This window comes from Chionomys nivalis, chromosome 3 (genome assembly GCF_950005125.1).
Source record: "Chionomys nivalis chromosome 3, mChiNiv1.1, whole genome shotgun sequence".
NCBI lineage: Eukaryota > Metazoa > Chordata > Mammalia > Rodentia > Cricetidae > Chionomys > Chionomys nivalis.
In genome coordinates this window covers 72,990,353-73,061,268 of record NC_080088.1, presented here as the reverse complement: position 1 = coordinate 73,061,268, position 70,916 = coordinate 72,990,353, and the positions used below count along the sequence as shown (strand labels likewise).

At 50.0% G+C, this 70,916-nt stretch overlaps 1 protein-coding gene across 1 annotated transcript; it reads left to right on the top strand.

Annotated features, from left to right (window-relative positions):
* The first annotated feature begins 39,221 nt into the window (after positions 1-39,221).
* Ephb3 (EPH receptor B3) lies at positions 39,222-57,753 on the top strand. The gene is made up of 16 exons (XM_057764373.1): positions 39,222-39,682; positions 47,627-47,691; positions 48,797-49,469; positions 51,585-51,740; positions 52,540-52,890; positions 52,996-53,120; positions 53,297-53,456; positions 53,542-53,650; positions 53,893-53,945; positions 54,853-54,975; positions 55,062-55,309; positions 55,744-55,959; positions 56,077-56,226; positions 56,315-56,508; positions 56,612-56,767; positions 56,869-57,753. The coding sequence occupies exons 1-16, from the start codon at positions 39,589-39,591 to the stop codon at positions 56,975-56,977; spliced, it is 2,982 nt and encodes a 993-aa protein (XP_057620356.1). The 5' UTR covers positions 39,222-39,588; the 3' UTR covers positions 56,978-57,753.
* The last annotated feature ends 13,163 nt before the right edge of the window (positions 57,754-70,916 follow it).

The following is a 70,916-nucleotide window of genomic DNA, read 5'->3' as shown; positions in this document are numbered from 1 at the left end:
ACTAAGAAAATGCCTCCATCCAGATTGCCTGGAGGCAAGTCTGTAGGGCATCTTCTTGATCAATGATTGATGTGGGAAGGCCAGGGCAACAGGTACCACGTCTGAGCAGGTGGTCTCAGTGTAGCAGAAAACAGGTTGAGCAAGGCATAAGGAGCAAGTCAATAAGCAGCATTACTCCACGGCTTCTGCTCCAGGTTCCTGCCTTGAGTTCCTGCCTTGACTCCCTTCCATGGTGGACTGTGATAAAATTAAGTTGAAATAAACCCTTTCCTCCCCAAGTTGTTTCTCATTATGGTTTTTTATCATAACAATAGAAATCCTTAAGATGTCCTGACTGACCACAAGAACCTTAACATGGCACCCCACGTTGCATGGTACCCCAGTTATAGAGGTGCATAAAGCTTTATCCCTCCCTACCCAACACTATGTATGAAAATAGACTGAAAAACTCTAGAGGAAATTAAGAGTGAACTGAGAAAGAAAGAAAGGAAGAAAGAAAGAAAGAAAAAGAAAGAAAGAAAGAAAGAGTAGTTAGGAGATGAAATTGAAAAAAATGCATCATAGAGATATGAATGAACTTCCTTCCTAAGGTGATGTGGGCTTCCCCTCTGTATGCTGTGAATATCATCAGTTAATAAAGGAACTGCTTTGGGCCTGTAGCAGAACTATAGGGGAACAGAGCAAGGTGGGGAAAACTAAACTGAATGCTGGAAGAGAGAAGGCAGAGTCAGAGAGACACCATGTAGCCCTGCTAGAGACAGGTAAGCTTTAGCCTGTAAGCCACAGCCACGTGGTGATACAGATTAATGGAAATGGGTTAAATTAAGATGTTAGAATTAGCCAATAAGAAACTAGAGCTAATAGGCCAAACAGTGCTTTAAATAATATAGTTTCTGTGTGATTATTTCAGGGCTAAGTGGCTAGGAACCAACAAGCGACCTCCCTCCTTACAACACTAAGGTTTCAAAAGTTCAATTCACATGGGGAAATGATCAATTAGTTTAATAAACTTGGATACATAAAATGAAATTTTATGTTCTTTGAAGGATACTGTGGCAGCATTAACCTGCAGCAGTGAAATGGAAGAAGACACTGTGATCCCTAGAGCCAACAAAGTATCAAGATGATGCTAAGGTGACTCTAGAGCAGCTACTCTCAGTCTTCCTGACCCCTTAATATTGTTCTTCATGTTGTGGTGACCACAACCATAAAATCATTTTCATTGTTTCTTCATAACTGTAATTTGCTACTGTTATGAATCATAATGTAAACATCTGTGTTTTCCCATGATCTTAGGTGACCTCTGTAAAAGGATTGTTCAACCACTCCCCCAAAGGGGTCATAACCCACAGGTTGAGAACCACTGCTTTGTACTATACACAAATTTCCTACAGAACAAATAAGAAAAAAACCACAGTAACTATGGCAGTTTAACTAAGAACAGACCTCATAAGCTCATATGTTTGAATGCTTAGTCACCAAGGAGTGGCACTATTTGAAAAGGATGGAGGTGTGGCCTTGTTGGAGTAGGTGCGGTCTTGATGGTGGAAGTTTGTCAGTTGGGATGGGCTTTGGGTTGCAAAAGCCCAGGGCGCTCTCTCTCTCTCTCTCTCTCTCTCTCTCTCTCTCTCTCTCTCGCTCTCTCTCTCTCTCTCTCTCTGTCTCGTAGACCGCCTTGGCGGGTTACTCTGTCTAGGGTTTGTAACCCGCCTGGCTAGTCAGTTATTCCAGGGTCACGGAGAGGCACCACCTGAAAGACATAGGCTGATAAGGGGAAGGAGGCTAGGCAGATTTGTCGAAGCCTCCCTTTATTAGAGTCATGGTTACAGCTTATATAGCCCCTGGATGAGGAGCTTGGGGGGCTGGCGCACGGGATCTTGCCACGTGGTCCACGCCCGTCACGTAGACCAAGGGGTTACGATCGGTCAGGTCACGATTCCTTGATCAGGAAGTCACAAGCTGACACACCTTAGTTGTCTAGATAGTTTGGAATGTGAGGCAGGTTCCGTTAACAGATATCTCTCTATTAACAGTTAATTTGGGTGTGAGATAGGCTTGGTCAATAAGACTATTCTCAATACAATTGAGAAGTAGAGCTCTCTGCAAAACTCCTCAAGGCGGTGCTTCCTGTAAATTTTGGGGGGACACGGCTCCTGACTCTCTCTCTCTTTCTCTCTCTCTCTCTCTCTCTGCCTGCAGACCACGATGTGGCTCTCAGCTACGGCTTCAGCACCATGACTGCTTTGCCTGTTGCCATGATCCCAGAAATGATGATAATGAACTACACCTCTGAAACTGTAAGCAAGCCCCAGCTCAATGCTTTCTCTTGCAAAAGTTGCCATGATCATGGCGTCTCTTCACAGCAATAGAACAGTGACTAAGACAGCAACTTCAATGGAAAAAAAAATGGTAAGGGACTAGAGAGATGGAGCTGTGGTTGATAGTGCTTACTGATTTTGCAGAGGACTCAGGTGCAGCACACATACAGTGGCTAACAACCATCTGTAACTCCAGTTCCAGATGATCTGACGGCCACTCCTGAACTCCGCGGGCTCCCGCACTCATGCAGTATACAGTCACACACTCCAGCACACACACACATACACATAAACTAAATTTTTTTTTTAAAAAAAGAAAAACTGGGTAAGCCACAAACAGGCAAACGGATGAGACATCTAAGCTGATAGGCACAAGAATGGATACTAAAGAATTAGGGAGACACAAATAAGACAGCACTTGCGTGTGTTGACTGGCCTCTGTAGGAAAGCCAGCTGACGCTAAGCTGGGACTTAGTTCTGTAGACATCAGTCTTGCGTCACTCGTAGACGGCTGTGGAAAGGATTAGGCGGTGCGACCGTGTTGGGGTGGACTAGGTGGAAAGGAGCCTGGCTCTCCTGGGTGGAACTCAGTCCTTCCGGTGCATCACCTCTGCCGTAGCCCTCCTTCTCTCCACAGGAAATCCCCAGCCAGGCCCATAAGGGAACACAGAGATGTTCACGGCGACAAGCTTCTGTAGAGCGAGAACTAAGGGCCACCCAAGTGTCCGCCATTAGGGTGGAGGATTCTATGGAGGTCAGACATTCTGAATGAGATGTTTACAGTATGACTGGATGCTAAAAACTGAAGAAAAAAGAAACAAGATATAGCACACAGGCACATAACCAGAAATACACATTTTGCCAGCAAGAACAGTCAAACATAACTGTCTATTACCATAATAAAACGGTTACCTTTGGGGAGAGGAGAATTAAGTAGGGCTATAAGTAAAGCACAATGTAGGTGGACTTTTCTGTTCCATCATCCTGCTCCCCAGTAATCACAAAGGGGTTTAATATTAATTTTAAATACTCAGCCAATAACGCAGGCTTGCTACTATCTCTTCCATTTTAAATTAGCCCATTTATGTTAAATACATTATGTACATGCATGGAAGTGTCATATTCAATCCCATCATCGTATATAATGGACACATACTCAGAATGATATTGTCTTGTTTCATTTTGTTTTTGAGACAGGGTCAATCACAGAGTTCTGGCTGTCCTGGAACTCACTATGCAGACCAGGGTAGTCTTAAACACTCACAGATATCTGTCTGTCTCTGCCTCCCTAGTGCTGGATTAAAAGTGTGTAATGCCCAACAACAAGGACATTTTAAAAAGGCGAGTAGGAGAATAGCACCAAGAGGGGAATCTTACTGTGGTGTGATCATCTACAGGTCAGAAGCGGATCGCAGACCAAGTTTAGAGCGCCTGTGGCCCACCCCCACCCCACCCACCTCCACCCTTCACACCACCACACCCCTAATTCCCACCCCACCCCCATCACTATGTCTGAGCCCCATGAGAAACCACTCTTTGCAGGGGCTGTTAGAACCCAAGGGACAGAAGTGTTTGTTATCCAGCAAAGATGACCCTTTGCCCTGGGCTGTGTCTGCATGTGGGGATGGGGACTGACTCCAAGTTCTTCAGAACACGCTCAAGCCCCATTCCAGGTAGCCTAGTGCCCTCAGCTGTTGGAGAAGGAAGATGCTCTTTCAAGTTAGTTCTCAAAATAGTAATTACGAACGGGCTGCTGGACGGTGTGTGTACAGCATGTGAGAAAACAAAAACCAAAACCAGAAGCTGTGGACCACAGTATCACGTCCCAAGCATCCCAGCTGCTGTGCTTGCTCAATGCAGGCGAGGAAAAGTGATGCTGTGTCCATGGAGACAAAGGCTGAATTTACATTTTTATGTAAGGGTATGGAAAATCTGAAAGCAACATGGGACGTTTATTTAAAAATGAGCTACCTACCAGGAATCCTGTTGAAGAGAGGGAGGAAGGATTATACCAGCGGAGAGTGGGGGGGTGGGGGTGATGGTGGTGGTGTCAAGGTCATCACAAGGGAACCCACAGAAACAACTAACCCGGGAGCTCACAGACGACATAGGAGCTCACAGATCCTAGGGAGCCTGCGTGGGACCCACCTAGGCCCTCTGCGTATGTTGTGTAGCCTGGCCTATTTGTGGGATTCCTAGCAGTGGGATCAGGGCCTGCCCCTGACACTTGAGCTGACTTTTGAGAACCTGGGCTGCCTCGCCCAGCTTTAATACAAAAGGAGGAGCTTAGTCATACCTCAACTTGATATGCCATGCTTTGTTGACACCCGTGGGAGGCCTGCCCCTTTCTGAACAGAAATGGAGGAGTGGGGGGAGGGAGGAACTGGAGGAGAGGAAGGAGGGGAAACTGAGATCGGGACGTAAAATAAATGAAAAATTTTAACTAACAAAAAAAAAATGAGCTACCTAGTTATAGAACTGTAAACCGTGCAGGAGCCAACTAAGAAATCAGAGAAAGGAACTGTTCAGGAGGCAGACCAGAGAGTGGTGTAAAGATTGCAAGGGCAGGATGTGACGGTGATTGACAGCTGTCACCCCCTCCTTCGGCAGGGCTGACTCCGCCCCTGCGGATCTGGCCCCTGCAGTCTCCGGGTTGCAGGGTGTGTGCGTGTGGAGGTGCTTGGAAGGTCTACGCGTCTGGGAGAAGAGAGACTCCAGGGCCTTCTCCACACCCCGGTAGACTAGTTCAGACCTGGAAGTTCCGCCCGATCTCTCGGTTCTGCGAAGCACACCGCTGCCCTCCAGTGGGAGGATTTGGAACTTCTCTGAGGTTCCGAACTGCAAGGACCAAGGACCAAGTCCTTGCTGTAGGATCTGCGAGGTTCTCAACTCAGGGGATGCAGGGAGCGTGCGCAGCAAGGCCAGAACAGAACTAGAGGAGTGGGTGTGGGTCAGCCGGGTATGCGAAGGTCGCCTCTGTCCTTTTCTCGGTCCTGTCCCTCTGTCTTCTCAGTCCCTTCCTTCCACACAGCCAGATCCTCGGATTTTTCATCCTCTTGGGGAGTGTGCAGGTCACAAAATTTCCAAGCTGTGCACCAGGAACTTCACTCACTCGTCTGAAAATTCGCTATGTCTAAGAAAGATGCTGAGTGCTCACAATAATTTATGAGAAAATAATGAAAGGCGGATGTGGATGTGAAGAGGACTGTAGTTATTATTTAAAATTGGTTCTAAGACCCGGGCAGTTATTAACCAGAAGGATAGGACCACGAGGTCAGACTCGCGACTGTGTAGATGCATGCATGCCTCTCTCATGCGAGGCCCCTGGGTTCCTCCCAAACTCTGGAAAACCAGCAAACAAAACCCACTTCCAAATCATCAGTTTCTGTCGGCCATTCAGGATCCAGGGGCAAAAGACCAAGGCGAGGAGATAGATGCAAAAGAAGAAGAGGAGGAAATTTTGATTTTAAAAGTACGCACGGACACACACACACACACACACGACATGAGTCATGTTTTGAAGATACAAATGTGCTTGAAGACCTTCAATGGCTTCTCGGCCTAGTCTAGAATTCCACCGTCTTTCTCTGCCCGCAGGCCCCATTCCCACAGCACCACAGTGGCTTTCTTGCTACCACTCCTCTCTCCAGATAACCGGAATGCCATTGCTTTGATGCAGGCCTTAGCTTGTATATTTCCACCTCCAGGAGAACCTTTCTGGGCCAGCCTAGCTAGAGCTGGGCCTTTTACCTGCTGCTCCTATTCACCATTTGTTTATTTCCAGCTTAATGTTTATTGCGACCTTTAAATATCTTGCATATTTGATTTTTATTTTTGTCTCAGTAAGGTTTTTAATTTGAGATGTGGTGTCACTCTGTACTCTAACCTGGTTTGAACTCTTGGTCCTTCTGCCTCAGCCTCCTGAGTGTTAGGAATATAGGTGTGACCATCACTCTAGAATGTTTTGTCTTTCAGATTCTTGTCAATACACCATCCCATCTTTTACAGGTAGAGATTTTTCTTTTCCTTCTCTTAATGCAACTGAGTTTTAAAGGGATGTTGGATAATGATGATCGTGCCAAGTGTTCCTTACTGGTAGCTGATGTTCTAGAAACAACCCGAGAGCTTCGTGGCTTTGGTAAGGTTTGTTCTTAACTTTTGGTGAACATTTTTCTGTCACATCTCAGATTCCTTCCCTTCCTGAGCATAGGGGGTGCACACTTTAATCCCAGTACTTGGGAAGTGGAGGTCATAGGGTCAGGAGTTCAAGGCCAGCCTCAGCAGCACAGGGAGTTTGAGGCCAGTCTGGGCTTCGTGAGATTGTCTCCTTAGATTACCTTACTTTTGCAGTTTCTTCTAGCCTAAGCAGTCTATTTAAATTCTCTGTCTTATTTGCTGTCAATTGTATGTTTTTAGGAACAGTTTTCTCTCGATGTTCAAGTTGGATGCCATGGAATCCTATGTAATAACAGTCTTATAATTGTTTATTTTTCTTTTGTATCTGGCATTATACTGTTCTTCTGACTTCTAACATTGTTTGTATTTTATATCTTTCATTGTTTTCTAATGAGTTGCCTACTTATATTATTATACATAGCTAGCTTTGGGCTGGGCCTGGTGGCGCCAGCTTGTTACCCCAGCTGTTTGAGAGGCTGAGCAGAACACCAAAAGCTGAAGTCCTCTCTGCTCTCCAAAGCTCAAGGCCAGCCTGGACAGCTCACTGGAGCCACCTTCAAAATAACAACTAGGGGCTGGAGAGTTGGCTCCGTGGTTGAGAGCAGTGGCTGCTCTTCCAGAGGACCCAGGTTCAATTCCCTGCACCTTCATGGCAGCTCACACCTGTCTGTAACTCCAGTTCCAGGATCCAACACCTTCACACAGATATACAAGGAGGCAAAATATGAAAGTAAGTATATGAAATAAAAATAATTTTTTAAAATTAAATAAAAGACTAAAAATAAATAAAAGCTAAAAGAGGGGTGGAATATATAGAGTTCTTGCCTGTATGTGCAAGACTTTTGGTTCAATCCCCAAAGTCTGAAAGAAAGAAAAATAACTGGCTTGGGACCACGTCATGACCCAGCAAGACTTGTGCACTTTAGGTTACACCCTGAAATCAGAGAGTCCAAGAGGTACGAGTATAGCAATGTTCATTGGCAAACATGGAAACAGTACTCACCCCTAGTGTTCTGAATAAACTTAGAGCCTCAGGGGTACTAGGTAAGTCCTTTGCTGCTAAGCTACATAGGGGGAGGCAAGCATAGGAACTAATTTAGTAATCCCTGAATCCGCACATATACATGCTTGCCTGTGTGCCTTACCTGTGCACACCCTATCCGAGCAATACCCGATGGCCGCCTGGGACCCCACGTGCAAGCTGCTCACACATCTCTCTGAACACAGAAGTATGTTTCATCTCCTTTTGACCACCATCGACTTAAACAGATTCTATCCAAATCGGACTCTCATATCCAGTAAGAGACCAGAAAGGCTACTTTATCCTGAACTGATCTGGGGTACATGTACAACAAAGCAAAACTCAACTTTAAGGGAGGGTCTCCTATTGTTCTATGTGTAATTTGGGTGTGCACATAATTAAAAATACATGCTGTTTGGGAAGCAATGTGAGCAGGAGAAAAGTGAGTCTATGGACTAATCTGTAGTTTGAGAACCACTCTTAGTAGCCAGTCCCTCCATCCTTTAGACTCATAAAAAGAGAAGTTAGGCGGTCACCTGGTGCCCTTGGGCATCTTTACTCCTAAGGCTGACTGTTGATCTTAGCAAACCTATTCCTTTCTATCCTGTACTATTGTTTTGCTTTGAATGAAGTATTCTTGCTACTTTCCAAACTGTTTATTCAAGAACATGGAGGGGCTGGAGAGATGGCTCAGAGGTTAAGAGCATTGCTTGCTCTACCAAAGGTCCTGAGTTCAATTCCCAGCAACCACATGGCGGCTCACAACCATCTGTAATGGGGTCTGGTGCCCTCTTCTGGCCTGCAGGTATACACACAGGCAGAATATCGTATACATAATAAATAAATAAACATTAAAAAAAAAGAACATGCTGGGCGATGGTGGCGCACGCCTTTAATCCCAGCACTCGGGAGGCAGAGGCAGGCGGATCTCTGTGAGTTCGAGACCAGCCTGGTCTACAGAGCTAGTTCCAGGACAGGCTCCAAAGCCACAGAGAAACCCTGTCTCGAAAAACCAAAAAAAAAAAAAAAAAAGAACATGGAAACACAAGGCCCGTACCCCAAAGAACAATTAAAATCTGATATATACTCTATAGATTTGCCTTCAAAATATTGTGCTGAATTAAATCAACTAAACATAGAACATATATATATATATATATATATATATATATATATATACGCATGCTGTGGAAAATCCTTTTGTACACTGTGACAATTTGTTGCTGTGATTGGTTCAATAAAACACTGACTGGTCAATAGCTGAGCAGGATAAAGTTATGCAGGAGAGTCAAACTGAGAATACTGGAAAGAGGGAGGGCAGAGTCAGGAGACACCATCAAGCCACCCAAGAAGCAAGATGCTAGAGGACAGGTAAAGCCACAAGTCACATAGCAATGCATAGGTTAATTCAAATATAAAAGCTAGTTAATAAGCCTGAGCTATTGACCAAGCACTTTGCGATTAATATAAGCTTTGTGTGTTAATTGGATCCAGGCAGTGAGGACAGAAAAGCTCCACTCTGTTTACATATATTCGAGACAGGGTATCACAGTGTAGCTCTGGCTATCCTGAAGCTCACTGTGTAGTCAAGGCTGGTCTCACTCACACATACACACATATACACCTGCCTCCACCTCCCAGGTGCAGGCTTGTGCCACCACAAGTATCTGAGGAACAAATCTAGGATAAAATTTCTGTGATTAGTGAAAACAAGGAGGGAGGTGACAAAGAGTTAGGGAGAAAGAAATGGGAGTTAGTATTTAAGTGGATATGAAATTTCATTGGCTATGATGAAATTGTTATTTGTTTGCTTTGGAACAAGGCCTAACTAATATAGTCTTGGCTGACCTTGAACTCATGATGCAGACTGACTTTGCCTTCTAGCTTCTGTTAAAGTGTCCGTCACTATGCCAGGTCTGTTTAGTTTTTCAGACAGAATCTCACTCTGTAAACCAGCCTGGCCTCAATTTATTTGGATTTCACATCTGAGCCATCACACCTGCTGGGAAACTGGATTTATGGCAAAGCCATCCTGGAAAGTGGTGGGTGTCCAGCAAATGGCCCAACAGTTGGTATCCACTTTCAGAGACTCAAACTCAAGTAAATACAGGTCCAAATCCAAAGCAAAAAGCCTTGAGCCTTTAAAAGAAAATGTAAGAAACAAGAAATGGAGTTTTAGGGCTGGCAATACAGTTTAGTGGTAGAGAATTGTCTGACATGTGTGAGACCCTGAGACTGCAACACACACAACATACATACACATGCACACAACAACACAACACACACAACCACACATTATACACACACCAACACACACCTGCATACCACACCACCCCACACACACAACCACACATTCCACACACACACACAGCACTCACATGTACCACATCCATACTACAAACACGCACACACATACCACACCACACATGCACACAATCACACAGAGTATTTCGACCCAATTATTATAAAGTCAGAATATATTAATACAAAATTTTTCAACAGATCCCATTTTTTAGTTATAAAGAGCCAGTGAGGTGGCTCAGTGAGCAAAGGCTCTTGTGGCCATCCTGTTGACCTGAGTTTGACTCTTAGGACCCACATGATAGAAGGAGAGAACTGAATCCCACAGATTGTTTTCTGACCTCAATGTACATGCACTGAGCCCACACATATAAATAAATGAATAGATAAATAGTTGCATTTTGTTTTAAAATAAGCTATAAATGTATATGAATGTACTTGGAAGAATGAGACAGGAAGACCATGAGAACTTAAGGGTTCAAGACCAACCTGGGTAGCATAACAGATCCAAAAAGTAAATAAATAAACCCACAATGAAAACGTCAAAATAAAGAAGACTTCTTAAACAGCAATAAGAAGCCAGCAACAATCGACAGGAAGACAGGAAAGAAAGGCACAGAACGAAAAATGTGAATGAACAGAAGCCTCAACTCGAAGTCGTGATCGGAAAACGCAGACTGAAACGGTAGTAACCAGCGGTCTGCACTGCTAAACTGGAAGGAACCAAGCATGGGAAGAGCTACTGATGCAGTCTATTGCTTCGGAGGAAGGCTGACCTGCGACTTGGAGCACAGAGGCCAGTGTTGCAAATCTGCAGCACAAGTCAGTTGCGCATCCTGCAGAAACCACACGCGCACAAGGAGATGCTGACCAGGGTGTCCCCAGGAGCCTGGCTTACAAGAAGGACAAATGGAAAGGTTCATCAGCAGGAAAAGAGCAGAGCTGCACTTTCTGCTTTTGTTTTTGCTTTTATGACAGTTTCACTATGTAGTTGAGGTTGGCCTCAAATTCTTCATCCTCCCACGGGGTGGGATTTCAGGCATGTGCCAACATGCCTGGCATGCTAAATGCAGTTAATTGACAGTATTATACTGCTCTGCAACAGAAATGAATTTTTATTATTATAACCAACATTAAGCAGAACAAGGTGGCCCAGAGGGTGGAGGCATTTCTATCGAGTCTGGTTCCCTCATGGAGGAGGGAGAGAGCCAACCTTCTCCGACCCCCATGTGCCTTGACATGCTCGTGCCTCTCCCATATAAAATAAATAAAACTTAGAACAAAAATAAGCAATAAGAAAAACATATGTAGAGGGGGCTGGAGAGATGGCTCAGAGGTTAAGAGCACTGACTGTTCTTCCGGAGGTCCTGAGTTCAATTCCCAACAACGACATGGTGGCTCACAACCACTTGTAATGAGATCTGGTGCCCTCTTCTGGCCTGCAGGCATGGAGGCTGAACACTGTGTACATAATAAATGAATAAATCTTTAAAAACAAAAAAAGAAAAGAAAAACATGTAGAAAAAAAACATATTCTGGACCCTGTTCTAGGTTTCCTTATAAATGTTAACTCATTTATTGAATGAACTGAGCTAGATTTAACAATATGAATAAATCTCCCAAGCATCATGTTGGCTAAACACCAAGCATAGAAATGTGACCCACACATCAACCATGTATGTGAAGCAGGCCCATGCTTGTAAGCGCTGCTAAAATTCTACTCCAGCCCAGCAGAGGCAGGAAGATAGCTGCAAGTTCCAGGCAGGTCAGGGCAATAGAGTGAGGCCTTGTCTGAGAAAGAAAAACCAAGAAAGAAAACTGTATTCTAGCTGGGTGTGGTGACGACAGCCTATAATCCCAACATTGAAGAGGAGGAGGCAGGAGGAGCAGGAATTTAAGGTCATCATTAGCCCAAATACCCATCCTGTAGTTCAGGAATCCTCACTTGGGGTGAGGCTAAGGTTCAGGGAAGGACAGAGACTTGGGCCTTAAGAGAGTCAGCTATGGCTCTAGCGCTGGCTGGTGGGTGGATTATTCCACGGGCCTTAATATAGCTCTGAACTATCGCATGGCACTTTTTCTTCCTTCCTTTTTTTCTGTTCTAAAGAAAAGCCTCCCACTCCACTTCCTTCCTTCCCAGCCTCTATTCTTATCTCGCATGCCTGTGATCACTCCGTGTATACATATTTATATTCTATTTCTTGCGCCTCCTTCCAGGCCTCTATTCTTCTCTGACATGCCTGTGATCACTCTGTGTATACATATTTATGTTCTATTTCTCTCCCTGAAGTTCACACATATAACTTAAGTGTCTTCAAAGTGTCCCTAACAGCAGCAGGCTGTCCCAGCCGGGGACGGTCTATAGTACTCATCCACTCCTGCCTTGCTGATTCTGATTTTTAACTCCATCATTCTTTTGCTTTTCACCATGAAGGATAGCTGTCTGTATAAAAAACTTGGGGTCAATATTTAGGTTCATTTTGACACATCTCCATGAGTAGAATTCTAGAATGGAAAGGTATAAAGCGTTTGGACTCATCCTCTACCGCATTACGTTTTGTCGAGAGCCGTTCTAATTACATCTTGGGGGCACACATCAGTGCCTCCCCTACAGCCCACCGGGTCGGCAGGAAAGGGTCCCTTTAAAACACTCTGCTTTGATCTTGGAGAACGGAGGTTTATTGAAGGCGTATCACCAAGTGCACACCAATATCTAAATAGGAGAATCCCGTTAGTGTTGTGGGGAGGGGGACCGACTGTCTGGTCCCAAAGGAGCCCCTGTGTGCCCTCAATCCTAGTGCCTCCAAGAGGTCATGGGGTCAGATTTGTCAGGTTGGGGTGGGTTAGGCTTTGGAGCCCTGGGCTGTTTCTCAGGGCTTCAGCCCTCCCAGCAAGCCTTGCAGCCTTTGGCTTCCCAAGCTGCACACAGGCTCTCTCGCCTTTCCCAGCCCTACCTGGGAACACACACAGCAGGGAGGACCCACAGCCTCCTTTCCCACAGAGAGACTGGAATTTGGGGGACAAGTGTGAATTGAGGAAGTAGGGAAGGGAGGGGCATAGTGCGTGGCAGGTGGGACTGGGAGGGCCGTGGAGAAGCAGAGGGAGGGACTGTAGACCTGGAGGAGGCAGAGGCTGAGGGACGGGTGGAGGGTGGAGGCGTGAGGGTGGGAGAGGAGTGGGGGTGTCCTCGGGAATGTTCACCGCACCAGGCTGTGGGTATGGAGGGACTAAGGAGGAACAGGAGGCTGAGTGAGGGCAAGAAGAGGCCCCGAAGGCAGGGCACTGCCGTTACTGCGGCTTTGAGAAGTACACAGTGTCAGGCCCAGGTCCCTGCCTAGGAAGGTGTCCGGAAGAGGAGGACCTCAGGGGCAACAGCAGCAGGTGCTAGGAATGGGAGAGTCTGAGGAATTGTCAGACCCGCCAGGGACACCCTCCAAACTGTGAGAAACAAAATGGTTAAGTGGTGACCTAGCAGCATGTTGACAGAAACTATGCAGCCATTACAAACAATGCTGCCTTCTTGGTGTTGGATAACCAGCTGGAGGAGGGTGGGGGTCCTTCCCACAGGCTCTTTGTCTAGGGTTGAGGCCCCTGGAGTTTCCCCCTCCAGTGTTAACATGTCCATTGCTGTTCCTACTCAGGTCTTGTTTAGGCAGCCATGTTGACAGTGTTCAGATCATAGACATATATGTAACCTTATGTGGACAGAGCAGGTTGTATTTATATATTTAGTAATAATATACAAACACACATAATCTCACACACGTAGCAAGGATAAAAGAAAAAGAGGCTTTGAACTTGGGAGAGCTCAAGAGGGTACATGGGACAGGTTAGAGGGAAGAAAGGGAAGAGGAAAAACAATGCCATTTTATCATAATTTCAAAATAAAATTATTATAGATAAGAATAATAAAACCAAAAAACAATGCTGCAAGAGCCCACACCGTCATGGGACAAGCAAACCCGCCTGGGTTGCCTCTTAAAATGCAGGTTCAGGTTGGGGTGGAAGACCGCCTCGCTCCCGAAGCAAGCCTGGAACACTGCCTCTCTGGACCACACTAGACAGAGCAACGGTGTAAGGAACGGCGAGGCGGTGTGTTCAGCTGCTGCGGGGACGTGGGGCGATAGTATATGTGGCCCTCACCATTTCAGTTGTTTATGTGTGTGTCTCATGTTGTTACCAAGCTCAGGAGACCACAGCCTGCTCAGGGAGGTCCAGCTGTCTCTACTTCCCCTTCCCCCAAAGTGGCCACACTGAAGAAATCTCCTTTTTCTATTAATTTGGCTTCTTAAAATTGGCTTTCTTAAAAAATGTGGCAGAACCTGGCTGTTAGAGAACTGGCTGTGACCTCGGGTTGGGTAATAAGACAGGCATACAAACAGGTACACACAGACAGGAAATAAAGATGCCAAGGAAGCCACGGTTACTTTTTCCCCTAGGAGACAGAACCGCAAGGGGTGCCAAGTCTTTCTCTTCTTCACCTCTATTTTTTTTTGTTTGTTTGTTTTTTTTTGTTTTGTTTTGTTTGTTTTTCGAGACAGGGTTTCTCTGTGGTTTTGGAGCCTCTCCTGGAACTAGCTCTTGTAGACCAGGCTGGTCTCGAACTCACAGAGATCCGCCTGCCTCTGCCTCCCAAGTGCTGGGATTAAAGGCATGCACCACCACCGCCCGGCTCTCTTCACCTCTATTTCCTTCAACAGGTAAACATTGTAAGAAAAAAGATTCTCTTAAAGAGAATACTTTAAGAGAATAGATGTTTGTTTTAAATAATTTTAAAAGATGATTTTATTTTATGTGTTTTTACCTGCATGTATGCATGCACCACCTCAGTGCCTGGAGATTGGGGTCAGATGGCAGAAGAAGGCATCAGACTCCCTGGAACTGGAGTTACGGATGGGTCTGGCCTGTTGCGGGGATGCTGGGAACCAAGTCCTGTCTTCAGAACCATCAGTGTTCTTAGCAGCTGCGCCATTCCTCCAGCCTAGGATGTTACTTCTATTAAAGACAGAAATCAGTTCAGATCCCCCTCAACTGGATTGAAAGGCCCTGCCTCTGCCTGGCAGCAAGAGAATGGATGGGTGGTTATGGCATTGTGTGGCTTATGTTTCTTGCTGATCCTTTCCTTTGGTTTTTCGAAGTGAGTTCAAGCATCATCTCTAAACAAGCTGAACTTCAGAGTCAAACAAACTTGCTCAGATCCAAGAGCCGTCAAGAGGCAGACCTCTGGGAGTTAGAACTGCAAATGCATGACAGTAGAGCCTATTTTTTTCTTTATTTTTAATTTTATTTTTCTGGGGCTGGGGACTGAACTCAGGGCCTCACAGAGGCTAACTAAACACAAGGTTTACCAAGGAGGAACACAACCCCCACCCCCATAGAAACAAATTTATTTGAGACTGAATCTCACTATGCAGTCGTGGCTGGCCTCAAACTCTGGATGCTACTGTCTCAGCATCCTTGGTGCTTGGCATCTCAGCTGTGTGACCATTGCTCTCTGCTCATGAAGCTGTGCTTTGCTGTGTCTCACAGGAACGCTGGTCTCCACTTCAGCAGTCCACACTCAGGTCTTCAGGGAGCTGCGGCTGCCATGGTCGGCCTGTGCTGGTTGAAGCTCCTCTGGTTCAATACAAACATCAGGGAGGCTGTGTCCCCCCTTAGAGCAAGCAGAGCACGTGGAGGAAGCAGAAACAATGAACGGGGCAGTGGAAAGGATGGTGTCTTGTACTCACCAAAAAGAAGGCTTGACGACATGAGTTAGAAATCTCCAGCTGAGGAGATGGCTCACTGGGCAAAGCTCTCGTCGCTCAAGCATGGGGACCTGACCTTGGTCTCCAGAACCTGTGGGAAAGCCAGACGGCATGAGAGCACGGGTAATCCCAGTGCTGGGGAGGCAGAGGCAGGCAGATCTCAGAGCTGCTTGGCCTAATCCTGGCCTAATGAGTGAGCCTCGGGTCAGCAAGGTATCGTGTCCCCTAACCAGGGCCTGGCAGAGTGCATACCCAGAATGTGTAAGACCCTAAATTCAGTTCCCAGCACGGAGATGACAAAAGTAGATGGTATTTGAGGAGCAAAGACACTCAAGGCCGTCCTCTGGCCGTGTCACGCATGCTCGTGTACTCACATGCATGTGCGCGCGCACACACAATCTAGAGACCCGTTGCTGGAATTAACTGGGTGTTTTGGAAGAGGTTTTTTTTCTTCTTGGTGTTTTCCTTTATAAAACAAGAGATGTGAAGTTTTCTTCTGTCTTTGAAAAGATTTAGTTTATCAAATAAATTGTATTTGTTAGCTAATAATTGGCTTCGAAATCATTATTATTAATCAGAGTCATTTATAAATAACGGAACTTCTAATGAACCTGAAATACATATACATACATATACACGTGTGTGTGTGTGTGTATAGCACCACACTACTGAGCGGCACTTCTACACAAAAGAGAAATTTGGTCTTTTAGTTTTGCTTCCCTCTTTATAATAGGTAAATATTTAATTGTAGTTAAGGCTTTTTTTTTTTTTTTTTTTTCCGAGACAGGGTTTCTCTGTAGCTTTGGTGCCTGTCCTGGAACTAGCTTTGTAGACCAGGCTGGCCTCGAACTCCCAGAAATCCGCCTGCTTCTGCCTCCCGAGTGCTGGGATTAAAGGCGTGCACCACCACCACCCGGCATAGTTAAGGCTTTTGAATGGTGAAGAAGCCTGTGGACCCTAAGAATCCATTCTAAAGAGATCATTTCAATGGCAGCAGAAAAATGCATCCACCAATCTGCCTGTTGCGCTGTTTGCAATGACTTACACAGGAGAAACCTCCTAAACATGTATCTGTAAAGTATTAGGCCATATTTGCATATTTACACAATGGCATATTTTGAAGCCATTAGAAATTATGTTCAGCCTTAGTTAGGGTAGAGAATGATTTCTTACTCAGGGCACCAAACCCATAAGTCATTAATAAATAAATTCTAAAAAAAAAAAAACCCTTGTCCTTGAAGGACACCGTAAACAAAGTAAAAATACGAGTGACGAACTGAGATGACATATGCAAGAGGAACAATATTAAACCGTGTATTTTTATTTCCTCTCTAAATCACACTCTTTCAACATCTGTCTTCCAAGGCCGAGCTCATTGCCCGGGGAAAGAAGGGGCAGGCGCTAGTTAGGACTAACAGCTCCTGGGAGAAAGAGTCCATACTGTTTTCTTCACAGATTCAACCAGGCAGGAATCTCAAAAGTCGGCTTTTTTGGAGAAAAAGAGATTATTTTTCTGGAAACTGGCCCCCTGAGAAATCAAGGCTTACCTGGAGGTGGATTTGACGAAAAAAAGCCCGTATGCCGGGGTGTGTGCTAGATGAACCGTCCCTACCTCTGAGATTGGGAGGAAGAGATGCAGGCAGAGAAGTACGCACCCAGAAAGCCCCAAAGGCAGGCTGAAGCCAAGAGCAAAACAGAGGAGACAAATTATGAAACCTCAGCCGCCCTGCCACAGAGTATATTCTGCTGATGGACATGTAGATTTCCAACCGATTCCTTTCAGATATCTTTGGGGAGCTAGAAGTAACTAGAGGAGTCAATGAATCCCAGATAGCAATGACCATAGTTGTAATATTTCTGGCAATCAGAATTTCCTCCAAGAGTTAGTAACATTCTGGGCTGTGTGTTTCTTGTCGGTACTGTGTTCTAGAACCAGCACAGCCAGCCAGAATCAAAGCTTTGGCAAATGTTGTTCTTTCCTCTCTGGGTTTGGTTTTTCTTTTTTCTTTTTCTTTCTTCTTTTTTTCTTTCTTTCCTTCCTTCTTTCTTTCTTTCTTTCTTTCTTTCTTTCTTTTGTTGTTGTTGTTGTTTTGTTTTGTTTTGTTTGTTTTTGAGACAAGGTCTTGCTCCGTAGCCCTTGCTGGCCTGGTACTCACTTTATAGCCTGTGCTAGCCTTGAACTCACAACAATCCTCCTGCCTTGACCTCCTTGGTGTGGGGATTATAGGCAAGTACCACCTCACCTGAGTCTTAATTTGCTGTCTGTGATTGTGCCTGCTTCTCCTGGCAGGCAGTTCATCCAGTTAAATCCCCGCTGATAGACTTTGTTGTCCTCAGTCCTAGAGCCTGGTGTTCAGCACTGACTCTGGATTGGCTGAACTGCCTATCTCTCCAGCACCGTGCAGCCACTGGTCTTCCAGTTGGGCACTCAGTCCTGCAGTAGATGCCCAGTGTCTTGCGCGTGCCCACGGGAGCCCCCAACCAAAGGCTGTTTGTTGTTTGATGCCTCAATGCAACTGTCTTACATTTTCCCTGCTTTTATAGTTGCTCTTTCCAGTGGTGACGAGCATCGGGTATCAGTTGCTCCATCAGAGCTGTCATGGCTGTTATCCCAAGTAAAGGAAAGATCCACCTGCGGCTACGTGAAATCTGCCAAGTCAGTGGGATGGGAGGAAAGAAACCACACCCAGGCTGTTTTGTTTTGTCTTGAAAAACAAAAATAGGTCAGGAAAAGAGAGAGAGAGGTCTTTCTTGGCCTTCAGATAGTGTGCACCCCCATATAATCGAATACCCCGAGCTTGAACAAAGAAGTGGCTGGGCTTCCTATGTTCCAGAATTTGGTCACATGGCTCCCCAGCTGAAAGAGACGCTATAAGCTACAGTTTAACCTCGAAGCTTAACTGGGAAGGTAAACGGTAACTGTTACGTTAACTAAGGACCTGGGTTCTGCCACAGCCCAGCCGCCCTTCAGCATCTACAGGGGACTGGATCCAAGATCCCTGCTGCCAACAGACACCAAATCCTTAAATGCAAACTTCCTTTTATAAAACGATGTACAGAATTTGCATACAACCTACACACTCCCACAAACTTTAAAGTTCTCTCTCTTCCTGAGCTCTCCCCCAACCCCTCCCATGTACTTTAAATCAAATCAGATTCCTTGCAGTGCCTAATGTAACACAAATGCTACCTCGATAATTGTTACCTTGTACTGTTTGGGGGAATGATGACCAAAAAAAGTCCTTATATGTTCACTTCGGACATAATTCTTATTCCCATGACAACTTTTAAAGACTTATTTTTATTTTATGTGTATGAGTGCATATATGTGTGTCTACCATGTCTGTGCCTAGTGCCCAGGGAGTCCAGAGAAGGTGTCAGATCCCCTAGAACTAGAGTTGCAGATGGCTGTAAGTCATAGCGTAGGTTCTGGAAACCAAACCTGGATCCTCTGGAAGAACAGCCGGTGCTCTAAACCAATGAGCCATCTCTCCAGCCCTTCACAGCGATTTGATCCAAGGTTGACTGAACCCATGGATGCTGCAGTCCAATAAGAGGGGACTGTCCATATGTTGTTGAATCTTATAACCTACCCTATATTAAACCTATCTTTTGACAACTTTACATTTAATCCCAGCGATTAGAAAATAAATATTTTAAAGATTTATTTTGTATTCAATCATGTTCGTGTGTGTCCAGAAGAGGGCACTGGATCCCCTGGAGCTAAAGCTACAGGAGGCTGTGAGCCACCTATTGTGGGTGCTGGGAACAGAACCTGGATCCTCTGGAAAAGCAACAATCATTCTTAATCGCTGAGCCATCTCTCCAGCCTGAATTCCAGCATTTTTTAAAGCTAATTTAAAAGTTAGATAGAGAGCAATGGGTTTCCCTGTGGCTCTTTCAATTATATGTCATTATACTTAGTTCTTATTCACCCCCTCCCTCAGGGCCACCCTTCTTCCTCCCTCCCAGAAATTCCTTGAGGTATATAAGTTTATCCCCCCCATTTCCCAATGAGGAAACTGAGGCAGAGAGAAACTGAGTTGCTTCTGGTACAGTGCCTGGGCCTGGGTTTGAAGTTCAGAGCCCGTTCACAACAACTAGTCAATGCTGCACCATTTAAAGATTGTGTAATACAGGGGCTGGAGAGATGGCTTAGCGGCTAGCACTGGCTGCTTTTCCAGCTGTCCCGGGTTCAATTCCCAGCACCTACATGGCAGCTCACAGCTGTCTGTAACTCCAGTTACACCAATGCACATAAATTTTTTAAAAAAATTTAAAATAGCTGGGCGGTGGTGGTGCACGCCTTTAATCCCAGCACTCGGGAGGCAGAGACAGGCGGATCTCTGTGAGTTCGAGGCCAGCCTGGTCTACAAGAGCTAGTTTCAGGACAGGAACCAAAAAAGCTACGGAGAAACCTTGTCTCGAAAAATCCAAAAAAAAAAAAATTAAAATAAAAGATTGCATACTCCCTAAGTGTTTGGATCAGCTGGGTTGTATTTGCCATTTTCATCCTGTCGGAGATTAAGACCGTACATCAACTGGGCTCTGCAAATGCTGCTCCTGCTGCTGCTGCTGCTCCTCCTCCTGCTGCTGCTCCTCCTCCTGCTGCTGCTCCTCCTCCTGCTGCTGCTCCTCCTCCTGCTGCTGCTCCTCCTGCTGCAAAGCTGCTTCTTCCTGACTGAAGCACTCCCTACTAGGAGGAGGGAGGCTCCTAAGACCAAAGCTAACCAAACTCTCAGGGCTGAGATCCACAAAAGTTTAAAAGCGATCAGATGCTGGGATCAGACCTCCCCAGTGGCTCGGTTGGCCAGCCCATTCGGGAGGAAGCTCCTGGGACACTGTGCGAGCCTTTGGTGACACAGCTGCCTGGGAGTCACCCACACTCCTCTAAGTGACCTCAGTCAACTGTTTCGGTTTGCCTATCTAGACTTGGGTGGATGCATTTCTTGGTCTGTGGTTGGTGCCCTATTTGGAATATTTTCTCACGGCCCCAGGAAACGTCAGACAATAAATAAATGTCCACTTTGGAGATCTTAAATTTCCCTGCATAGTATGTGTTGTCTCTTTAAAATTAATTTTTCATTTTTCTTGATTTTCTCAAGTTTGCTGAATGGGCTGAAAGCATCTGTTTCTCTCTGAATTGCATGCTGCATACAAATGACCTCCTTCTTGACAAGACATTCATTGTTGAAGGTTAAATGTTTGGCTCAACACTCTCGGTCTAAAAATTGTTCTCTGTAAAATATTAATCTGCTTTTGTTTATTTTTGAGCCCCAAAGATACTTGAGTAGACAGACACAGCTTCCTTGTCTTATATAACAGAGAAAATGAAATTTTTTTTTTTTTAATTGGCAAAGCTTATCACAGCTTATCTGGTCCAACTCCTCAACTGATGGAAAAAGAGGACTCTAAAATCAGCTGGACAAAAATAGAAATTTTATAAACTGAATCGCATTTTTAACTTAGCAGGCAGGCTTGCTCTCAGAGTCCGTGGAAATGTAACTTGTGAGCAATCAGCAGCCATTAAAGCCTTCCCTGCAGGAAGGGACCAAACGCTGGCTGACAAACCACTCAGCTTTTGAAGAGATCCGCTAGGAAATAACAGCTTGCCTGGATCCTTACTGTATGGCAAGCCCTGTGCTCGGCGTGGTACGGTATTCCTCTCCTCTCATCCTTGCAGCAAACCTGAAGGCAGACACTGTGAGTGTCCTGGCTGTAAAAATGAGGCTAGGAGCTTGAGGGGGCTAACGGAGGTTGCGTCATTATTAGCTACTTGTTTTGAAACAGGGTCTCACATGGTCCAGCCTAGTCTAAAGTCCCGATCTACCTGCTTCCTCCTCTCTTGCACTAGAATTGCAGGGATGGGCCACCATGACCCGCATCAAGTACGATAGGTTAAGCAGCAAAAACACACAACAAAATAGCTCATGTAATGTGATTAATCTCATTTACAGTTTAGACTCTTTGTTTGACTAGGAGTGTGGGATTCCACTTGGGTAATGGTTCTAATATCCCGAAATTCTTAATTAAAGGAATAGGATAGAGAATTAACTAGTATGGATATTGGGGTGCTAGACTGATACTGGTAGCTTAATAGGTCACTGAGAATAACCCATCCTTCCTCATTAGCTCTGGACCCCGCCTTTCACTTCCTCCGAAACCCTAGAAAGGGAAGCCTCACAACTGCCCTTCCGGAGATTTAAGATACAATGTGACAATGTCGGGGTATGAGGGCTTTGCTGAGTGCCTCTGAAGGAAAGCTGCTTCTGGTTGAGGTGATGGCTCCGTGGGTGAGAGCTTAGCTGCGCATGCCTGATGACTAACGCCCATCACCAGAAACCATCCAGGGAGCCCACACAAAAAATGCAATGTTGTAGCAGACATCTGCTATCCAACACTCCTGCTCTGATGGGAGGTGGAGACAGGAGAGTCGCCCAGAAGCAGAGAGCCAGCTAGGGCGGAGCCAACTCCTCAGTGATAGAAACAAGAGCGACCCTGCCTCAACAGAGCGGGAGGTGGCAACGTTCCTGACGTCGCACACATGCTATGCCATGCACACAGTACAGTAACTTTTTCCCCAGTACATTAACTTTAAAAACTTTTTATTTTGGGCTGGAGAGATGGCTCAGCGGTTAAGAGCACTGACTGCTCTTCCAGAGGTCCTGAGTTCAATTCCCAGCAACCACATGGTGGCTCATAACCATCTGTAGTGAGATCTGGTGCCCTCTTCTGGCCTACAGGCAGGATACTGTATAAATAAATAAATCTTTAAAAAAAAAAACTTTTTATTTTTTAAAGGTAAACTACTTTGTCCTGGTCAAAAGAATAGAATTTGAGTTCTATCCCTGACATTCTAAACTGACCAAAACAATACATACTATCGTCTCTTCCCACATGGGCCTGTCAGTCATGTGACCAAGAGACCATCCCTCAGAAATGTTGACTCACCACAGACATAAGGAGGCGGGAGGAGTACTCATCGCCTTGATGAGGAAATGCAGTCATATACCCAGGAGATCTCCCCAGGTGGCTGCTTACAGATCTTCACCCTGTCTTACCTTCCCTGCTCCTAAAAGAAACGCCAAGTCAGCTTCTCTCCCTTCCCTCACAAAGTCGGAGACAGCACTTTGATCCATCAGGGCCAAGACTGAGGCCAATTAAGCCATTCAACATGCGGGGTCCTGAGAGCCTCATCCTCAGGAACTTGTGTGACTAGAGACAAAATGAACTGTAAAGTCTCTGAGCTCAGCTCCCAGTGAGATAAAGGTGGTGACATCTACTTCTCAAGATGTCTCCGGGCAGGGGGGGTGCGTGTTCTGTGAATGCCTTTAGGTTTTCTATAACATATTCTTTACTTAAAGGGGGGGGGCGGTGGTGGCACACACCTTTAATTCCATCACTCAAGAGGCAGAGGCAGGAGGATCTCTGTGAGTTCGAGTCCAGCCTGGTCTACAGAGCTAGTTCCAGGACAGTCAGGGCTACACAAAGAAACCCTGTCTCAAAAAGAAAGAGAGAGAGAGAGAGAGAGAGAGAGAGAGAGAGAGAGAGAGCCTTAATCATGTGGCTCTGCTGTCTGTCTGTCTGAAAGCTGTCCTACTGTCTTGGAATCCTGTAGGCTGAGCTTATAGAGGGCCTGGTAAGGAAGGAGCTGGTTTGGCATGGCAGAGCTGGGAGCCTGACAGGAAGTATTGCAGAGGCTGCCTTCCTGGGGAATCAGTCACCTCCAAAGGAAAAGGTGTAACATAATGTTCTTTTAAGAAACAGAAAAAAAGAAAACCTCAATCATACAGCTCTACCCACTCAGACAAAGTCTTCTTTACTCAACCGGTCCAGGTAGAACATCAGAAGTCTCCGGCCTTGCTGACAGACACATACCAGAGTGAGATTCGACACCCCATTTCACCCACATCCCGAATTGGTTGGCCATTCAAGAGAAGGAAGTATCAGAGGTACTTAGACAGGGCTTGTGAAGACGCAGCCAAGCTGCTGATCTGGTGAGTAGCCTCCACCACTGCTCTGTGGCCATGGTACCACATGCCAGCACCTGGGTATCCAAAAGGTTGACTGATGTCACTGCCTCCCCACTGCTCTGTGGCCATGGTACCACGTGCCAGCACCTGAGTATCCAAAAGGCTGGCTGATGCCACTTCCTGGGTCGTTTTGTCTGCCCGGTAGTTCAGCACCTCTGCGCAGTGACTTTCCCTAGTGGGTGCTTCCCTGTAGTGTGAAGATGCTCACACTTCATCCAGATCCCAGATCCTGCTGCTTCTCCTTGGCCCAGAGTTGCATACATTTAAACTTCAGGACTCTGTTAAATGCCAGTGATCAACTGTTTTTTTTAATTGAATATCTTTTATTGAATCTTTCACAGTTTCAATCCTGTTAGTTTGAGTCTTTTTAAAAAAGATTATTTATTTATTTATTTATTTATTTATTTATTTATTATGTATACGATATTCCTTCCATGTATGCTTGCATGCCAGAAGAGGGCACCAGATCTAATTATAGATGGCTGTGAGCCACCATGTGGTTGCTGAGAATTGAACTCAGGACCTCTGGAAGAGCAGTCAGTGCTCTTGACCGCTGAACCATCTCTCTAGCCCGTGATCCACTGTTTTATCTGAAACAATGGTTAGTGGGGGGGAGGGGTTGCCTTGGTCTCTCCAGGCTGCCCCTGATCAAAGCTGCCACAGTTTCCCCTTGGCAAACACACACAACACCGCATCTTCTTGTGAGCAAAGCTCGGCCCCTTCTTCCTTCTCCAGCTCACTGAACGGGAGCTCATCCAGCCACTGGCATAAACAGAGGCTAGGGTACTGGAAAGATGGACGGCACAGGCCTTATGCAGTTTGTCTGACTTCAGATCTGTGTTTGGTCAGATGTGCCGTTCTAAGTTTACAGTGGACTATTGATGGCTCGATGGACCATCAATAGTCCACTTGGTAGATCTCACCAGCCCCACCTTCCAACAGACAGTTTTGACTGGATGGTCACTTGGTGCCAGGTCAGAATTTTTACTTTATTTTCCTGTTATTGCATTCGTATATTGCTAAGTGAGGGCAGGGGACATGCATACGCCATAGCATCTGGGTGGAGGTCATGGGGCAAATTGTTGGGTCGGTGTTCTTCTTCCATCACGTGGCTCCTGGGGACTGAATTCAAGCCATCAGTCTTGACAGCAGCACCTGCTGAGCCATCTTGTTGGCACCCATCTTTTAGTTTTGACATTTCACTCTTCCGTAGAGGGCTTGCTTGCTGGCCATGGGGTCTCACTGTGAATCTCCCCAGGAGCTTGCCACAAGCTCTCCAGACATCTTTGCCCATCACTGATCACTTCAGTTCTCTAGGGTCTGCTGGGTCTAGGCTCAGCGAGCAGGGCTGCCGGCAGACACTAAGCAAGGGCAGCCTGAGAAGCGAAACTCTTGTGAATGCAGGCGGAGCAAGAGAGAAGAAAATGGACCTGCTGTCTGTGGGATTCTCACATCTTTTTATTTTTGTTTAATGTCTTAATCTTTTTTAAAAATTATTGATGTTTTGCCTGCAGATGTGTCTGTGTGAGGGTGTTGGATCCTCTGGCATTGGAGTTACAGACAGTTGTGATCTGTCATGTGGATGCTGGGCATTGAACCCTGGTCCTCTGGGAGAGCAGCCGGTGCTTTTAACAGCTAAGTCATCTCTCCAGCCCCAATGCCTTGATCTTTTTATTTTCATCTTTATCATTGTTATATTGAGAGTTGTTTTACTTTGATTCAGGGTCTCTTGTCTGGCCTGGAACTCATCAGACTGGTTTAAACATACAGCGATCCTCCAATCTCTGTGTCTAGAGTGTTGGGATTACAGGCCTGGACTACCACACCTGGCTTATTTGGGGTCTTTTGCTTCCATATCTGCCTAATAGCAAATTTCTTCAGGGCATCGTCGGAATTCCAGCTCCACCACTTACTGCCATTTGAGCCTAGAAAAGCCACTTTCCATCTCTGGGCTTTCTTGTCCTCCCCTAAAAAGCTGGGACAGTAAATTAGCCCCCAGTGCAGCGGTGGTAAGTAGACCCTGGCAGAGTCTGCGCCTGCTCAGCACTCCCCAGCGCCATGCTCATTTTGACCCTCCAACAAACGCTCCCAGACCCCAGTGTCGGCACCTAATAAACCGGCTAACGTGCGAGTGGGTGCGGATGAGTGCATGTAGTCTAGCCCGCGGGGAACATGTGGCTAACGCGTGTACGCTTTAATAAGGCTCTTTTACAGGAATCCTAAAGCTCTGTGGATTGTCTGGGGCCGGGAGGGCTGTTTTCTCAAGTTGTAAACGCACCGCTACTGGCTGCATGCACCTTCTTCTCTGAGTCTGCTGTGGGGTGTTGGGGAGGTGGCCTGCGCACAGGGTGTTCACCCGCTGGTTAATTGGGCAAGCTTGATCGGATTTGGAATCGCCTGGGAGACACATTTTGAGGTCTGTGAGAGGGTTTCTAAGGAGGTTTAGCTGAGGAGGGAGGAAGGCTTACCTTGAACGTGGGTAACACTTATCAGATGGACCGCCATCCCAGACCAACTATAAAAGGGAGAGAGAGGAGGAAGCTGGGTGGGCATCTCCCTCCACTTCCTGACTGCAGATGTCCTGTGACCAGGTGCCTACTGCTGCCGCCGCCATCACAGGCTGCACTACTCAGACCATGAGTCAAAATTAAGCCTCTCCCCGCTTAAAATGCTTCTTGTCGGGTCACAGCTCTGAAAAAAACAGCAATATGCTGTATACTGTTCACGCGCTGAGCGCACGGACACGTCGTTTATATGGTGCCTACGCGCTGTGTGTGCTCAAGTGCGCTCTAGTTTGTCCCCAGAAGCAGGAAAAAGCAAGAGGCCCTGCCTCTCTGGACTCTCAGCCCTCCTTTCAGCTTGCCAGCGGGCTATACCCATACCCTGACCTTTGCTTGTCAGCATTTAACCTACAGCTTTGTGCTAAACGGGTGCTCGGTACAGTACCAAAGGTGGGGGCGCGGCAGGGGAGAAGACGGAAAAGAAAGCAGTAAGCTGGGAGGCACGAGGAGTGGTTTTTCTCAGGGCAGTGTTGTAGTGCCCTCTAGTGAATTTTCTCTGAATTTCTCAAGCCTCTGGTGAGGGCTCTGGGTCCTTGAAACCTGGGGATCCAGGCACTTCTACCTACTTGCCATTGCTTAGCAGCTAATGGGACTAGTCAATCTAAACCGGAGCCGGGAAGCTGTGTAGAGGCCTGATGTGGGGAGAGCAGACTTTTTCTCGTCGTTGTCTTTGCGGAAGAAATGCTTCAACGGTGTCTATGGAGAAAGAAAAGGACGAAATAAGCGTTTATACTGTCAGATATTTTAGAGGCAGTTTGTTGGAAAATGCAGCAAAATGTGAAGGAGCTGTGGGGATGGCCCAGCGGTTAAGAACTCACCCGTGCAGATCAGAGTGCGGTTTTCCGTCAGGCAGCTCACCACTGCCTGCCACTCCAGCTCTCTTCAGGACTCCGTGGGCGCCTGCGCTCACCCACACACACCCACATGTAAACCTCAGCAGGGATGAAAGTGTGGACCCCTGCCTGGCACCTCGGCCGAGAACAGTTTTTGGTGATTTTTATAAGGTTCCTAAACGGACTGGGCACGATGGCAAGCGCATTTAATCCCAACACTCACTCGGGAGGCAGAGGTAGGTGGATCTCTGTGAGTTCGAGGCCAGCTCCATCTATACAGTGAGTTCCAGGACAGTCAGAGATACACAATGAGACCCTATCTCAGCAAAAACAAAACAAAGCAAAATAAGGATTTAGAAATGTAACATGGCTCAGGATGTGAACATTGGTTTAGTTTGGAGGTGTGTTATTCCTGAGAGCCTTGGTTCAGGATCCCACTTCTGTCCCTGTCTACAGCTGAGTGACCAGGAATGGCATCTATCTGTCTGATCCTGTAAACGGACAGAGGAAGCAGACACAGGAAGTGAAGGGAAGAAGGAGAAGGGAGGCGTTCTGAGCTCTGCATTGCCAGGAAATACCAGGGAGAAACAGGGCTGTCTTTGTAAGTTTGTAAATGGGCACATACTACCAGCTCGCCCCAGGCCTGCCTGTGCAGACGTGGGCCCAACCACCCCAGCCCCCGAGTTCGTGTTCATGTCCTGTGCCTCTGCTGTCAGGGTTCATTACAGAAGGAGCCAAGGTAGCACTCTCAGTAGGAAACGAAGAAAATCCCTGGTTAGCAATGTGCGTGCCGTGGCCACTCTTGAGATGGGTGCTGAGAACCCCATGACAGAGAGGGAAATTGTCAAGCAAGCATGTCGAAGCTTGAAGCCAAGGACAGGGGTGCAGTTGGAAAGCTCATCTGTTGCCTTTAGAGCCCAAGATGAGCCTTGTGTCCCCGCCACCAGCTAAAACAGAACTCTCCAGACAACCAAGTCACTGTGCTCTGCCTGTTGGTCCCAGGCTTTTCCTGTCTCCCCACAGCCACTGGCCCAGTCTAGGTTGTTCCTGCAGACCTGTTTATTGATGCTGCTGCGTCCCAGCATGCCTCTGGGCCTTTGTTATAGACAGTCCTGCCCAACAGAAATCCTCCAGCAACATGCCCTTTTCTCTGAAGTGTTCTTGACACAAGTTGACCCGTATGCTGTCCCTGTTTGTTGTTATCTTTGTTTTGTGGCTGCTCTGGGCACCTGTTCAACTTCTGAGCTACACAACCAGCTTGTTGATGGCTTGCAGAAGCCATGACCTTGCTAAGGGCCTTCAGGCCGCTGGCAGGTCGTCCCTGACAAATAATGCTGCTAGGTGGCAAATATCCCGGAACATGCAAGAGCTTCCCAAGGGGACACCCAGGAGTGCTCTCTGGGCTGCGGGTCCATCATGCAATTTACTCCCGTGCCAGCAGCCTGCCAGTTTCTGTTGCTCCATGCCCTCTCAATATTGACATATAGTGTAGACAAGCCCTATTCTTTACACTACTTAATAGCCCTTTGTGGTTACAAAATGAAACAAAGCGAAACAACCTGGAGGACCGTGGCACAGAGACGTGTGTGGGAGGAGGTGGGGTGGGGGGAGGTGAGGGGGTGGCGCTGTGCTCTGGGTAATCACAGCCTCGGCCAGGGCTAGATGGAGGTTACTAAGGCAGACTGTGCCACTGTTAACAGTGCATCCTGCATAACACATGACGTAGAGGACCAACGGGGAGGGGGCGGATTTAGAAAGACTTGTTGGCCAACTTAGCCGACTCAACCAACGATCTGCTTCAAGGCATCACCCCTTTGTCTTGAACTTTTATCTGACCGATGAGTAAGGAGTCTGAACTGGGTTTGCCTCGGGTGGTTGCAGTTCAAGCCAGTTGGTCCGGTATATAATTATCACTCGCACCTCCTTTGACTCTTCAAGTGCTCAGGCTTGAAAGATAATTTATATAAGCTGTCCGCTAGAGAGGGAACAATTCAGCCCAATTCCCCGTCCAGTCCTGCTTCCCTGGGGTCCACGTAGATCGGATGGTGGCCTGGAGCCCATGGGATGCGAAGCACAGAGCAGAGGAGGTAGACATTTCAGATCCGTCCAGAGGAGGAACTGACTGTCCTTGAAAATGCCTGGCTCTGTCACAGAGCAGTTCCAGCCATGTTCTTAGATACTCCCCGTCCACCCAGGATTCCACCCCTATTCTGTGTCTCCTCGCGTCAGAAGTCATTCCAGGCCCCCAAACAGAGCTCCTGGGCAGTTCTTTCACGAGAACAATTCCTGGATGCACTACGAAAGGGGTTGCCAAAATCTTGTGACACCTGGTTGCCAAAATCTTGTGACACCTGGAATAAAGAAGAATCCTTGTGGGAAGTGGGCTCCGGGCAACACGTAGATAGACGGCTGGACTTCCTCTGACACACTCCTTTCTGCACACACCCCCTTACTGGCAGGCCCCATCCATTCAGTTCAAGACAACCAGGCTGTTTGATCAACCCGAAGAGAAAAGTCAGGGTGGACTTCCAGCATGGAAACTCCCAGAAGGAATGACATGACACATGGGAGATGTGGGGGTTGGCATTCAGTGGTGCCCTTCCGGGGTAGTGTGTCCATGGACAAAGGCCTGTCCTTAGAAATGAATCCACAAAAGGTTCCCAGAGAGGCAGCCCTGGGGACCTTGGCTCTTACTTTGAAGGGCAGGTCCACTAAGAATTTCTCCTGTGGGTGAAGTTTCAAGACGCCTCTCTGGGACATCAGCTCCACATCCTTTTAAACTTTGGGTGATCTGACCGTTGCTGATGTTGTCTCTGGTAATTGTTGTACCATTTGCTTTTAAGGCTCTTGCAGAGAGAGGGGCGGGAGCACACACATGAAGAGTATATGTACGCATAGGCACCTACATGTGTGTTCTGTAACAGCATAGTTGCCCTGTCAGGGACACTGACGCCACTTTTCTATTTTTGAGATTCTCCTTCACGTTCTATAACTTTTTCACACGAGTAGGTGGGTCAGTCCTCTAATAGTGGGTGTTTAGAGCAGACAGGGAAGCCAAGTGATACTGTTGTCTCTTTTTGCCATCTTCATTTCTTCCGTTTCACTTTCTGTAATTACAAATGAGTTTCTCTTGTGTTTAGAGAAGATGGCTAACTCCTAATGAAAACACTTCAGTGCTGGGGAAGGAGACAACTCAGTGTTCTTTCCCCTGTGGCCCTCCATCACCCTCAGGGCTATGGAGCAGGATAAATCGGGACACACATGGTGGGATGGTTTGGTTGGGCCTGTCCTGCCTGTGGTTGTGTCTGTGGTTGTGTAGCCAATGAAGGACAGTTCACTGAGGACAGCTGGAAGGAGGGGAGGTTGCTGGGGACAGACGGGAACAGTAGCCATGGGACTTCTAGCGTGGCTGCTATTATTATCTCTGTCCTCCAGGATAGGAAACTGGGGCTTAGAGAGGAAACATGGCTTAAGGTCCCATCCAAAGTGAGTGACGTGCAAGTCCAGTTCACTTGATTGTAGACCTCACGTTCTTTTTGAGGAGCTTGAGGGGATTGTTGAAACAACTGCTGTGGGCCGGGCGGTGGTGGCGCATGCCTTTAATCCCAGCACTCGGGAGACAGAGGCAGGTGGATCTCTGTGTGTTCGAGGCCAGCCTGGTCTACCAGAGCTAGTTCCAGAATAGGCTCCAAAGCTACAGAGAAACCCTGTCTCAAAAAACCAAAAGAAAGAAAAAAGAAAGAAACAACTGCTGTGTAGCCATGGCTGGCGGAGTACTCACCATCCAGTCACTGGTCTCAGACTCAGGCAATCCCTCTGCCTTAGCCTCCCAGGAGCTGGAGTTACAGGTCTATGTCACTGCTCTGCCTGAGCCTGTATCACCGTATTTATAGCCCACCCAACAAGAGATAGGTGGCGTGTAGGGGCAATTCATTTGACCACTGTGGTGGTTTGGATGAGAAATGCCCCCATAGTCTTAGGCATTTGAACACTTGGTCCGCAGTTGATGCTCTTGTTTGGAAAAGTTTAGCAAGCCTGGCCTTGCTGGAGGAAGTATGTCATTGGGGGTAGACTCAAAGAAGAAAGTCCCGCCCACTGCCAGTTCTTTTTCTGCTTCATGCCAAGGGTTCAAGATGTGACCTTTCAGCTTCCTGTTCCCTGCTGCCATGCCTGCCCACCAGGAGGCTTCTTAGCCCTCTGGAGCCATAAGCCCAGATAAACTCTTTCTTCTTTAGGTTGCCTTGATCGTGGCATTTTATCACAGCAACACTAAAGTGACCAGTCTAGTCACAAACACTAACTTAACCGCAGCTAAGCATTTAGGAGCCAGCTAAAAGGGAATCTCAATCCAACACACAGTAGAAAAGGGCCTAGTAGCTATGGTGGCAGGACATAGATAGCCAGATGCCAGGCAAGGGAGGAAAGGACGTGTGGAGCTAAGAAGGAATAATGGGGCTCCACACCACCTGTTTGGGGGGCACTGTGTTAGAGCTGTGTTTCACCATGCCATGGAATCCTGGAGAAGAGACCATGAGGCAGGGGTACAGTGAAGATGGCTATGATTTGCACATGCTTGGTTTGAGGTACCTGGAGATGCCCACATGGAGATACCCAGGACCCAGCGGGTGTATATGGTCAGGATCATGGGAAAGAGCCATGTAGGTGGCTGTTTTCCCGGAGGGTACTGTGTGGCATGAAACTCAAAGGACTGAGGAGAGAGCCTGGGGACCACAGTTGGGGCCTAGGGAGATCAGAACACATCTAGCCTTGGGATCTTGGAACAGTGTTTCATTCATGCTTGTGTGTCAGTGTGACTCGCTCCTCTTCCTGTCCTACCTACTCTTGCCGCCTGCCTTGCCCACGTCAGTCATTCATGACAGTTCAGCATCCTCACTATTTCCTCAGCCTCGCCTCGCCTGGCCTCCCTTTGTAAAACTGCCCTTGTTTTCCAGCACAGCGCTCATGACTGAGCCCTAATACGTGGATCGTGTCAGTAGCTGCATGAAAACCGAGACCACACCAACCTTGCTCATTGCGGTATCCCTGTAGGAAGAGGAGAGGGGCCTTGGCTTAGCCCCTTCCCTCGCTCCACCTTCTCCTTCTGGGGGTGCAGGGGGCCCCGAGTCACCATTTGTTAGAACTCTCTCACATGTCTGCGACCCTGTCTCATCGGCTTCACTAAGTCAGTCCTTGGGTACACAGTTTACACTGTACTCGGAGACCGCGTTCTAGCGTTCCCTGAGCTTTGTCTTGATGCTCTTTAGTGTGGGGTTGTCTATCGGGCCGGCTGAGCAGTTAGCTCAGGTAGAGTTGGGAAGGTCCTCCAGTGGCCACTAGGTGGCCCTCAGATCTCACTAAGGTCTACCTCCATGTGGGGAGATCAAAGCACCCCTACACGCTATAGGCTACATCTCCCCCTTACTTAATTAATTAAAATTTCAGGTAAGGCCTTACTCTAGTCCAGGTTACCCTAGAACTTCCTCTGAAGCCTGGGCTAACCTTAAACTCACAGTGATCCTCTTAGCTCAGCCTCCAGGAATGCTGGGATTACAGCCATGAGCCATCACGCCTATCTCTTCTTACTTGTTTGATGAAAAAAGAATGCTAAAGCTCAGTCTTCCAGAGCACCCGGCCTAAGTGGGAATGGTGGGCAGCACTGACTAATAATAGTCGGTGTGAGTAAGCAGCAAACGGCACTGTCTAAGCACCCCGGCTATTACAGGCTTTAATCTCGCCCGTAATCCTTATGTCCTGTCCTGAAATTGGTGTCATTGTCTTACACGTGAGAAATAGAAAATTAAGGAGATGAAGGAGCCTGGTAATCACAGGCAGGGCCAAGTTCCCCACCTTCCTATCTCTGTAGCTTCCATTTCCTCCCAGCCGGTGGCTGGTGAGCAGGAAAAGGCTGTCAAGCTTCTCCTTAGAGGGGTGGCGGTGTGGGGGACAATGACAATGAGAAGCGTCTCGCTTCTACTGTGGGAACTGGACACAATGGAGGACCTAGGTCACTTCTGTCTGCCGGGAAAGAAGCCCCCGCTGGAATTGAACAGTCTAGTGCTTGAGCAGGTTCTGGGGAGTAGGGCCAGTAGGAGAGAAGAAGCAGGCATCCAGATGAGAGCTCCCCACCTGAGGCCGGTGCAGAGGGCCTGAGCTTCTGGAGACACAGGCAGGGCTGGCACAGACTTGCAGTATCACCCTACCGACCAGGGCGAGGATACTTCCTTTGGCAAGAATCTGGGCCAAGAGACTCTGAGAGTCTCATTAGCCCCAATGGCCCTGAGGGGACATTTGGGAGAAAGGGACCCTTACTCCTGCAGTAGCACTGAGGGAAGAAAGGAAGAGGAAATACAAACCCCAAAATTCTTCTCTAAGCATTGTTTTACAAAGTCATGGGCCAGCATAGGCCTCTGCTTGAGGCCTTGAAACCTGTCTGCCATGGTTTCCTGTGTCCCTCCTCTGAGCTGCATATCCTTAATTCAGAGAACACACTGCTGACTGCTATCACCTTCTGAACCACACCTCCACCTTACAACGTGTAGTGTATTATGATCAGTACCTGTCTTTTGATTTTTATGTTGAATGCATGATTGTGTGTGCGCGTGTGTGTGCGTGCATGCATGCGTGTGTGTGTTCATGTGTGTATGCATGGGTAGGCCAGATATCAACATTGCCTCCCCTTGAATTATTTTCTTCACTGGACCTAGAGCTCGCCAGTTGGCGAGACTGACTGGCCATCAACTCCCAGGAATTCTCCCGTCTTCATTCCTCAGTGATGCCATCCTGGGCACTTGCCTTGGCATACAGCATTTTACATGGGTGCTGGGGATTTGAACTCAGGTCTTCATTCTTACGAGACAAGCACTTTCAGGGGCCATCTTCCCAGTTACAATCCCATTGTTCTCCCCTTCTCTGGCCCCAATGAACAGGCAGCTTTGAAAATGCCCCTTTGAGCAGACCCTGCCTCCGAGCAGAATCTCTAGGGTTGAGCCGTCTTCCTTTTGGAAGCTGCCGGGTGACTCCAGTGTGTTTTGGGTCTGAGCGCCATGTTGCGCAGCCCATTGTCTCTTTCCTGACTACATCCTCTGATTTCCCAGCCTCGTTTGGGTTTTTGCACACTGCCTCCTTCCTAAGGAGGCTTCCAGGGACCTCACTGGGAGTTGTCCAGTGCCCAGTCTCTATCTCTTTTCTGTGGTGTCCTGTGCATATCCTGTAAAGCCAGCACTCCCCCCGCCCCACCTCCTCTCCCCTGACATAAACTCCTTTGTCTGTAGCAGGAGCTCTAAATGGTCTTAACTACTGGTTTACAGTTGCATATCTGTGCCTGGCTCATGATAACTGTTCAATAAACTGACTGAACGTTAAATATCACTTTGAAATCTGTCTTCCTAAAATCTCCCTCTGGCCCCTGTTATTCCAATCTTCCTAATTAAACACAAAAGCCCAAGTCTTCTCCAGGTCTTAACTTTCTCTGAGGGCTATGGATGTCGGTCCTTAATTAGTACCTGTGAGTCCCTCTGGGTTCTCCCTGCCCTCCTGAGCAAGGATCTGCCTTCCTCTTCCTTCACACATCAATGTTTCTTCAAATAGCTCCTAGAAAAAGGATGCGGACCTCTCTGCACAAAGAGACCACTTGCAAACGCAGCACACAGGCCTGCTCAGAGGCTCCCAAAGTGCTCCCCTCTCGGGAAGATGTCTAAAGATCCTCTATCCAAGAGCACAGGGAGGACTTGTCAATACTCGACCGTTTCTTCATTTACCTCCCCTCAAGGGAAGCCCACACCGAGCCTGTGCTCTAGAAGAGACACTGCAGAATAACTTCAAGAGAGTGGTGATGTTCAGCCACGCTGGGTAGGAAGGAGAGAAAGGCCAGAAGCTGCCAAGAGTCACTAACAGGCTTTGGGATAGCCAAAAACTTCTCCATGGCCCAAACAGCCCAAGGCAATTAATTCCCAAAAGCGATAGTGGAGGGAGAGACCCATGCTTCTCACTTCCTTTGAATAGATGGCTAGGAAAAGGGAGAAAGAGCTGGACTATCTAGAGCCAACTGCTGGGAGCTTTTAGGGTAGCCAGACTGTTGGCCTCTTAGGACTTGGAGACTGGGCTTGGGTAGAAGCAAACTGCAGTCTTCTCATCCCGTCCCCAAGGACAAGTTGATGGACTGGTCCCTGAAGTGCAGCTCAGGTAGATGCTGGATGCGATCGACTAGCCTTCTCTGGGCTGTGGCTCCATTGACTTCCTTCCTCTGCGGTCCATTTCCTTATCTGAAAATAAGGGGATTTTTGAACTAGATATCAAAGGTCCCTTCAGCCCTTCCTTTAGGGGACTGATGATAAAACAGGAAAGTGGGCATGACTCCAGAGGATAATTGGACCTGAGCTGCCTGCCATATTGGATATAATGCTTGTCAGCACAGTAACATCCAGACTGGGGTACAAGGGAGAGGTGAAAAGCTTATCTCCACATCTTGCATGATGTGCATGGAGACTAGCGAGGCTCAAAGAGCTTTCAAAGGACTCACACAAGGCTGTGTAGGCAGCAGGTAGGAATAGCAGATGGTTATAACTCCGTGTGCCCGATCTCCGCAGACTGGCAATGACTGTATGGAACATCACATGGATAAAAGAGTCTGGGATTGATTGATAATGTCTGCCTCCGGTTTGGGACAAGGAAGTGGCTAAAAGTATCTTGTGCTTGCATACACACTGACTCATTTACGCTGTTAGTGAGCAAGTACATCATGCAGGTCTTTATACTGGAGATCAGTGGCAAATAAGAAAAGTCCTTACCCTCGGGAGACTCGCGTTCTATCGGGGGAGACAACATGTGTGTAAACTAATGTTAATTATGTAATCTTAGCCAGTGTGAACCACAACGTAGGCTAGACATTGATGGTGTGGAGAGGAAGGAGGAAAACTGAGGGGCCAGACAGGTGACATTTAAGCTGATATCCAAACACTAAGATGGAAGGACTCCAGGCAGAGGGAACAGTCACTGCGAAATCCTGGACTGGCACTCTCAAGTGCCAGGGAGACCAGAGCTGGCTGCTCGGAACAGACAGAGGTCAGCAGAAGAGGTGGGAATGGAGGTGTGCCCAGATGGATGTCTGACAGGCCGCCCAAGTCCAGCTAGTACATACCCAACAAACCCCTCGGTCCCTGCCCCCATCACGATATCATCTCCACTTCTCTACCTGTACTTGGCCTCCTCATCTCCAAGTCCTTTCTTTTCCTTCTCTCTAAAGGAGGCCCCATCTTCCTTATGGTTTGGACCACTATGGAACAACCGCGTCCACTACTGTCTCCTCTGGTCTCCTCGCCTCCTCCCTGGTCTACAACAGAAAGTCTCTAAAGCCTTTATCAGACCACTTCCGCCACTGCATCTTGAGACAAGTTCTCTTCCTCTGTTTTGTCCTTACATGTGTGCTAGCTCATCAGGCATACAGCTTTCTCCTTTAAAGAAACCTGGAACCGACAGTGTTTGTGGAGATGATTTGGGAGCTGGACACAGATACTTGGGTTCAGACAGTTCACCATCTTCTTACAGACCCCACAGCTGCTGAATGTTTGGGCTTGCCAGTTTGAACTCGGGTTCTTCTGAGCATCAAGATTCCTCCTAAAATCAAACAGGCCAACAACAGTGTGGGCAGAGACACGTTTTTACTATGGCCTAGCTGTTTCCAGCCCAAGAGCCTGTTCTTTGGCTTCCTTGGCATCTCAGCTTGGAAAGATGAGAGAGTTTGGGCCTTCTATGTAGTTGGCTTTCAATGCCAGTGGGTCCACCTGCCCCCATCTCCTTTTTTCCCCAGGCTGTCTTTGGTGCTGTCCAGTCCGGTCAGGAAGCATTCCCGTGGGAACCATGCTGCCAACATCCGGCGAGGACAGGCCCCCATTACCTGCCCCTACTGCCTCTGCTATCAGACCCAAGAACAAAGGAGCTTGGTGCCTGCCGCCTGGTGGGCTGTTTGTCCAGGGCGAGGCCTAGCCTGGCACAGATGTTGAGTAAACAGGAGTGCCAACCTCACCACTCTGCCTTTCAATAAGCAAGTCTTTAATTGGAATATGTTGCCCCTAGGCCACCTGCTGAAAATTCACCCTGGTCAACACCAACCAGCTTTCCAGGATGGAGAGGGCTATAGGGCAAGCCACCACCCCCCCTCTACCTTGGGATCTCCAACCCCACAACTGAGAGTTGGATAAGATGGTTTCTAGCATCCCTTCTGTGGACTAGAGCTTTGTTAGAGGTTTCTAGAAGCCTTTAGAACTTAAGAATGGATTAGGTCTCTGAATAAGGCATCCCACCCCCAAGCTCCAAGCTGCCCAGGGAGACAGACAAGCTCTTTCAGGACGATATCTTCAAGCTCTGGATTCATGACCTCACCCACCCTGGGGGGTTTTCCTGAACTGGAGTCTTGGGGTGGTTTTGGTCAAGGGAACAAGTCCACTGTGCTTCTGAGGCCATCTTGAACCTAACTCTCATTCTTTGGCCCAGAAACCAGAAGGTATGTAAGGAAGGCTCTGGGGGACCATGGGACGATCCATGTCCCTTACCCACTTCAGACAGTGAGAGAATGTGTGGTGGTGAAGCCTTCAGAATTTGGTACATGTCAGAACCATGCTGCAGAAACTCTGACCCTAACGTCGGAGGTGGGGAAGGATAACTCAGGGTTCTGTTTTGAACACACATTGATGCTCCATAGTTCTTTGGCGACATGAAGTGGGTGTCTGTAGCTATGTAGTCCTGAGTTCAGCTCCTCCTTCTTTTTTAGCTGGATGACTTGGGGGCAAGCTGCCAAATCTTTGTACACATGAGTTTGTCTCTGTCTTTTTTCTTTCTTCAGTTTTGTCTTAAAAGGAGGCTATAATAGCACCTACCTTGAATAAGTGTGGGCTATTGTTTAGGGTGTTTATTGCACCTTGTAAATGTTCTAAGAAATGAGCCGGCGGAAATCCATTGCCAGAACCTGGAGGTTCCCTTTGATGTTTCTGAGGACTGCACCCCTCTCACCCACATAGTCACAGATTCTGGCAAACTCTTTCCCCTAAATACACTTCAAACTTGTCCTTGTTGGTTCCTCCTCAGAGCTATCACCCTCATCTAAGCCACCATCCTGACTACTGCAGGGTCTCTTCACTAGCTCCCAGGATTCTCTCTTGTTTCTGTCTGCTCATCCTCCCCAGGTCAACCATGCCAATCTGATAGGGCAATGCCCCCTGTTTCAAATGAGCTCTGAAGAAGGCTATAGAATGAGTCCCCATATATATGTATACATGGGGACTCATTCTATAGCGCCTCCCCATATATATGTATACATATATGGGGACTCATTCTATAGCGCCCCCACATCTACTTCTCAGCCTCTTTTTGCCTCTCATCTCTGACTCCTCACCCAAGTAATTCTGAATTTTCAGATTCTTGGATTCTAGGTCTTATCACAAAGTGCGTGTTCTCTCACTGGAAATACGCGCATAACTCATCTTTCATATTGTCACTCAGATGCCGTTAGCGATGATCCTCATGTGTGCTTTAAAAATCTAGGTTCTTTCTCTGCAGGAATGCTTGTTATCCCTGGCTGTGAGCTTTAAACATACCTCCACAGCTCACATAGCTCAGGATAACACAGGCTTCTCTGCCCTAGCCGTTCTTTGATACATTGGGGGATTGGGAGTGCTCAAAACTATTTATTAAACAAATGATCACATCTAAAAGGACAAATAAATAAACCCTTGAGAAGCCCTGGGAGCAGTCTCTGACAGTGTGGCTAAACTCCACCCCCAGCCCTTTCCCCACCTGCTAAGGCCTATGCTAGATCTGGACGTGCATGGGAGAAAAAAAAAGCTAGCTAGAGACCCAGGGGTCTGCTAGCCACAGGGGGGCGCCCCCAGCTCGTTCTATCACTTTCTAGGACTCATGCTGGTTACTAATCGCCAATGGGCGAAAGGGGCGGAATTATCTGGCTGATGGACAGTGTGGCTCCGCCCAATCTAATTCATCTTTTCCTTAGCTCCTCCTGCTCCAAGCCCCAAGACACCGAGGGTGGGCTCGGTGGAGGAGCGGCCAACTGAACTCCAGCGGAGTGCTCTCGCAGCAGAACCAGCTGGCTGGGCGGTCTGTGAGTGGGCGGCCGGTCTCTGGGGGCGTGGTCGGAGTGTTGACGGGCAGGCCGATGGGCCCGCCCCTCTCGCCCAGAGCGGCCGCTCCAACGCGAGGACCAGTAGAAGTGAGTACGTGAGCGGCGCAGCTAGATCCCGGCTCCAACCTCGGACGGCGCACGCACCCGGAGCCCGGGATCTGAGCTCGGCCCGCCGTGGACTGTACCCCGAGAGCCGCGACCACCTGCGCCCTCTGCCTCCCGAGTCCTCCAGCGTCGAGTCACGCAGCACCCCGGATCCTCCTGGACCGGTCCGTCCAGATTCCCGCGGGACCGACCTGCCGGCATCTCCCCGGAGCGCGGGGTTGGGCGACACCTCGGTTACGGAGCCGCCCGTCTGCTTTGCGCCCCCTCCCTGCCGGGATCTCTTGGACTGTACGCGAGCCTTCTCCTCGGGCGCCCTCGGCCCCGCCGGCGCGGCCCCGCTCGGCCCCCCGAGCGCCCCGGGCTATGGCCCGAGCCCGCCCGCCGCCGGGGCTTCTGCCGCTGCTCGCTCGGCTGCTGCTGCCGCTGCTGCTGTCCGCCGGCTGCTGGGCGCTGGAAGGTGAGCGGCGTCGGGGTCCCGCGCGCTATCAGGGAGCCCCGCCGTGTGGGGCCACGGGCTGAGCACACGTCTAAGGAAGGAGGCTCTGGGCTCTTGCCGGCTCCGCAGCCTTGCTTGGGGGAACTGCTGGCAGCTGGATTCAGCACCATCTCCCAAAAGCCGCAGTTCGGCCGTGGTTTTTTGTGGGAATAGCCGACACTCTCAGCAGAGAAATGAGACCCTCGGGGTTTCGCACCTCGGAAGGCGAGGAAATGTGGGCGACCCAGCAGACAAGGCAGGGACTGCGGGACTGGACGCTTGGGCGGGGTGAAGCGGGACTCCCCGGGTTGGGGGGCTGCGCTGGTTGGGAACCCGTTGGAGTTAACTGTGAGCGTGAGTATGTGCACCCGGCTTTGTCAGGGGATGGCTGCGGGGGTGGAGAGGCGAGGGGCCTGTCATTGTTTATGGTTTCTCAAGTGCCAGCTACACATGAGGTGTGTGTCTGTTGTACACATTCTCGGACCCACCCCACCCCCACTTCTAGCAAGACCCTCTGTGGACTTGGGCTTCCACTGAACCTCACAAATGAGGATTTGCCCGGGTAGCTCCCGAGCCGAGTGGCTACTAGTCATCCGCGGCGGGAAAAGGTCAGCCTTGTCTGTGAGTTCTGTGAAACCTACTAAGAGTGCTGCTGCTGCTGCTGCTGCTGCTGCCGAGAAAAGACTGAACTTGAACAAACAAACAGCCCGAGTGTTACTGGCCCAGAAAAGAGAGCTCACACTTACGCCACTTGACATGAACCCACAGGGAACACCGGCACAGGTCACTAACACAGGCTAGAGTCACATACAGTTCCCCCGGTGTTACAAAAAATTGTAAACCCTTTCAGAAGAGGAGTGAAAGCTTCCCTTATTGTGGAGTGGGGGAGCAGCACGGAATTTGAGGGAAAACTGGTATATAGGCAGTACTTAAGGTTTGATGCCTTGGACAGATCTCGACACTTTTAGTTGAGGAACAAAAAACGTGAACCCTATGAAATTTGGTTCCGTCTTTAAATTCACAGTGTAAACTTAAAGATTGGAATTTAAAAATCGCTAAAACAGTTCTTAGAGGTTTCGGGTGCTTTGGAATTTCCTCCAGTGGGGAAATTGTCCCCATTATTTTGGAGCCCACTGTGCTGACAGATGTATTCACCTGGGTAGACACATGCAAATTTAGACAGAGGCACCACCGAGGTTGCACCCACACTTAGACACACTCACCCACATGTGTGTGATAGGATCTCAGGCGTGAGAAGCCAGTGTGGGGCTTTGTTGTTGATTGCCTTAAGGGTGTGAGCCAGGGAGCCTATGGAGTTCCCAGGTCTGTGATGTGACTGTCTTAGCTCAGGAGAGGCAACACGGGGCACAGGCACTCTGGGACATACACTTAGCAGAGCTGTGTGTCACCTGTCCTATGGCCCCTTTTGTGGAGTGTGGTAGGTAATGGTGCAGAGTGGAGTGTGTGGGAAAGTGTGGCTTGGGGAAGATGAGTAAAGCTACCCAAGGAGGCCCTTCCCTTCCTCCTGTTCTTCCCTCACAATCCTCAGACCCATTGAGGCAGGCCCTAGCGAGTAGCTGGTCTCCAAGTCTTCTGGGCCAGGGAGTGACTGAGAGGCCCTTGTGATCAGCTGTGAAAGGGAGTCAGAGCAAGTGCTAGGCTGAGGGACGCTAGGCCAGTGAGGGTGTCCCTAGAAAGTGGCAGGGCCTACAATTGTGGCTTTCATCATTGCCTTCATTTTTGCAATGCCTCAGACCCTGTGAGAGAGAGAAGAGACATAGGTGTTGAGTAGAGCCCACCCTTATGTCTACCTGCTTCCGGTTCCTGCTCTCACGTGGGAACGGTACCTACCAGACTGAATTGTTTTTGTGTGGACAGGACTTAGCCCAGTTGTTGCGATTCAAGGACTAGCTGTTGTTATTACTATTATTACCCCAGGGTGGCTCTTAGCGGAGCTGTGAGAAGTGTCCTTCTCCTGCTAAAGGGGCTGAAAGGAAGACATGATGAGGAAAAAGCTGGACTGGAAAGCTGAGGCATAGGAGGAAAGAGATAAAAGAGACCAGACCCCTGACCAGATAGCAGCTGTCTTCTGGGGCTTGGAGAAAGTGATGGGTGGACTTCAGGTCCTGGAGACTGTGTCCAGTGTGGCCTCTGATGATCCATCACCAGCTCCCAAACTTTTCAGGTGATTTGTCCTTGTATTTCGGCTCTCTGCAACAGTGTCATTGCATGTAAACTCAGGGTCTCTGAGCTGGGTGGGAGTGCTGCCCACGGTGTACCCACAAGTTGGGTTCTTCCTGACACCAGGTTTCTGTTCATTCTATGCACACTTGGAGTTTACCAAGATCCCAGGATCTCATCTTACTTTTCCATTTGGGTGGAATCAGAATGTTACTAGTCCTTTCTAGCTGAAAAATTGCCACTCCCCCCCTTTACGCTTCGACTGCCCCACAGCGCAGGCGCGAACACATACACACACACACACACACACACACACACACACACACACACACACACACTGCCCTGGGAACTGAGGCCACTTCATCGCTCACTTTTCCTTTAAGCATTTTTCTCTGGTTCTTCGTAGCCCAGATCATTCTACCAGTCAGGGCCATGAATAAGTGGAAAAGGGGTGTTCAGTGGGGTGAAACAAGCTAAAAACGGAACCTGGGAGGAGGGCTGGTGTCTGAGCCACAGGTCAGTTGTATGTATTTGAAAAAGTCCCAGCTGGGAGACAACCTTTCTGTGAAAAGAGAAAGAGCTCCTGCTTGTAAGAGGTGGGGTGGGGACATCCCACTTAGCCATGCTAGTTAAGTCCTCACTGCAGAGGAGCTGGCCCTGGGGGAGAAACAGCAACAAGCCTCTGTCCTCTGAGGTTAGCCCGTGTGACCCTGAGAATGTGGGAACTGCCAGGGGTCACAGCCCGGGATTATGGTGGATTGCTTACCACCTCTTTCTCTTGTCTCTGGGATTCCTCCAACTACCGCCCCCTGCGGCCCCCACCCCCGTTTTTATTTGTCACCTGAGCTTCAGATCTGAGGAGAGACAGCAGCAGGCATCTAGGAGAACCAATTTGTTTCTCACTGCCCTGCTCTCGGCCAGGGCTGCCACCGCTGCCCTAGCAGCTGAGAGCTGAAGCCTGGGTTGTTGTGGGCAAGGCCTCGCCACTAGCCTTCCACTAATCAAACAGCAGAAGAGGCTGAATCACCAGGCCTGCATAGTTTGAAAATTGTAGGCCTGCCTGTTGTGCTGAGTCAAACTGGTTTGTCAGGCTTGGGCAGGGGGAGGTGGCAGCTGGGTACCTGATGGGGTGGGAGTGGCCCCTTGGCCCTAGGGCTATCCTAAGGCCAAGTCTCCCATGGTCTTCCCCCTCAACTCCTGGTTAGACCACTGGACCAGCAATCCCAAGGAGAGATGGAGGCCTCCTGCCAGGGCCAGCTGCCTACAGTCCAGGCTGACTGGCAGAGCCAGCCAGGGTGGGAACATTGAGGCCCTTGGGCTCCCTGCCCTGTGTTTCTCCCCTCTTCTTCCTCTCAGGTTTATTTAATTATAAATCCCCATGATCTGAGGGGAAGAATGAAAAACAAAATGTGTTCTCTGTTCGGAGACCGTCCCCTCCCCACCATCCCTGATGTGGGGACCAAGGATGTGAAAGTGACCCTGGGGAAGCCAGGCAACTCAAAACAAACCAAAAAGAAACAACAGCAAAAACCTCCATTACAACTACCTGCTTATGTGTACACACATACCCCTCAGATCCTAGAGCAGGGTCCCCCAAACCCTTGCTGGCTCAGGCCTTCCCAGCTGGTACATGCACACACACAAACTGACACATGACTGGAATAAGAAATGGGGAGCCTTGATCCCCTGCTTGGGAACAAGGTAGGGACTGTTAGGATGAGGACAGCAAGGGTCGTTTTCTCCGACCTATCACAGACTTCAGGGCACCCCTTTCTGCCCAGACCCTGTTCTCCTCGGCCCACCCTACCCCCTGCTTTCCTAACCTTGACATATGACCTTTCCTACTACCTCAGAGTCCTCAGTTTGGTTTAGGCCAAAGGCTTCTTAGCTCTGTCTCTGTTTTTTGTTTCCTGGGCCCTTGGTGGCTCTTCTGCTCCATGGTGGAGTGTTCTGAGTGACTTGGAACTGGGAGGTGCTATGGGGTCTGGTAACGCAATAAAGTTGAGTGGGCCTGACCCTTCACGAGGGCAGACAGCAAGGCTCTCAGCTTGCGCTCCTGCACTAGTGTGGTCAAATGAGACCCTCAGAGACAAGCCTGGGCATCCATAATGCCCCCATTGGGCCAACTCTCCAACTTAAGTACACCAGCTCCTGAGCCAAACTGCTGAATGGCGCTTCCCTCCTGAAGTCTTAGGACTCCTCCACACGCTGCCATTTTTGCTGCCAGGGAAGTGGCTGGCTGCTTAGGCAGGGGCTATACCTGGGGAGGCCGCACCCAGCCACACCCAGAATCATCTCAATGCCCCTGCCCCACCCCCAGCCTTGTGACCTGCCTGACAGCTCCTGCCTCAGCTAGGACAACAGGAAGCTGAACCGGGGTTGCCCTGCCTTTGTGAGAGGCAGGACGAGAGCACCTTCTCCCAGCTCTTCCTTTGCTCTACTACAGATACCCCAAGGAGGAACAGCAGACACACACTGAGCATGTAGACCCTCCAAGTTGTCACACTTACTTTAGTGAGAGTGGTGCTTTTTTTTTAGGAGGAGGCAGGATTTCTCTGCATAGCCCTGACTGTCCTGGAATTCCCTCTGCCTCCAATTCTTACTAAGGATCTTCCTGCCTCTGCCTCCTGAGTGCTGGGATCTAGGGTGTGCGCCATCACCTCCAGGCTAATGGTTCACGGGGCTGTAGTATGTTTTCCATTCACTGTGTAAGAGAGGGTTATGATCTAAGAAGGGAAATCTTTATATGCAGGACGTGTAGCTGTGCAGTTGTCTGTAAGTACGGTGTCCTGTTGGATTGGATGTGCCTGTCCTTAGGAAGGCTGTGTGGCCAAGAGAGGGCCTGCCTAGAGCTAGCTGGTTCTGTGTGGAAGGCAGATTCGCTGCCTGGAACTGGCTAAGGAGACTAATCCGTTTGTGCCATGTGCATCTGTGTCTGAAAAAGACAGACTAGCTGTGTGGGGGGCCGCATGCGTGTTCGCGGGTGGCTATGGCTCTGTGTGTATTTGTCCACCATATGTGTTGACTTGCCCTTCTTCGGTCCGGTAGTGGGAAACAAGCCCAACCGCTGAGACCTGGGTCCTGCCTGGGCAGTTGTGTCTGTCCACAGGTGAGAGCCACAGCGTCGCTGTCACAGCTCCTTGCTATGGCCGTGGCCCTGTGGAAAATGGAAAGGGTCCATCGAAGCCCCCGTTCCAGATCACCAGCCTCCCAGTGACTTTTCGGGGTCTTGGGGTGGCCCCCCTTTCTTATCTCCTTCCACAGCCCCCTGGTGGGTGTGGGCCCGGTGTGTAAGCAGCAGCTAGGAGTATTTGCAGGTTTGCTCACGTTGCTCTTTTGTTCTTAGCCCCTGTGCTGTGTCTTCACCGCAGAGAAAAGATCTCCCTCCTGGTACCATGGGCAGATGGGTGCTATAATCTTCAGCCAGCCCTGGGTACTGATACTCTGTCTGCCCTAGACCTCCCTCCCGTGCTTGGGGCCGACTGCAAGGAACAGGCCCCTCCTCTCCCCAAAGAAGTGGGGAAACCAGAGCGGCCCGCCCCCTCCCCACCCGGGTGACCGGAGCCCGGGCCCTTCCTCAAGGCACACAGGCCTGGAAACCCAAGTCCTCTGCTCATTAATGGGAAAAATGTGCCGAGATTGAGCGATGGCCAAAGGCTGATCCCCTCCCTCCCTCTCCAGAAATTAAACAGAAATGAAGAGCCTCCCTCTCTCCCTCCTCCTGCGCCCGCCTCCTGCCCTCCCTTCTCTCCTCCCCCTCCCCTCCTCCCGGAGCCAGCGCAGGGCTTGTTTTAAACTGTGGAGGAATCTGGCTGAAGGGGGAGGGGGCTGAATATTTGGGTTTAAACAGTTCCAGATGGGTTTGGCACAGGCTGAGCAGAAGGAAGTGAGGGAGAGGGAGGTGGGAGGCAGCGCGCGGGAGCAGTGGGAGCCCTTGCCTGCTCCGGCGGGCGGGCAGCGGCGGGCGGCGGCGGGCAGACAAGCAGGCGGACTGGCCGGCTGGTTGGCTGGGGGAGGGGGTGTGCTTGGCTCTGCGCGGATCGGCTGCTCCCAGAGACAGGACTATTCCAGGCTGCCGGCTGGGGAAGAGGCCACTTGGCACTCTCCGTCTCTGTCGATGTCTCTTTGGGCCTCCTTGTCTCTTCATCTTACTGTCTGTTGTAGTCCGCTGCCCAGCATCCCTGCTGTCTGGTCCCAGCCTGCCAGAGTCCCTCCTGCTTGGCCCATCTTCTCTAAGCCCCAGCTCTGCCTTCCTATCTCTGGGCCCCTGCTTTTTGCCCATCTCTGCTTCCCTGAAGGACCACCTGCCAGATGTGTGTCTGTTGGTCTGTCTGCCACAGAAAGCTGGGACAACGTGCCTTGTGGCCGGCCCTGAAAGGACTACCAGCTGTGTAGCTCTAGCGCCTGGCTCCCCGCAGTGCATGCCTGCTACACTCTACCCCTGCGCTACCCGTCCACTGGCTTCTCTGCCAGGTTCTGCAGGAACATGTGGGGTTCAGATCTTCTAGGGACCCTCAGCTACCCCACCAAGATGTGACATGACAGCCTCTCGAAGTTCTGGGGCAGCCCTGCCCATCAAACTCATCGTTGAGGCTGTCTTGACTCTCGGGCTACAGGGAAGAAGTTGGGAGTCCCTTCCTTTCCCGGTATCGTGCTAGGTCTGATCTTGGAGTCACGCTGTCTTCAGTTGTCTAGCCAACGCTCAGAACTGGGCTTTGGGGATGCAAATTTGTGTGTGGAACATTCCCCTCCCCTGACTGAGCTAACGGACCTGACCGGAAACCCCAAGCTCGGAACAGAGGGGGGATCGCCCTGAGACAGGGAGGAAGGCAACTCACCTGACTTGGAAATCCAAGAAAGATTTCCTGGAGGCAGAAGTTCGGTTGGGACGCAGTTTCTAAGCTTTGTTTGTTTGTTTTTAAGACAGTTTCAGTGTGTACCCTAGACTAAGCTGAACCCCCACCCCACCCATCCTCTCAGCATCAACCCCACGGTGCTAGGATTACAAGCATGTGCCTCCCCGCCCGATCTCTGGTCCCTTCAGAGGGACTGGCTACTGAGTCAGCTGGACCTGCACTTGCTCACTTGAGCTCCCGTCGGCGCCTTGCCCCGGTCCTAACAGCTTTACCAGACTACACCAACTCTATTTAGGCTTCAGTCTCCTGTAGAGGACTGTGAGCAGCGGTTTCTCCGTGGTTCTCATGAAGTTTTGAACCAAGTCCTGGGCATCAGTGGCCCCTTTTTCCTCAGAGAGCATCCGCGCTTCAGCCCCCACAGGTGGCTGAGTGGGAGGCTGGGAGCAGGCCCCGGCCTGCTGCAGCTCTTCCCTTCCCTCCCCAGGGCAGCGTATGAGGCTGGGCCTTTGTGCTGGGAATGGAGTCAGGGGAGGCCCGGCTGTGGGTCTGAAGCCCACAGCCCTTTGTTCCAGGATAAAGGCCCTGCTGGCCCCTTTGTGTGGAGATTAGCAGAGCCTGAGGTGTGTGAGCCAGCCTTTGCTCCAGCTTTGTTACCCAGGCCCGGGGTCAGAGGCAGGCCTCTACCCCCAGCCAGCTAGACTGACTGACATCTTTGGAATTGTGACACCTCTGGGGATGACTTCAGGGTCACCTCTGGGGAAAGGGAAGGGCTCTTTGGAGATTTGGGAGAGGTTGTGCCTGCTGGGAACTGTTTTCTTACCGCCTTCGGTGGGTGACTTCCTCATTCTGAGATAGGCTGACCTAACGTTTCCTCCTGATGTTCCCCCAGAGACCCTCATGGACACGAAATGGGTGACATCTGAACTGGCATGGACATCTCATCCAGAAAGTGGGGTAAGACGTCCCCATCTTCTCTACTGACTATTGGTTGGTGTCACACCTTCTCCCTCCAAGGTCCGGAAATGGGCTGCCTCTGGCCTCACCTCCATGAATGTTCGTGTCTCTCATTCTTCTGTCTGTTGTTCCGTCTTTGTCCTGTCACACTGACCTGGTGGCCCTTCCAAGTCCATCCATCCAGACCATCCCCCTCCCACCCAGGAGGCAAAGCTGAGCATAGTGGCACGTGCCTTTCGTCACAGAGGCAGGAGGATCTCTGTGAGTTCCAGGACAGCCAGAACTACATAGTGAGAACTTGTCTTTTTAGGGGGAAAAAAAGGAAGGAAGGAAGGAAGGAAGGAAGGAAGGAAGGAAGGAAGGAAGGAAGGAAGGAAGGAGGGGGGGGGACCAACCAGGAAGCCTGGGCCCCAGCTCTCTACCACACTGCTGTGTGCCTTGAGCAGGGCGATTGACTTTTCTGGGCCTCCATTTCTTGACTATTAAATTCCTACCATTCTAGTCTCTCTCCACTATTGGAATGAACGTCCCCAGGTGGCCTTCGTGGCTAGGCTGAGCCCTGGGGCCCTAGGTGTGATGACAGTACAGGCTCTGCTGTCACCAGGCCACCTGTGATGTGGGCTGGTCTGCCTCTTCTATAAGCCTTGGATTTCTTGTGGAATTTTCGTGACAATGAAATGTGTCTGTAGTGTCGACAGCCAGCGTTCACCAAATGCTTTCTCTGTCAGGCCAGATTAGCCAAGTTGCGCTATTTAGTTCCTCGCAACCTCATTTAATTCCAGCCAGCCCCACTCAGTGACGAAACCGAGATCCCCAAGATCACACACACTTAGGACTCAGCCCAGGCTTCCCAAGGTCTCAGTGCTGTTCTGGGTGCTCTCTTCACTGAGTTCTGTATTCCTCGGGTATGTTAATCATCTCTTGGTTTTGGACCGAGAAACTGAGGCACCGAGAGGTGGAGTGACATGGTCACCCAGTAAGCTGGGTTTTGAACCTGTGTGTGTATGCTCAGCCACCTGCCACAGAAGCACCCCGTGAGGTAAATGCAGCAGCCCCAGACACGAGGGAAATGGCTCATTCTCTTTTTTACTTGGTCCACACTCAGTGGGAAGAAGTAAGTGGCTACGATGAAGCCATGAACCCTATCCGAACGTATCAGGTGTGTAACGTACGTGAGTCCAGTCAGAACAACTGGCTTCGCACGGGATTTATCTGGCGGCGGGAAGTGCAGCGTGTCTATGTGGAGCTCAAGTTCACCGTGCGAGACTGCAACAGCATCCCCAACATCCCCGGCTCCTGCAAGGAAACCTTCAACCTTTTCTACTATGAGGCTGACAGTGACGTGGCTTCGGCCTCCTCTCCCTTCTGGATGGAGAACCCCTACGTGAAAGTGGACACCATCGCACCGGATGAGAGCTTCTCCCGGCTCGATGCCGGGCGCGTCAACACCAAGGTGCGCAGCTTCGGGCCGCTCTCCAAGGCCGGCTTCTACTTGGCCTTCCAGGACCAAGGTGCCTGCATGTCACTCATCTCTGTGCGTGCCTTCTACAAGAAGTGTGCATCCACCACCGCTGGCTTCGCGCTCTTCCCCGAGACCCTCACGGGGGCGGAGCCCACCTCGCTGGTCATTGCCCCCGGCACCTGCATCGCTAACGCTGTGGAGGTGTCAGTGCCTCTCAAGCTCTACTGCAATGGCGACGGGGAGTGGATGGTGCCCGTTGGCGCCTGCACCTGCGCTACTGGCCATGAGCCAGCTGCCAAGGAGTCCCAGTGCCGGGGTAAGTGGGGCCTGAGGAAGGAGGGAAAGAAAAGTAGACTCGAGGAAGAGAGGAGGAGAACCAAGTTGAGGGTGCATTTGCCTGACATGCACAAGTCTCTCTACCTGCAGTCCCCAGGACCGGAGAGCTGAAGCAGGGGAGATTAGGAACAAGAGAGATGGAGGCTTTAAGTGAACTAGAGACCTTGTGAATGCTTGACAAGCCCCGCGAATGAGGGCAGACCTTCGAGGCTGGCAGGGATGCCCTCTTGGTCCTGTCCCCAGTGTCCACTTAATGGCGAAAGTCCTAGAGGGCCTCTGCTGTGGGTATCACCTTGTCCTGAGGGTTTATGTTTCCTGGGAGGCTGTGTGTATGGCACAGTAGTTAGAGGCCGAGTCCCCCCTGTCCCCAGTCCTCACTTTAACCACTTCTGTGAGCCTGTGCAAGTTATCCGACCATGCTAACCTTGGCTTCCTCCTGCAAAATGGAGCAGTAGTAGAGACTGTCTCCCAAGATTGTAAATGGGGATGAGCAAATGAGTCCCTGCCCCAGGACCTCGTGTCCCCGTCTGCTGGGAGTCGTCGGTCCCAGGAGTGTGCAGACAAATGGAGGATAGGGATTGTTCAAGTCCCTGTTCACAGGCCGGGTGGGAGACTGGCTGAGTCTCATCAGACTTCCTGATCTACTGGCTTCCCAGCTGTTCTTGCCTGAGCCTCACCACTACCCTGCAGAGTGATTCCAGTTCTCTCCCTATTTTGCCAAAGAACATGGAGACTCGGGGAGGTTCTGCTCGGCCGGCCTCCCAGCTAGGGAATGTCGGAGCTGGCTTTAAATCTCCACCCAGAGTTGAAGTCCAGCAAGGGGTGAGGGTCTTGTCCACTTCTCTGTGGGACTTGTGATGGTGCCTCCCAGAGTGGGAATGGCTCTTATCATAGCCCCCTGTGTGAGGGGGCCAGGCCATCAACCTGGCCTGCCTTGTGAGGCCCCGGTTTGGGGTTGTCTCACCAGCCCCCCCCCCCTGCTTCTCTTTAGGAACCTGCTGGAAACTTCCTCTTCCCAAGTGTAGAAAGCGGGTGGGGGTGATGAGCCTGACAGCCTGAAGAAGGGCTAACACTTTGCAGGTCCCTGGCAGGAAGTGCAGGCTGGTTCCCATAGCAACCAGGCTGGCCTGGCCTCTGCCCCCTCCCCCACTGGTTCAAAGAACTAGGATGGAATATCACCTTCATGAGGGGAGATTAAACCCTAAAGAAGAGCACAGCCCCAGCTCTAGGCCTCAGAAAGCTTGGTGACCTCCCACCCTCCCAGAGGTCATCACATGGGTGGATTGACAAGTCACTTCAGTGTGGCCAGGACAGTCCCCAGTCATGCCCGTTATCCTGTCTACAATCCCAGTGCCCTTTTCACTCTGTAAATATTCTGATTTTTAATAATAAATATTATGGCCACCCTACGCATGGGGAATGCGCAGAGCCCGTGCCACAGGGACGAATGTGGTTGACAGAAGAGATGGGAAGGGGTGTTCAGGACTCTGGGCTCAGGAGTCGCTTGGGACAGGTCCCCTGGGGGCTTTGAGACTTTGAACTCCAGGTGACCCCTGCCTTCTTTCTGTTTTCTTGCCCCCTCTTTCCTCCTCTTCTTACTCCTGCCTAGCCCTCACCCCTGCCCTGTTCCTTGGCGGGTGGGAGCTGTCTGCAGAGGGGGCCCTACCTCTGACTGTGGCACGATCCTTGAATTATTCTCTTGGCGTGTCCTTAGGGAAAGCTGGGGCATCTCAGCGGGTACAGGGTGTGAGGCCCACCCGTGGTCTCATCCTATCCCCTCCTCTTCTCCCTGCCCTGTGTCAACGAATCAAACTGTCCAGGTGGTGGACTGATGTCCTCTAAGGCACACAGGTGGGGGGTGGGGAGATAGGAATGAGGAGGGATCTACTGACGGTGCGGGGGGGGGGGGTTCTCTGTGAGGCAAAGGGGCCCTTTGCAGCCGTAACTGGAGTTGGGCAACACAAGCATTGCTCCTGTGGTCTGGAGTTGGAGGGGCTAAGACATAGGCTGGGAAAGGCCAGGTTCTCTCAGGAGGGAAGGTTGGAATGTCTGCAGAGAAGGGACATAATAAGCGCGGTCCTCTTTTCTCTTGCAGCCTGTCCCCCTGGGAGTTACAAGGCAAAGCAAGGAGAGGGACCCTGCCTCCCCTGTCCCCCGAATAGCCGAACCACCGCGCCAGCTGCCAGCATCTGCTCCTGCCACAGTAACTTCTACCGTGCAGACTCGGATTCTGCCGACAGTGCCTGCACCAGTGCGTGAGCTCCTCTCTTCCCCTCTGCAGGCCTCTCCTTCTGGGGCCAGCCAGAGAGCTGAAGGCAGTGAGATAGCCCCTCCTTCTAGATGGAGAAGCTGAAACTTAGTCAAAGGCAGTGAGATAGCCCCTCCTTCTAGATGGGGAAGCTGAAGCTTAGCCGAAGACAGTGAGATAGCCCCTCCTTCTAGATGAGGAAGCTGAAGCTTAGCCAAAGGCAGAGAGATAGCTCCTCCTTCTAGATGAGGAAGCTGATACTTAGGGGGTTAGATGATTTGCACAAGATGTCTCCTAGGAGGCAATTGCTCTTGAATGAGAATCCAGCTTATCCCAGCTACCTGCATTTTAACTAGGGACCTGCCAGCTCATTGCTCCTTTGGCTGCTGCATTTCCAGCCCAGATGTAGCCATAAGAGGTCCTACAACCTAAGGGTGTGCTGGTCCCTGCTCTCTCCCTGTCTTTGCCTTTGGTACACCAGACATTGTACCAAGTGCAATGGATATAAAAGAGAGTAAGGTATCACTAAGGACCTTAGCATCACATTGTGGAAACAGATAATGACCACGTAGTGTGCTAAGTGCTGAGCCTCAAAATGATGGGAGAGGACAATCAAGATAGGCTTTGGGGTCGGGGGGGGGGTGACACTGCCGTACATCTTGTATGGTAAACAAGAGTCCTGTCTCCCCAGTGAGGAAATAAGTGCAGGAAGATTTTGTGTTTAGGATTCAGTGCCCAAGGCAGAGTGGGCAGGAAGGTGGTCCTAGGCCTCTGACTTATTTCTCCTTTTATGTCCCCAAAGCCGTGCCATCTCCACCCCGGGGTGTGATCTCCAATGTGAATGAGACCTCACTGATCCTTGAATGGAGCGAACCCCGGGACCTTGGTGGACGGGATGACCTCCTTTATAACGTCATCTGCAAGAAGTGCCACGGAAGCTTGGGGGCTGGGGGGCCCGCAACCTGCTCACGCTGTGACGACAACGTGGAGTTTGTACCTCGGCAGCTGGGCCTGACGGAGCGCCGGGTCCACATTAGCCACCTGCTGGCCCACACACGCTACACTTTTGAGGTGCAGGCAGTCAACGGTGTCTCAGGGAAAAGCCCTCTGCCACCCCGCTATGCAGCTGTGAATATCACCACCAACCAGGCCGGTGAGACGGGGACCTGGGTCTTCTCGCCATAGCTACAGAGGCTGAGGGTTCTTTAGGAAGGATGCCCAGGCTCAAGAGTCCTTAGTCTTCCTTTCTCTTCGCCAGCCCCATCCGAAGTACCCACACTCCACTTGCATAGCCGCTCGGGGAGCAGCCTGACCCTGTCCTGGGCACCCCCAGAGCGGCCTAACGGGGTCATCTTGGACTATGAAATGAAGTACTTTGAGAAGGTAAGAATCGCAAGGAGCAGGAGGAGGCTTGGGGCAGAACAGGGGCAAGACTACGCCCAGATAGTATTAGGGACCTTTCGGTTCGGAGCCAAAGCACCAGGCAAGCTTGGTGATGGTTGAGGGTCAGTCGGCTCTAAGACCTACCTGAAGATGCCTCCATTCTCGTGGCTTTGCAGAGCAAAGGCATCGCCTCCACCGTGACCAGCCAGAAGAACTCCGTACAGCTGGATGGGCTGCAGCCTGATGCCCGCTACGTGGTTCAGGTCCGGGCTCGCACAGTGGCGGGTTATGGACAGTATAGCCGCCCGGCTGAATTTGAGACCACGAGTGAAAGAGGTACACCCCTATGCCACTGCATGCCAGCCCCTGCGCCAGCTCATCTTTCTCGTGCCTTCACTCACCGCCCATCCTTCATCTCCAGGCTCAGGTGCCCAGCAGCTTCAAGAGCAACTCCCCCTTATTGTGGGCTCCACCGTAGCCGGGTTTGTCTTCATGGTGGTTGTCGTGGTCATCGCTCTCGTCTGCCTCAGGTACTGGCAGGCCATGGCCTCCCCACAAACTGACTCAGACTCCCACTTAGTATTATAGCGTTCTCCCTTCACAGCCGCAGCCATCCCGGGCCCGGGCTTTCCTCGCCTAGTCCAACCCACCCTGTCTTCTGTGCTCGTCCCTGCTCCCAGAGACTCCAGCCCCTACCCGGAGTCCCGGGATATGACCACCAGCCATGGGTTCCCACACCCAAACCCTTGCCTTCTCTACTCTGCCCCTGCAGGAAGCAGCGCCATGGCCCCGACGCAGAGTACACGGAGAAGCTGCAACAGTACAGTGAGTGTCACTCTGTCACCAGTGTCCAGCTCCTACAGGCTTAGAGACTCCCTCCCTTCTCCTGACTGGCTGCTTCTAGTAGGGTTCCATTTCCCGACCCCTCCCTCATTCCACGTCCCCTGAGCTTGCTAGCCCTAGAGTCTAAGATGTAACCCCTGTCCCAAAGGCTGTAAGTCCTGTGGGAACAAGGTACCGCCTGCACACAGGGAACAATTAGGTGCTAACTCCTGTCGCAAAGGACACCGAGAGTTCAAAGAGGAAGTGGCGGGAGGAACAGGGTTTACGTTGGGGGAGGAGGGCATTCCTGGCTCAAGGAGCCTCTGGAAGGAAGTGAAGGGCGTGCAGTGCCCGGCTGTGTGCCCGGCTGTGGGGGTAGTGAGAAGATTGGTTTGAGAGCTGTGAGAATGCCAGGCTGAGTAGGGTGGCCAGCCCTTAGGAGGGTCCTAAACAGCAGGCAGAGTTTGGACTTGACTCTACCGCAGGTAATTGGGAAGGCTGTCAGTTGTGGAGGAAGACAGTGGACGTATTGTTCCAGGAAGACACCGGGCAGCTGGGTGGGAAAAGTGCAGGGGCAGAGAGCCCAGCCGGGAGGCTATTGCGATAGTGTTGAAGGCCTGGACGAGGCTGGGCGGTGGGAAGGAGCCAGGGGAAGGATGAACTGGAGAGAAGCGAGAAGCATGATGAGCGATGAGGGAGGAAGACAACAAGAGGAATCCTGGGCGTCTAGCTCATGTGGTTCCTCAGCATTCCCGTGGGGGAGGGGCGGGATACGGGCCTGGCACAGAGGAACGGGCAGGCTCAGCAAGGAGGCCGTCAAGAGTGCACCCAGCAGGGCCGGTCCCTGCCTATGAACTCCCTGCCTGTGGCGTGAAGTCCACCCTCTTGTGCCCGCCTCTCTCCCCAATAGTTGCTCCTGGGATGAAAGTTTACATTGACCCCTTCACCTACGAGGATCCCAATGAGGCTGTCCGAGAGTTCGCCAAGGAGATCGATGTGTCCTGTGTCAAGATTGAGGAGGTGATCGGAGCTGGTGAGTAACCTGGGAGCAAGGCAGGGATGGGTGGAATGCCTGGAAGACCCCAGAAACACCATGTGACCTGTGCCTGCGCTCCTCAGGGGAGTTTGGGGAAGTGTGCCGAGGCCGGCTGAAACTTCCTGGCCGCCGGGAGGTGTTCGTGGCCATCAAGACGCTGAAGGTGGGCTACACCGAGAGGCAGCGGCGGGACTTCCTGAGCGAAGCTTCCATCATGGGTCAGTTTGACCATCCCAATATAATCCGCCTAGAGGGTGTGGTCACCAAAAGTCGTCCAGTTATGATCCTCACTGAGTTCATGGAGAACTGTGCCCTGGACTCCTTCCTTCGGGTAAGAGCCGCTTCTAGTCCTCTTCTTTCCTGAGCCAGCTAGGTCGGGCCAGTTATGCCCACCGTCAAGTCAGAGACCCTGTTCAAAGTCTGCACATCTTGGGAGGTAGAATGGTATGGGGAAATAGCTGGCTTAAATGCCAGCTCTGCTCTTAACTGCCTATATAATCTCAATCCAGCAAATACTTGCCTTCCCTAATCTCAGCCACCTCGGTTATAAAACAGGGCTGGTAATACATTCTAGATTCTCACAGGGACCGCGGGGATGCTGCGCACGAGCCGCACAACACATAGTAGGGCAGCTGACAACTGTCTCTGTTTAACACATCTGTACACTGCTGAAAAGCGTGTTCTCAGGGAGCTTAAAACAGGCAAGCAAGCCAGGGGCCTATGGGGAGGCAGCAGGCCCCAACTGAGCCTACCTCTTGCCTCCAGCTCAATGATGGGCAGTTCACAGTCATTCAGCTGGTGGGCATGTTGCGGGGCATTGCTGCCGGCATGAAGTACTTGTCCGAAATGAACTACGTGCACCGTGACCTTGCTGCCCGCAACATCCTCGTCAACAGCAACTTGGTCTGCAAAGTGTCTGACTTTGGCCTCTCCCGCTTCCTGGAGGATGACCCCTCAGATCCAACGTACACCAGCTCCCTGGTACAGGAAGCACCTGGGAGGGACTGGAGGGAGGAGAGGGCTGGCCAGGCAGGGGCTCAGGACTGGGAGGGGTCAGCCTTGAGCCATGAGGTGATGGGCATTTCCTCCCATGGCCAGGGAGGGAAGATCCCTATCCGCTGGACCGCCCCAGAGGCCATAGCCTATCGGAAGTTCACCTCTGCCAGTGATGTCTGGAGCTACGGAATTGTCATGTGGGAGGTCATGAGCTATGGAGAGCGACCCTACTGGGACATGAGTAACCAGGATGTGAGTAGAGTTGAGGAAGAGTGGTGGCTTGGTGGGAGGTGGCAGGGTGTGGAGGGGAGCTCACTTCAGATTCCCTACCTTTATCCAGGTCATCAACGCTGTAGAGCAGGACTATCGGTTGCCACCCCCCATGGATTGCCCCACTGCCCTGCACCAGCTCATGCTGGACTGTTGGGTGCGGGACCGAAACCTCAGGCCCAAGTTCTCCCAAATCGTCAACACATTAGACAAGCTTATCCGCAATGCTGCCAGCCTCAAGGTCATCGCCAGTGCCCCATCTGGGTCAGTGTCCCAACTCCACAGAACGACAACCCAAACCCTACTTCCCAGCCCTCTGGATGTACCAGGTCACTCTTTTTTTTTTTTTTTTTTTTTTTGTCCACAGCATGTCCCAGCCCCTCCTGGACCGCACAGTCCCAGACTATACTACCTTCACGACAGTGGGCGACTGGCTGGACGCCATCAAGATGGGGAGGTATAAGGAGAGCTTTGTCAGTGCTGGGTTCGCATCCTTTGACCTGGTGGCCCAGATGACTGCAGAGTAAGTGTACCCCCGAGGTACAGGGACTGTGCAGGAGCTCCGGCTGAGCACTGGGTGGCAGGCAGAAGGGAAGGGACTGACGGCCGCGTTTCTGTCTCTAGAGACCTGCTGAGGATTGGGGTCACTTTGGCGGGCCACCAGAAGAAGATCCTCAGCAGCATCCAGGACATGAGGCTGCAGATGAACCAGACCCTGCCTGTGCAGGTCTGACACTCAGCTCCACCCGGGGGCGTGCTACCCCCAGGACTGCACGAGGATTCTGACCAGCCCGCCAGACTTTGGGATGTCTGGCCTTTGGCTGTGATCCAGAAGATGGAAGTTTTGGGGAGGACCCCTTGCTGTGACTTCTCCAGGCCTGTGCTCCCTCCCAGGAAGTGTGCCCCAAACCTCTTCATATTGAAGATGGGTTAGAAGAGGGGGTGATGACCCCTCACCAGATGCCTTGGGGCCCAGGCCTTCCTGCTCTCCAGTGGGGAAATCTTCACAACTCAGATTTGGCTGTGCTTCAGTAGTGGAGATCCTGGTAGGGTCAGGTGGGGGTAAGCCTGGGTTCCTCAGGCCCCAGCCCTGGCAGGGGTCTGCCCCCACCAGGTAAGCAGAGAGTATCCCCTCCCCCAGGAAGTGGAAGAGGGGACTCTGGAAACGGGGAAATATGGCGCCCCATCCTGAAGCCAGCTGGTACCTCCAGTTTGCACAGGGACTTGTTGGGGGCTGAGGGCCCTGCCCCACCCCTGCCCTTGGTGCTGTCGTAAAAGGGCAGGCAGGGGCGGGCTGAGGAGCAGCCCTTGCCTCCCAGAGACTGACTCACAGAGCCAGAGATGTGTGTATGTGTGTGTACATGTGTGTGTGCGTGTGTGTGTGTGTATGTGAGTATGGGGGGTATGTATGTGTGTGTTGTACACATGCTTGCCTGCACAGAGAGCATGAGTGTGTACAAGCTTGGCCCCGTGCCCTGTCGTGGGGCCACCTGGGCAGACAGTGAAATAAAGGCAATAAGATGACTCTTGCCCTTCTCCTTCCTCCGCCCGAAGTGGGACTACTCGATTCCTCATGTTAATCGCTCCTGGCTGCCAAACCCCCACAACTTCCCGGAGTCGGCGGGAAACAACAGAGGCCTAGCCAGGCCTAGTTTCTCTTTCATGGTTCAGCCCCACCGTGCCGAGTGTCCAACAGACTTCAGAAGTGGCATGTTGACTGAGGCCAGCAAGCCATCCCAGAATTCTTTGCTTCTGTGGCTCAAGGCAGCAGAGTCCCTGAGGGAGAGCCAGAGGGTTTGTCAGTTCCCAGGGTCCCCTGACCAAGTGTAAGACGGGTCATTTACAGACAGAAAGCCAGGAATGGCTCCTCTTCACTAAGCATTTAGTGCGCCCAATCTTGGAGCCAGAGGCCCTGCTTACTTCCATGTCTTATTTCAGGCTCAGTGTGACCCAGGCACGAAGAAAGGGAGATGTTCAGTCACATGACCAATCCCCAGCCAGCACCGGAGGCAGAGGCTGTGATTCTACAGCATGCCTACACACTGGCAGGGCTTGGGAGATACATCACAAGGGCTAGGAAGAGGTCAAGAAAGCCTCCAGAGTCAGGAAAACTTGTGGGGGTGTCAGAACATGAAAATGAGCAAGGGGCATGGTTTCTGAATAATGGAATGGGGTGGGTTAATAAGTGTATCTCCCTCAGCAGTGGCAGGAGAGGGTATGAGGTCACAACGAAACGCAGGTCCCTTTGGCAGCAAACTTAAAGAGGTAGGGTATAACAGATGCGAGCCTCCGGCAGTAAACTTAGATAATTCCTAGAACAGGTTTCTGAGGTATCTGCAAATCCTAACTTAAGAGTTTTCCTCAGAGGGGCCAGGTAAGTCTAGAAGCATGGGCATGCGCGCGCTCACACACACACACACAAGGTTCAAGTGTGAAGACCTCAGTTACAGGGTTCACTGCCTCCAGGCAGGGCAGGGCTTCCTCCTGGAAGTCTAGGTGGCTGCAGGGAACTGCAGGCCTAGGAGAGGCGTCAGCTGAGGCTTTAAAAGGCAGGTGATGTGGGAGTTGGTCGTTGATTCCTGGGTCCCTTCACCTGCTGCCAGCAGCGAGGGCTCTCAAGACAGCTTCTCTACCCCACACTGCTTGCTTTCTATACCCAGAGACCTGCAGTGGATCCTCACCTTGAGGGGGACACACCCACAACATGGAGCCTCAGCAGCCAGCCCCTGGGCTCCTGTGAGGGGGAGGGGCAGGGGCACTTCTGTCACCCTCCCAAGCTGTCAGTGGTGTAAGGTGCTGCAGGGATGTGGGCCTGGATGGCTTTGGCACACTTTCTGAGGGCTCGTGAGTCCCACTGCCACTCCCTACTCCTCTCCAGGGGCTCTACATCAGTGAGGGATCTGTGGCCTATGTGTCATCCCACTCCCCAACGCTGACTAGAGGGCTCCACCCATGGAGGGAGGCCTGGATCTTTAGGGCCAACTTGAGTCTAAGCCCGGTGGTACATGGGTGCTTGGCTGGCTGTGTCCAGCTCAGTGCACCGGGCATTCCCCTGCCCGCACACTGTCTCTCGCCACTGCCAGAGGACATAACAGGTACTCAACAGGCACAAACAGGTGCTCAAGCCCATTCCATTACCCACACACTGTCCTCGGTCTGTCCACCCTAGCGCCCCCACCCCCACCCCACCCCAGCCAGGGCTTCCCGGGACTCAGAAATAATGAGGGGAGGGGCCTGCAAGGCCCACTGCATTCCTGTCAGTGTACACAGCCAACTGGTGTTTTGTCCAGAGGCCTGGGATGTGTTCAGACCCCAGAACCTCAGAACAAGGTTACTCGGAGAAGCAGGGCCTTGGCAGAGGAATAGAGAGCACCCCAGGAGGGGTCTAGCTCCCCTGCAGGCAGATAAGGAGTGGGGTAAGGAGGTTTTAGTCTGTCTAGTCTTCGTTAATTACACACTCTGGAGCAGAAGATTAGCTCTCCCGAGTCAATGATTTAAAAGGGAAGCCAGTGGGGGAAGGGCCCTTCCCCGCTGAGGCCAGGTGCTGAGTAAGAACCTGGCAGACCTGGGGTAGTGGAGTGGGAAGCACAGCCCACACAGCTCAGGCAGGTGCGGAGCAAAAGGGCGGCCCTCTTTCTAATGTGTGACCTCGGCGGGTTGACATCAAGGCTGTCATCTGTTAGAAGGGTGAGAATCACTTCTATGCCATGACATTGTTACAAATGCTCAGTCTCATTAATAAATGTAAGGTCTGTATCTGAGATGGTAGTATGTGCTAAAAAGAAAAAAAACCTGTTAGCTCTTTTTTTTTATTATCATTTATTAATGTGAAACTTGAAGAAAATATAGAAGCTGGCGAGAAAATAGTGGCAAGTGCTTAGAATATAGCAGGGTCAAATAGAATAAGGCACTAGGGGTGATGCCAGCCTTAGTCTCTAGAAGGAAAGGTGAGGCTGCCTAAGGAGCAAGGAAATGTGTCTTGTCGAGGAATAGAGGACCAACCGCTGCAGGATCAGCTCAGCCCTGTCCCTGGGTGGGTGGGGCTGCTGGGACCTGGGTAAAAAGTCAGTAAGAGTTCAGAACTGATTAAGGGCAAGTGGCTGAGGGAGGCACTGTAGGCACTCATTCTTCAAGCGTCTGCTGGATGTCTACCACGCTGGAGCACTGGGATGGGCACCAAAGACGCTGAGAAGCAAGAGGAACCAAATGCCTCTAAGAACCTAGAGAATGGGACCGGAATGTGATTGAAACAACCACAGGAAAGCTGCATAGACCAGAAATATGGCTGAAACAAAGTTGAGTTTTGTGGAAGCCGCCAGCAAGGTTGGGGGCTCTAACCAGTTATGGGATGCCCAGCAGAGGGAGCTGGGGGCCCCCATTCCCGTCAGGGTGCTTCTGTGTGTCTGACCTTCTAGCATCTGACCTTGGGCATTCTCCATTCCCTCATTCCTGTACTCAGCACACACCTGCGGCAGTGGGGGTGAGGCTTCCTCTACAAACCAGTTCTCCTTCTGGTGAGGGAGCTAAGAACTGGGGCCACCCACTTCTGTCAGCCTAGAGTGCCAGTCTCGGGCATTTGAGCCTTGGGCTTGTTATTTGGCTTTTGCAGCCCCCTGCCCTACTTCCATGCCACAAGGAACGCTTGTCTAGGATTGTTTCTGATGCACACTTCTAGTCTCTCTTGGGAAGAACTCAGAGAAGGGCTTTGACTTGCCCATGGCCAAAGAGGGAGTCACTGGCAAAGCCCAGCGCTGAATCCACTCTAATTGGCCACAATTCTGTGTTCTTGCTACTATGTCGGGATAACCTGCAAGGGAGCCCAGGGAGTCCAGAAATGCTGCACCTGATGGCACTTAGGGTGACGCCTCCAGGAGCCAAGGGCTGCCTCGGTGTTGGCTCACACAGAGGAGGAGCTGGGCAGCCACTTGCGGGTGGTACTCGCTGGAAGCACAGTCCAGGAGAGGAAGAGGGTACTGACTGGCCTGAGGCAAGGGCCCAGAGTGGGAAGGCGGCTCTCTCCCTCGCTTCTCTTCCGTGCCCTTCTCTCTTGTTTGCCATTAGTCATTCTCATGGAGAAGGAATGAAAACAGACTCCGGATCTGGCTAGAGGTGTGTGCTGTGACAGCAACCGGTAGGGACGGAGACAGAGGCAGGAGAGGTAGAAGGCAGCTCTTGCCCCTAACTTTCCCAGCTAAGGAAACTGAAGTTGGGGCAGGTGGGAAACATAGACCATGCCCTAGGAAGCCATAAAAGTACACGGGTATGCATGGGAACTGGAGCTGGCTTTCCCCAGACTCCATTGCTCTCCCATACACAATCACCCTGCTATTTTTTCCACCATAGCCCCCAGGCCCCGCCGCAGTACTCCGCACATCCTGTCCACGCACTTTTGAAGGTGCCTCCACGGTTGGGATCTTCCCATTTTTACCATTTCCTCTCAGCTGGGCTTCTGAGAGTAGGTACCTGACAGAGGGGACTGTTTTGCTGGCTCCAGCCCCATTACTTTCACACCCAGATGTTGGCTGCCCCAATGGCCTCCTGCCCTGCCAGGATCCTGTGTTACACGTGAACCTTGCCATGCCACTATGATAACCTTGGCTCCTACTGCTTCCTCCTGTCCTATTTCAAACCTCTCTGGTCCCTAAACAGCTTCTCCCCAACCATAGAGGGGGCTTCTAAGCTTACACTTACCTCCTGGTTTATCACAGATTAGACAGATAAATGTTCCCATTCCAGTCTCCCTGGTTATCCTTTTCTTGTTTTGCTGATCTCCAGGACTGTTCCAACCCTGCAACGCGAGTGCAGATTTTACTCTACCAAGCCTCTGTGGCCCATGCTTCCACTCTCAGTGACTCCTCTTTGAGTTGACAGAAATAGCGCATGCTCTGAGCAGGCTCTCACCCAGGTCTCTTCTGTCAGTCCCTGAGCTTTAGTTAGCACTGGTGAATGAGACAATGGCTGCCTTCTGTTGTATGACAAAACTTTTCCTGGGGCAACAAAACACTCGCCTACTCGCCCCAGCGAGGGAACTCACAATGGCCATTTAGTGGTACGGATACCACTAAAGTCCAAATTGGAAAACCATGAGTTTTACTGGAGTAACTTACAGGGCTACGACTGAAGAGTAACTTACAGGAGCAGAAGTGACTCAAAGACATTTGCATCACCAAAGCCCACCCCAGCATGGGTGACAGCTCAGAGAAGCTGGGGACCTGGAGCTCCTTGCACAGCCTGAAGGCAGCCTGTCAGGTTGGAGAGTGTCCTTTCCAAGGGACTCTGATCTAAACCTCTTCCAGGCAGCTCAGCTGATTTCTGCTTCTTCCAGGCAGCTCGTCTGGTCTCAGTCTTCTTTCCAGCTTGGCTTTGTTTGCTTTGACAGGGAGGGGCCTAGTGAGCCTGCCCAGTTTCAGGGAGTTTTTGAAGCTTCTGTCATTGCTGTTTGCTTCCCGGCTTAAGGAGCTTCCCCTGCAGGATGGAATGTTTTACTCTGAGGAAACTGTTAGGCTACACTCCACCCCTTTCTCAAGCTCTTACATCCTTTCTTCCCCGGTGATCCCTGAGCCTCGGGAGGAGAGACCTGAGATGTCCACCTAGGGCCAAGAAACAGGTCATGGTGCCACTGTAGAAGTCACTTCTAAGGAGCTTCACCAGTAGCTATGAGTTGAGGCTGATAGTAACAGTGAAGTCTGGGCCATCACATCCATCTAGAAAAACCGTAGAAGTTGCTTCCTTGTTGGACCTATGACCTCCCAGCCACAGGTATTTGTCCTAGCTTACAGTACCAGGTGTGAACTCTCTCTGGTGGAGCAGGCCTTAAACCCAATTGGAAGGCAGCTAGTCTTACTCATGATAGCCGACTCACTATTGCACAATCGGGCATACCTTGCCTGGTGTGTCAGTATTTAGCATGCAGGGTCCACAGCCAAGCAGGAATGTTGGTGACGGTTCTCCACCAGCACCCTGCAGAGTCACCTCTGGCGTTATTAAAGCCAGCCAGCAGCCTGGGACTTTCCAGTTCCGCCCCAAATTAATTTCTCCGTGTCCTACAGTCAAAGTATGTGCATGCAGTGTCTTTAGCAATCGGGTCTTACTGTCTGGTTCCGGCATACAACAGCAACAGCAATAGCCTTTGTGGTCTGCGAGCCTTGGGCTTCTCCGGCTAACAACTCACAGGAAGGGAGCCATCTCTGGCACTGGGCTTTTCATTCAATAACCTTACGGCCTCTGGAAATGTCTTTCTGTGGGAATTTCCTTCTGAATTTTTTTATTTCAATCAGTAGGGTTATGAGGTGGGTTGAAGTAACATGGTACCTGGCTGTCTCTCCCATGGCTTTTCCAATCTGCCAAATGCTCAGAGGTTAGCATTATGTCATCTATACAACAAAACATTTGCCAGAGGATGGACAGGGCAAACAGCATCCCAAACCCCCATCCCATAACAAACAGTGGGGTTGCAAAGATAACCTTGGTGAAACACTCTGAAGGTCTGTTGTCGTCTGTTCTCAGCAAGTGTCAGGTGACCCCGGAGGTTCACAACTAAGACGATGCTAAAGTTAAACATAAGCAAGATCTAATACAGCGTGGAAGGCTCCATCCACTTGTATCCATTGCTTCCTCCACTAACCAAAGTTGGGTACAAAGTGTGAATAGGCACTATCTTAGTTAGCTCCCTGTAATCTTTGTGATTCTCTCTGAGTCACTACATTTCCATATTTAGGAGTTTTTCCATGGAGCCTCACTACATTTCCCCACACCTGATAAACTCTGTGGGCTTGACTTAATTTGCTCAGACCTGCTCAGGGCCAAGGGGGAACAAGGCTCTACTCTCTGGAGCTTCATCCACTGGCTCCCTGGGTAAGAGTTACCCTGAGTTGACATTGTGGATGTAGTGGTAGCTGTTGCCCCTCCATCCGCCATACCTGGTTGTTGAGTGAGTTCCTTGTTGCAAGATATTTAATTATGCTATGTAAAGATATGTCATTGTGGCTGATTTAATAAAAAGCCAAATGGCCAATAGCTAGGCAGGAGGTATAATAGGGACTTCCAGACAGAGAGAGCTCTGGAAAGAAGAAAGGGGAAGTCACCAGCCAGATGCAGAGGAAGCAGGATATGCAGGGGGAGAGGTAAAACCATAAGCCACATGACATGACCGCATGTAGATTAATAGAAATTGGTTAAGTTATAAGATCTAGTTAGAAACAAGCCTAAGCAAAGGCCAAGCTTTCATAATTAATACAAAGTCTCCATGTGGTTGTTTGGGAGCTGGCTGGCGGGACAGAGAAAAAATTGTCACAGTTCCCGACTGGGCAAACCAATTCCACCCCTAGTATAACCTTTTGCTGGAGGGGAATGTACCCTCCTTAGTCTGAAGTGATCATTACCCACCCCTGGGACCGGCTTTATTGTTGTCAGCTGGGTTGTTCTACCATGGATGGCTTCCGTGAACTGTTCATCGGGCTTTACAGTCATACAGAGACTCCTCAGCACACAATCTGGCTTCTATCAGTGTTTTCTTTAGGAACTCCAGGTTGGCATGACTCTTGCCACATTTGTTTCCCTGAAGCCTAGACAGATCTCTTCCTTGGCTTTACCTTTTCACTGTCTCCTCTGGGTCGCTCTCTCACTTTACTGACTTCCTTTACATGCTGGCCTAAGTCCCTGAGATCTGCTAAAGACCTTCCTACTGTATAAAGATCTTACTCCACTAAAGGGCTCAGCAAAGCCACTAAAGCTCCACTCCAGCTCAAGGTTTCTGCTGGATTAACCTCTTCTTTATCTCTTCTGGGAACACAGTTCCATCTGGCTGAGAGAACTGGGGTCCAAACACAGCTCCTCTTATTCCTAGCTCCCTCAATAGCCATCTACCCCTCCTCTATGGTCATCCAGTTCCTGATGTTTATGGGGACCTCAGCTGGACATAACCAAGTGTTCTTCATGGCTCTGATCATCCACTCTATTAGGAACTGGTTTCCCCTCACCCTGTCTCAGGTTACGCAACCTTTGCCTTAAGGAGGGATGGGCAGTTAAGATGCAACCTTACTCAGTTCTCATGCCTCCACAGCAGCCAGACGGGTCCCCTCCACTCCCATGTCCCATGTCCTCACAAGTTAAGCTGAGACATGCACGCTCTTTCATTCTCTCACTGCTTGCTGTGGTCCCCTAACAGCCAGGCAATGGAGACACCCACCTTTAACCTCAGCACTCAGGAGGCAGAGGCGGGCAAATCTCTGTGAATGTCAGGCTACCCTGGTCTACAGAGAGAAGACCTGTCTCAAACAAACAAACCGACCGAAAAAATCTTCTCCACTCCCAGCAGTTTAAGTGCTGGGTATTTCCTGATCACACTATTTGCTTGCCTTGGACCATAATTAATAGACCCATCTACATGCTGGGTTACAGATTCTCCCTCTTTTTATACTAAAAATTGGACTCGAGGGGTATCTTTTATTGCCTTTGCCATCACTCTGTCTCTCTCATCCTTTCTATCTAATTCAGTTGACAAGTCAGAAGCTAACATGGAGGATGCTAGTAGCATCTCCCTTTCTTGTTGCAATTGCTCCTTTACAAAAACAAGCTCCTGCTTGGCCACCATCTTGGCCTCAGATGCATTTTTGTTTGTTTGGTTGGTTTGTTTTGTTTTTTGAGACAGGGTTTCTCTATGTTGCTTTGGAGCCTGTCCTGGAACTAGCTCTTGTAGACCAGGCTGGCCTCAAACTCACAGAGATCTTCCCGCCTCTGCCTCCTGAGGGCTGGGATTGAAAGCTTCCACCACCACCATGCCCAGCTCAGATGCATTTCTTACTATACACAACAGAGGGCGGGCAATATTGCAGCTGCTTGCTAGCACTCTGGACTCTTGTGCAATAATCTGTAACATTTTCTCCAAATCCTTAACTGTTTTTAGGGCATCTCCATATTCTTGTGGTGCACCTCACTCATCAAGCAAGCATACCCCATGCCACATAGACAAAGACTACCATCCTGGGTCTCTTCCCATAAGCATCCCTAGTCCTGATGGCTGAACGTTAGCTGTATGTCTCATTACCCATAGCAAGACCCATACAACTGCTCTAGCACCAAGACACAGTGATACACACCACACAGGAAAGGACAGACAGCTCTTTCGGAATGTCTTGACAGATACTCCTCCCTCAGGTGTTTCAGCCTCAGTTGCCTCCCGGTAGTACCTAAAGCCAGGACCATACACACACTCCTCCTTCATCTCATCTTTGGTGCTGTCATGATTCTGTCCAGGTACCAGTTATGTTGTGCGACAAAACTTAGGAAAAGTGTGTTGTGTTTTGTCTCTTCCTGAGGGGCACTAATGTTTTCTCTCAGAATTAGGAGATGTAGTTAATGTCCCCTGTGTTGCTTTCTTGTATGTGCCCATTAATCTTTTATTGCCTCCAATCCTTCCCACACTGAATCAGGAAAGTTCCCAGGGTCTGGGGTGACAGCTGGTATTTCCAGATAAGAAACCTGAGAAGCATCAGCTCCCAAAGAATTTTTGGGAAAAATATTAGAGGGAAAAAAAGGGGGGGGGGGTTTCTGGGAATGATCACATCTGTCCCATGTATGACTGACAAAGTGAAACCAAAACCCACCAAGAGAATCACCAATGTTATGAGAGAGAAGAGAGCTTGCAGACCAGCCGTACTCTGTGCTGTCCTGAGGTCCACTGGTTCTTGCCAAATGAGGGACCATCTCCACAGGTCTTGCCTCTCAAAGACGCATAGGACAAGTGTTCATATGCTGATCTGAAACTAGGCCACATGGCTCCCAACAACAGTTCAAACTACAGACACCGTACCACTGAAGTCCTACTTGGTGAACCATGAGTTTTATTGGAGTTACTTATAGGACTATGGGTGAAGGGTTACTTACAGGAGTAGAAGTGACTCAAAGACATTTGCATCACCAAAGCCCACCCCAGCATGGATGACAGCTCAGAGAAGCTGGAGACCTGGAGCTCATTGCACAGCCTGCAGGCAGCCTGCCAGGTTGGAGAGTGTTCTTTCCAAGGGACTCTGATCTCTTCCAGGCAGCTCAGTTGGTTTCTGCTTCTTCCAGGCAGCTGATCTGAACTCAGTCTTTTTCCCAGCTTGGCTTTGTTTACTCTGACAGGGAAGGGCCTAGTGAATCTACTCAATTTCAGGGAGTTTTTGAAGCTTTTTTGTTGTTGTTTGCTTCCCTGCTTAAGAAGCTCTCCTGCAGCACGGAATGTTTTAATCTCAGAGGAGACTGTTATACAACATCTTAAAAAAGCCCTTAGTCTGGTAAAGGGAGGCAAGATATTCAAGGTGTCACTGATTCATTTTGACAAGAGTAGTATCATTAAAATAGATTTTGGAGGCGTACAGTGAAGCAGGAATGGGAGGTACCAGTGGACACAGAGTTGTTGACAGGAGACAGGAAAGCAAGGATGTAAGTCTTAGTGAAGGACAATTGGTCAGAGCTGGAGACTGAATAAAGAGAAGCTGCTACAAAGGTGACAGATGCAAAAAGTATTGCAACATTGAGTAACAATGTGCCTAATGTTGAAAGGGGTGTGGGACAGTAGCAAGGCTAGATGTCTAAGTCTGGGTGATTCTGGGACTCGCTATTGGGTATACTTCAGTGTCATTTATGGCTGCAGAAAGTTCGAGAAAAGGAAGAGGTTGTGTGAAGGGGAACAAGTTTAGCCTGAGGCTTCTAAGGAGAGATGTCCATAAGCAGATGTGGATCCAGAGCACAGGAGAGGGGCTGAGCTAAAGTCGATATCTACAACATGGGAATAGGGAGGTACATCAGGTGGAAAAGATTGACCAGGAGAAAGGGGACAGGAAAGGTGAGGGGAGCAAGGAAAGACAAGGATGAGTTAGATGTGGCACCTCCTGATTACTCCTCCAGGGGCTGTTTGCCCCAATGCTGTTTGCTAGCTATAGTACTAAGTGTTGGCGTCTTGAGATTTGTTTCATCTTCAGAACAATTTTGGGAGGTAGACAGGCACTCACTATTCCTGCTAACTCAGCTAATCCCAGATAACTTGCTCAAAGTCATAAAATCTATAAGGGGTAGGAGCCAAGATTTGAATTCAGAGTTGACCTGCTTGCCTCCGCGGTGCTCAGCTTCTCAAATAAAATCTTAGACTAAAGCTACATTTGCATTGAGTCCTGTGCCAAGAATTTTACTGATTTTTGAATTTAATACTGATAATTTAGGAGATCAATGAATTGATGAATTAAGGGGTATGGTATCTAGATGGATAGGTGGCTAAAGTATGTATACAATTTACTTATGGGCAAATAGGTATATGGATGGGTGAATGGATGGCCAAGTTAGGTCAAAGATGGGCAGAGGAATAGACAAACAAGTGGATATGTGTATGGATGAAGAATGGTGGGTGAATGAGTGATGGGTACACAAGTAAGCAGAGAAAGGGATGTATGAAAAGATGGGTATGTAGAAGAAAGCTAGAGTGAAAGGAATAAAGACAAATGGTACATGGATTAGCAAATTCATAGACAGGTAGATGGATGGGTGTGTGAAGGGTGTTGCATAGCTGTTTCCTCTAAGTTGAAGCATTTCCTCCTAGGAGGAAGGATGCTCATAAAACTCAGGCAGTAAATGAAACCTATAAAGCTCAAGTAGGTGCTGAAAAAGTACCAAGGCCCTCCCTGAGGCTATGTGAACAGTAGCAATTGCTGAGGGGAGCGGCCCTACAATCTCTAGTGGAACTGCCAACAAGGCATGCAGGGGGTTCCGAGAATGTGGCTTTCAAGAGTTGTCACTGTAGCACGAATCTAATCGATGTTAATAATAAAACCTAGAGTGAGATATTAGGGGGTGAACGCTGAAAGATATGAGAAGCAGAGCAGCCAGCCACTAGTCCTTACCTCTATGAAATCCTCAGACTGAATGGGGTATCCTCTCCCTACAAATCCTCAGACTGAATGCCTTGAGCTCCTGTCTCCTCCCGCCTAATATTCCTCTCTCTGCCCAACCATATCCCTTCCTGTCTCCACCTCCCTCGTGTTAGGATTAAAGGCATGTGACTCCCAAGTACTGGGATTAAAGTTGTGTGTCACCACTGCCAGGCCTCTAAGGCTAACTAGTGGCTTATTCCACACTCTGATTCTCAGGCTAGCTTTATTTGTTAGATCACAAACAAAATATCTTCACATGTCACTTGGAGCCAGGCATGGTGGCGCACTCCTTTAATTCCGGGACCTCGGAAGCAGAAGCAGGCAGGTCTCTGTGAGTTTAAGACCAACTGGTCTACAAAGGTAGTTTCCAGGTCATTTAGGGCTACACACAGAGACCCCGTATTTAAAAAAAAAAAATCTTAACCAGGGACCAGTGAAGGGCACTTACTGTGATTACAGCATCCACATTAGGAGGCTCACAATTGCCTGTAACTCCTGCTAGAGAATCTGGCATCCTCTCCTGACCTTTGTAGGCAACCTCACTTTTGCACGAGCACAAGCACATGTGCAAGCATGCATGTGCACATACACACACATGTGTGCATACACGCAAAAATAAAACCTCAAGAGTCACACTGGAGTGGGCCATTCGATGACGCAGCTGCCTTTGAGTGTGCCTGTAGGTCACCACAATAAATTGGAGTGAAATCATTACATTGGCGCCCTATATGGAGGGAGTCAACATTTGTTCCCAGGTTCCCAGGCTTATACAGCAGTGGGTAGAGGAATTAGAAAAATGAACGGCTGGATAGAAGGGAGGATGAAGGAATATAGAGATTAGTATCTAAGTATAAACAAGGTGGTGGCCCTACAGATGAATAGGAGAGTGGATGGATGAATAAATGGATGGAAAGATGGGAGAATAGTAGATGGTGGATGGTCAGATGGCAGGGGACCAGATGAATAGATGGTTGGATGACTGGATGGATGGTTAAGGGATGGATGAATAGGTATTTGATAGTGGGATCAATGAATGAGCCGCTATACCTGGAAAAGCCACTGATTATCATCCCTATTCTTTCCCAATCCTTTCTCCCCTATTTACCCCAGAAAGGGGGAGGGGACCAGGACAACCAGTGTCGATCTTTACTTTTTCCACTGTACAGACGTTCTAGGATGGTTTCCAGCAATCCTCATTTCTTGTTCCTCTGTCTTGATGCTTAGGAAATGTCCTTTCAAACAACCAGCCCAGGATGAAGGCAAGGGGTGATTCTGGGAAATCTTCCCTGTTCCCTGTTGCCTCTTGAATGTCTTAACCCTTGATCTCCATGACCCAGGTGGATGTTAGGGCTGAGCTGGTATTTGAGTGAAGTTCTACTCAGCACCTCAGGAAGTGATGCGGGCACAGCAATAGCAGAAAGGAGAGTATGTCCGTGGACTGGAAGAGAAACCAAATCATTCTCCCAGGGAAGTAGCATTCAGGCAGAGTTAGAAACCAAAAGTAGAGGTGCTGTTTATCCCACCCTGGAGTCAGAGAGACCTTCACTCCCACTGCCTGGGGCTTGCAACCTTGGGGGACTCACTCTTAGCCTTCCTGACTCTATCTCCAGAACAATCATCACTTTCTCTGATGGCCAAGAATGACAAGAAGATGCCGACAAAACCAAACAGCTTCCACGAAGCGTGTAGATTTTATAGGAGGAATAATCCAAGGAACCAGTGCTCTGGGTCTGTTAAGAAAGAAGTGTCAGTTCGCAGGGTTCCTAG

Coding starts and splice junctions, on each gene's coding strand:
- Ephb3 (XM_057764373.1), top strand. CDS start 39,589: ATGGCCCGAGCCCGCCCGCCGCCGGGGCTTCTGCCGCTGCTCGCTCGG. Junction 55,310..55,743: donor CCCTGGACTCCTTCCTTCGG/GTAAGAGCCGCT, acceptor TCTTGCCTCCAG/CTCAATGATGGGCAGTTCAC. Junction 56,509..56,611: donor ATCGCCAGTGCCCCATCTGG/GTCAGTGTCCCA, acceptor TTTTGTCCACAG/CATGTCCCAGCCCCTCCTGG.